This window comes from Abrus precatorius, unplaced genomic scaffold, assembly GCF_003935025.1.
Source record: "Abrus precatorius isolate BTA unplaced genomic scaffold, Abrus_2018 Scaffold4, whole genome shotgun sequence".
Taxonomy (NCBI): domain Eukaryota; kingdom Viridiplantae; phylum Streptophyta; class Magnoliopsida; order Fabales; family Fabaceae; genus Abrus; species Abrus precatorius.
This window is the reverse complement of record NW_020874384.1, coordinates 11,113,700-11,185,788: the sequence shown is the minus strand read 5'-3', so window position 1 is coordinate 11,185,788 and position 72,089 is coordinate 11,113,700. Positions and strand designations below refer to the sequence as shown.

Genomic DNA, 72,089 nt, shown 5'->3' with positions numbered 1-72,089 from the left:
CTCTCACAACATAATATATGGTTCTCATACAATTAAGGGTTTAGAGAGCACTAACCCGAATCCATTGTTCCTTGATGTTACCTCTCTCTTTAATGTCGTTGATCCCTTGGTATTTTCTCCAACTCTTCCTTCTTTTTTCAGCTCCTCTCGGATGGTTGAGAGAAAGTTCCTTTCTTGCGTTTATCATAAGCTCACTCAGAGATCGTGAGAGTGAAAAAATAGAGAATACCGTAACCCCCATTTAATAACTGCTCTTTAATTTATATGAAGGGAGAGGGAAAGGTTTCCTTATAATTGTATTTACAATTATACCCTCAATGACTCTATATTTTATATTTAACCACCATCACATTAAATCATTAATTAGAGTCATGCTATAAGTTACATAGATCACTATAATAAGATTATTAAAATAATCTAACAGAAACACCTAACACAACACATAGCACAATTCAGCAAATTAAATAAAAGAAAGGACTATGATATATATCCAAAGAAAATAAATTCAAAAAAGAAATAAAGCAAAGTATCACATACATGTATGATCTAAGTACAAGTAAAACTTTTACATCAATAGTAAATACAATAAAAGATACATGATAAATGCAAATAATAACTTTTAATTTAACAAAAATATGTTTCATGCTTATGTTAAGAGCTTCACTAACTAGCCTACGTTTAAGCTGGTGAGAACTTGAACATCTACCAATACGATAAGCCTTAAAAGACTCAGATAAAAGAAACATCGTTTTGTTTCCTCAATAGCCTTTATCTTCTCCACCATCGCTTTTTTCATTTTTCTTTCTTCATAGCTCTTCAAATAAAATTGGATCATAATAAAAAAACAAAACAAATTGTAAGATACGTTCAACGTCTACATTAGGAACATCCGTCACTTCATAACCTTGCATCTAAGTGAGTATTCTCCTATTGCGTTGGGGCCTTGAAGAGTCTCTAGTTTCTTGTTGCACTTCTTGTTAAATTTTAGATCTAGTAACTATTTCATCCACTTCATCATTAGGAACAACTTCTGACTTTGGCATTTCCCTTGGTGAATCCCATAGCCAAAATTCATTTTCATTAAACGCCATATCTTTACTAATAATCAACTTCTTGGTTAATAGATTATAAAGCTTGTAAGCGTTGGATTCTTCACTTATCCCTAAAAAAACACACTTCACACTTTGTCTTCTAGTTTGGTTCAATGTTGGTTTGAAACCTGTGCATATGCTAAGCAGCCAAAAATTTTGAAATAATGAACAGTTGGTCTAATGCCACTCTAAACTTCTTCAGAGTCTTATTAAGTGTATTGGATGGACTCTTATTCAGTACATGATTGCTTCATGCAACAGCTTCTAGCTAGAATACTTTTGGTAGATCAGATTTTTTCAATATGCTTCTCTCACCATGTCAAATAATATTCTATTTTATCTCTTGCTAACTCAATTCTGTTGAAGAGTGTGAATAACAATTTTTTTTCCCTTCCCCTAACATAGAATTTGTATTTTCTGATTCCATTTTACCAAAAATGAAAACAAAACAATTTCACTTAAAAAAAAATAAAAACCAATCTAAACAAACAAGAAAAACTCATATCTAAACTCAAAAATGGAAAATAAAGCTTGACAGAAAATGAAACTCATAAATCAATGTTTGTTTCATACATGAGACAAGAAAAATTAAAAAATTTGGCCTTTTGCAAAATCCTAAAATGAGACCAATAAAAGGCAAAAATAAGGAATCCAAAGAGGGTGTTTTTTTTTCTTTAAAAGAGAGTAAAAAAAAGTTTTGGAGAGAACAAGTTTTCAGGGAGGGAAGGAAAGCAAAAATTCTAGGAGGTAAGAAAAATTATTTTAGAGAGAAAGATCTAGGAAGAAGATATATGAAATAAAGAACAAGTGTTTCGGAAGAGGAGACTACTAAAAAAGAAGAACACAAAACGGAAGTGAGCACAACTAGAAGAAAAAGAAAGCAAAAAATAGAGTAGAGAAAGAAATCAAAAGCCAAAAGAAAAAAAGAAAGCACACAATTTAGTCTCCATCATCTTCATTTTTAGTTTAAATTTGAAATATTTACTAATTGTATTCAAGATATTTTTTTTTTACATATAAAACATATTTTGCTCTAAATATGTTCTTAACTCTTAAAAAATGATCGGTAACAGAGGTTAAGTGATATAAGTATAGAGCTACTAATTGAACTATTTGTAAAGTTTCGTATCTTTTTAGCCTTTTTAGTAATATATTATTATTATTATATTATTATTATTAAAATAAAAAAGGAATTGGAAGTGACTACTCGACAATTAATATGCCGAAAGTCATAAGCACTCAGCACATTAAGCTTCTGACCATTCAATTATGTCAAATTTTACTTTCAGCTCCTTTTTCTTTTTTCTTTTTTTATTTATTATTATGATTATTTTATATTTATTTTTTTATTTTTAAATCTTGGGCTTAGAGAGCCCATTTTTAAACTTAAAAACGTTTGGGGTAAAAAAAATATTTTTTCTTTTTCTTTAAGTCAAGAAAATAATAAACAAATTTAAACTTATTTTATTTTATTTACTTTTGTTTCTCTTTCTAATTTTATCTATTATTTTATTTATCTATATTTAATTTATTTTAATGAAATATTCTCTTTTTTTATTATTACTAATCTTGTTTATATCTTTTTTTATTTTATTTATTTATTTATTTTTATATAATATTCATATTTACTTTTATATTATATTTGACTTCTAATTTCACTTGTAAAATATATCTCTTTTCATCATCAATAGAAAATTAGCAGAATAATATAAGTAGTCTCTTTTTTTCCTAGTAATTTTTTAATTTTTGCTTATATTTATTTTATTATTTATTTTTAGATGTTCTATAGATTTAGAATGTAATTTGATTTTATATTCATATTTTGTTCCTTTTTGTTTTGTGGATAAATTATATTTTTAATTTATTTTATGATAAATAAATAAACAATACATGTTTAGATTAATTTATAACATCAACATGTAACTTCTCTACTATCTGTGTTATAAATTAATAAAGTTTAAGTATACCTATGTTATATAAACTTTATGTAATATTAATTTATCATGTGTAGTCTCTAATTAATGAAAAATTTATCTTAATAATTAATCAAAATATACTCTTCCTATAATTACTGATTTACTAATAACTCTTAAATCAAATTTATTTTATAATGCAACAATTTATGATGCTAATATATAACGATTCTACCTTTATGCATAATAAATTGTTAAAAACCTGTGCGTACCAATGTTACCTAGGTTTTATACAATATAAATTTATTAAATAAATTTTTAATCTTTTTATTAAATAAGTATCTTCTTTAATCAATTCAAATAGATTCATTTTTTTTTATTAAAATGGAATTAATTTCTTATTTAAAAATTTCTTAAGTCATATTTTTAATTTTGATAAATTAAATAACTAAAACATTTCTTTACTTATTTATACAAATTTATGCAATATGATGTGTAATTTATATTACTTTTGACTATTCAATAAATTATAAGAGATTTATGTATAGTTTACGCTATCTTAAATTATTTTTCAATATAAATCTTCAAATTTAAATTTTTTTATTTACAAACTATAATATTTTTTAATTATTAAATTATTTTTTTAACTATTTACAATATGGTTGTGTGATCTTTCTTCATCTTTTGTATTGTTTCTCGTATGATACGTATATAACTACGTTCTCTTGTATCCTAAACATTATAATCTTAGGAAAATAATTTTAATTTCAAAATAACTTTCTTTTACTAAACTTAATTTTAATCCACCAACTTCGTGATTTTTATGATAAAACAACATGACTTTTAGTCCCCATTACACCTAGAGATAGTATGAGTAGGAACCAAACCCGTCATATTAAAACAATTTTTAAAATAATTTTTCTCTTTCTTAAGATACTAATTAATATTTTAATAAATAATTTTTTTCCTTTAAAAAATAAAAATAGTAATACTTTTTGTTGAGGGGTTAAATAACTTTTTCAAAATAAAAATAAATTTGCATGACTAATTTAAGGCAATCGTTAAACAAACTTTATAAGTTATAAGGTGCTGGTACCTTCTCTACATATAAACGACTCATAAACTCTTTTTTGGATTTCAAAGATCATATTATTTTAAAAATTTTTCCAAAATTTTTTTAAATGAATTTTGGTGGTGAATCTTCTAATTTTAAAAAATATTTTTTATTAGAAGATATTTTTTAAAAAACTTTTTTGCTGTACTATTGTGACGTTCAGTTGCAATAAGAAGTATAAATGACTGTAAGCTAACTTTTGATTCCGTTTTTTTGATAAAATTTTACAAATTTATAGGAGTTAAACTATTTTCCTCTATTTGGTCACATCATCTCAATAGAGTTGTCTACTCCCTTTTCAACTAATATCTTTAATTATTTGAATGCCTTAAATGTTTTTGATTTATTCGGCAAAGAATAGTAGCAATTTTTTTTTGCTAAAATTGTCAATAAATGTTATGAGGTATTGTTTACCTCCATTTGATGCAAGACTAATTGGTCCATAGATATCTATGTGAACCAATTCTAGTACACGTTGAGTCATCCAACCTCTCATTTTAAGAAATGCATCTCTATTTTGTCTACTAATAATGCATTCTTCATAAACTCATGAAGGCAACTCAAATTTAAGGAGCCTTCTTACCATCTTCTTTTGCTGTAGTTGCTGCAAACCTACAAAAGTATAAGCAGTCATGTTGATTATGTCAAAGCCAAGCCATGTTGTTCTATTCTATTGCTAAGCAATTAAGCTTTAAAATTTGCATGTAAATAGGAAACATCTTATTGTTGGTCATTTTTGTTTGTATAATGAGTCTCAGCTCATCATTTTTCACCAAACATATTTCATTTCTTATTAAAATTTCATATCCTGTTTTTTTTTGTTGTAATTGTCCGATGCTTAACAAGTTACTTTTCAAAACAAGCACATACAAGACATTCAAGATAGATTGTACCTACCTAATTTTTTGTAATGCTAACTTTACCTCTTCCTTGAACTTTAATAGTTGAATGATCGTCAAACTTTACAATGTTACTAAAAGATTCATCAAGCTTAGTGAAAGCCTTCTTGTCCCCTAACATGTGATTACTGCAACTAGTGTCTTACTACCACAAGTTCTTGGAATTTTTTGTCTCAAGCTTACACATCATCAACAAAGAGATCTCACCTTCCTTTTATTCTTGCTTGACAAATTAGATTACTCTGGCTTGCTTAAATTAGTCATACATTGTGACTTGTAGTGGCCAAATCAATGACATCCAAAGCACTCAATATGTGCTTTATTTTTTTTATTTGCTAAATGCTCCTTTTTTCTTTTCCTATATTATCTTTCCCTTTCCATGCACCTTTACTCTTATCTGAACCACTTGGCTTTGATGAAACTTGCAAAGTCTATGTTTGAGCCTATAGTAGTTGCTCCTCCTTTTCTTGCCTTCTAATCTTGTGCTCATGAATTTGTAATGAATTTTGCAACTCATCAATCGTTATCTCATCCAAATCATGAGACTCTTGTATGGCTGCAAAAATAAAATAAAATTTTATTGTCAACAATCTCAAAACTTTCTCAACGGTGGTGACATCTTCTATTTTATCACCATGAATTTTGAGCTTGATTGCAATCGTCATTGTCTTGGAGAAGTATTTTGAAACTGCTTCTGCTGGTTTTACCTGCAATGTCTCAAATTTAGCCCTGAGACTTTTTAATTGCTGCCTCTTGGCTATAGCATTTGCTTGGTACTTCTTCACTGAATCCTAAATTTGCTTTGAAGTCTCCTTGTGCAAGATAGTATCAAGCACCATTATGTCAATTGCTTAGAAGAGATAATTTTTAGCTTTTAAATCCTTCAACTTCAAGTTGTCTGCTTCAATCTTCTATGCATCACTTGCACCTGCAGCTAGCTCTGGAACTTCAACAATGATCCAATACTCATTGGACCTAAGGAAGTTCTCATCAACATGTTCCATTGATAAAAATGATGTTTGTCAAAGCGTGGAATTGAGGGTAGAAAAAGTTGTCATTTATGGCCATTTGTGTGTGTTCTAGAGGGTTTTCAAACCAGACGCTTGATATCACTTGTAAACTAAAACACATAAAGAGAACGGAAGGAAACAAACTTTTATTGAATCCAAATAAAAAACTAATACAAAACTTCAGCAGAATTACAATTTAAATAGAACTCAAATTAAGCTAAGAGCTCCTAGACATAGGAGCACTATCACATTTTAAGAAACCAATATCTCTTAGCTTTCCTAAAAACAAAGTAGACTAATAACAAGAAGATAACTGATAAAACAAACTCCTCAAAATGTAGCAACTACTCTTTCAGCTAACAATATATAGCATCTAAACATGAACACAAGGATGGTTAGATTCATTTGTGACTAGATTGGGTACCCAAGCAATAGCCTTATTGCCAACAAAATGGCAAACAGGAACAGTTCCAGGCTTGACTTTGAGAACTTCATGAAGCACTTCAGGATCCATACCACTTGTATCATGGTGGCAAATGGTTAGTGCCTTAACTTTAGTCCCATCAGAGGCCACCAATGGAACCATATAAGTCGTTGTTGCATTGACTTGGTGACAATAATATACAACCTTTTCAAAATTCAATCTATGACACATGACAGCCTTTTCTCCGATTTTGTTCACTTCCTCAACAATGTATTGATCCTGATTTTGGGCAAAGGAACTTGAAATCACCTTAATATTCTTCCCAAGCTTTGAAATGGCAAAATCCACCATTGATTCCAAGGATGATGCACAATGCTTGTCTTCTCCTTTAGCAGCATGTTTCCCACAAACCTCATGAAGATTGTATCTCTCTGTTGCTCTTGCACGCAACCATGCTCCAAAAGGTTGACTTGTTTTAAGCCTCCCCCTTAGTTCTAAAGGTTGACTATTATCAAAATGCTTGGGGAGCCCCAATTTCATTATCTTTTGAGGATGAAGATCATGTTCGAAAAATATAGTCCAATACTGTTTTTCTTCTTCGACTTCAATAGGCAAATGGGTTTTGATATCTACATCATTATAGAAATATTTTCATCATATAAATAAGAACGCAGTGCTTTGTTTTCCAAATATGTTTATTTGTTCTTTCAATAAATTATATTTAACTAAATTATATAAGTTAATAAAAAATAGTTAAAGTTATTTGGCTTTTAAAAAAAAAATATTACCGCATTACAATTTTATTCTTATTTAATATTATTCAACATAATCCCACTATTAACATTTACTTTTATTAGTTTTAATTTAAATTTTTACTAATTTCATTTATTAAGAATAAATAAAAAATAATCAATATGGCAGAAAATATAAAATATCTTGTAATAAATTTCGCTAATCTTTTTTAAAAAATATCTTCAAAACAATTAGAAAGAATAACTAATAAAAAAACACATAATCTCTTGACTATTTATTTTCTATATAATAAAAATGAAGTCTCACTTTTAAAGAGTGAGATAATGTCTAAAGATAGATTTGTGAGTAAAATTTTAGATAAATAAAAAAAGAAAGTATTTTTTTCCCAAAAATATTAGGTAAAATCATTACTTTTGCATTCTGAGTTTTACTTTTTATTTTGCTTTCACCTTTTCTTAATTTTTATTTTATTTTAGTTCTTTAATTTTATTTATTGCTTTCATTAATTCCTTAAATTGTTTCTGTTTTTGAGTCATGTTTTTACTATTTAACTACATCAATTAAATAGGAGAAGAAAAATGAAAAAAATAATAATAATGATGATCTTGAATTTAATACAATTAATAAAAAAGAAAGACTTATTTGATTGGCATTTAAAATTTAAAGGATTAAAACATAACTAAACAAAAAAATAAAAATATCAAAATAAAATAAAATAAGTTAGATAATTAAACCCAAATTAAAAGTAAAATTAGAGGACTAAAGCATTTATTTGGATAAAATGTTAATGTTAGTCTTTAGGACTAATTTAAAATATTTAAAAATATTAAATTTTATTAATACAAAATATTTATTAACTTATACTCTTTTAAAATAATAAATACTTTGTTCTAATAAAAACTTATTAATTATAAGAACTAATATTAAGAAACTTAGTTTTTTATTTTAAATTAAAAATTTCAATATAATAGTTACAAAAATAAACAAACTGTTAAAATAAAAATTTTATTCTAATATATTAATTAATTTATTTTATTTTAAAATAATATCAAAATTAAATAATTTATTAAAAATAAAAATATTATAGTTTCTTCCATTTTCTTCTGATATTTATTGGACGGAATATTGTGTACTCTTCCATAAAACATGTAACTTTACAATTGAAGATATTTCTCTTTGTTTTTTTTTCCTTTTACTCTATATATCATTTCCTTATTTATTGCTTATACACTCCTAACAATTCTCTTTTGATATTAAAAAATTGGTAATTATAATTTATTTGGACAAAAAATTATAGGAAATATAAAGTCTAGTTTGTTTAAAATAAAAATAAATTTTAATTATATAAAATATTTGACATAAATACTCACGCGTACAGCGAATTATAGTATGCTCCTATCAAAAAGTTAATCTTAGTCGTATATTAATAAAAATAATAAATATGATAAAGATGAAAAAATAAATTATACAAAACATGAATTTGTGTAATTTTTTTATTAAATTTGACATCTTTAAAGTGAGAAGAGTATATTTTACACACTGTTTGATTCAAAAAGAAAATAATAATAATAATGATAAAAAAATAAAATAAAATAAAAGAGAGTGCCTTATTTAATTTACAAAAGGAAAAAAGAGAGTAAAGGTATTATTTTATAATTAAAATAATTATAAAAATATAAAATAAGAATAATTTTATCTTTGTGAGAGACTAGCCCTACTAAAGGAATTCAAAGCTTTGCATACTAAAAAAGTCATATGAAATTATAGAAGTTATGTTAATGATAACAGGTGTCAGATTAGATTTAAGAAAAAGAACTTTTTATCATTTATATATATTTATGGTTAAGATTAACTTTTTTCATTTTTACTGAGCATGCTAGCACGAGTGTAATATATTTTTATATCTTACCTAATTGTATTTGAATAATTAGGGAATTAAAATTCATATAAATTTTTATAAATACGGTTAAACAAATTTTTTTTTATTAATTTTAGGTTTTCTAAATTTATTTTTTCATAATAGTTTTCTCATTAATTACAGTATATATTTAGACATATCATATTATATATATACCATCTTAGAATTGATCAATGGTGTAGTATGATTAGATACATTTTTCATTACTGCTGTGTAGCTATAAAAAAATATATAAAACTTCTAAGATTTGTGAAATTAAATTAATTAAAAATTTAAAAAACAAAAAATAATAATTATATTTATAAGAATTTAAAAAAATATGTAAACCTAAAATCCACTGCCTGAAATAACCAAATAGCCTAAACTATAATACTTCTAAAAGGTTGAAATTACTGTAATACTCACAAGGCAGCACAAGATCCCAGAGAGGCTTGGGCACAGGAGTGTTTGGCCAAAGGGATTGCCAATACTCTTCTGCGGATTGCGATGCATCACTTCGCATCAGAGAGAACTGAAAAGAAATTTTCAAGTTGTATAATGAGTTGATTTTTGGTGGATTATCAATGTAAAATTTGTTAATTAATTAAAATACTTTATAAATATATATTTTATATTAATTATTACAAAATTAAAGTATACTTATTAATATAATAATATATAATTAAATAATACTATAAAAATAATGTATATCAATGATATATTTAATTAAATTCTTACATAATAATTGTTAAGACATAATAGAGTTATAATGATGGGAAATGATGTTGAAAGCACGTAAAATAAATACGAAGCTAAGAAGAAAATAGCTTACACATAACAGAGCTAAAACGGTTAATAATCTGAACTCCATTTATGCTATAAGTGGAGAACGAAGAAGCCAATTGTGTGTAGATTGTTGTGACAAGCTTCCTAATATATAATGCATTCATTACCCTTCCTCCCAATACATGCATTTTGTCGCTTCCAACCCATAAACTAATATACAACCATCAAAATATTTATAAATTCTATTAAAAATATAAATAAATATTAATATGCAGCCGATTAAAAAAATAACTCAATCATGAAAAGAAATCAATATAAAATATAAAGCATCATTCTAAAATGAAAAACAAGTATGCTGTATCAATATTATCTTTATTAACGTGATCTTAACGAAAGAGAAGACAAATAACATTAATAGTTTATTAATTGGACTGTAACATGACACATGTACAGAGTGTTTGTTTATATTTTTCTAGTATTATCTTTTCGGTGAGATATTAATTTTTAATATGTTTGCAATTTTTTTTTCAAGATACATTTGTAAAACACCTTTAATTAAGTAATAGTAATTTTTTTAATATAATTTTTTAAAATAAATTTGTTCGAAATGTATAAACTTACATTCGCCCTAACATTTTGTTTTTTTCTTTTAAATATTAATAGATAATGGGTTGCCGTAGGAGTATTTAAGTAAGATTATACATTAATTTAACATATTTTTTTATTTTAATATAGTAAACAAGAAAATAAATTGAATAACTAATTAAATTTATTTTATTGTATGTCATTATACTTAATATTAAATTTTACTTTATTATGTGCCAATTAATTTAATACTTTTTTTGAAAAATAAAATTGAATATAATATTTTAAGTATTATCATTGTATATAAAGTAAAATATTCTAAAGCTATTTTAAAGATAATCTTTTTTTAAAATAATTTTTTTAGTAGCATTTATTTCTTATCAATAATAATAATAATTAACAAATAAAGTTTATAAATTATAAAATTCATAAGAAAGGCAGCACTAGCAATTATAATATAGTGTAGCAAGCGGTGGGTTACAATTATTTCAAGGAAAAGATGAAAGTCTTTAATTTAATTGTCTTCATTTTTCAAAAAATTTATTTGAAACATTATATATCTTTTTATTTGTACAAATTGTTCCTTTTTATTATTACTATACTTCATTTTCCTCTTTCTTCTCGAAATATTTTTTATTTTAGTCAATAATTTTGGAATTAATATATACCAAAAAAAAAAAAAAGGCTAACGATATTTAATTTATCATTTTTATAACTTATAGTTTAATTTCAAAATTTTGGTTTAATTTTAAATTTTCACGTTTTGGTGTTGAAATTATTGATCATTCGTATGTTTATATTTTTTGCAATTTGAAGTACTGATAATTGATATGTCCGTTTTAATTTTTCATTGCATATATAGTAAAACTTGATATTGTTAGTAGAACTTGGCCAAATCAATCGATGAGAGAGTGAAGAATATATTTGTAGGTATGTTGATATGGTTGACAAAGAACAGCTCTTGAGATTCTTAAATGTGTTTCGAAATTGACATCTTTAACTTCCTATATTAGTTTTATAACTTTTACTTTCTAATTTTAACTGATCTCAGAAATTTTGAAATGCTTTTAAATTATTTTTTTTATGTATTTTATTTTATTTGGATGTATAACCTTAAAATATTAATTAGCCTAAGCAAGTTTTTTGATCTCCATGTCTTCGAAACAATGTTAGTATCATGTTTCAGCTTATTGGAAAGCTTTTTTTTTATTATTATTATTGGGGGTATTTCTCAAGCCTTTTGTTATTAGAATTTAGAGTTCAAGATTTAGTGTTTTAGGTTTGATTAAGTTATATAATTTACTTTCTTTAGTAATTTATTTCGCCAAATTCTAATTGAATAAAAGGATAGTACAAATTTTGAAATTCGTTATTTCAATAATTATGCATTTAATTTTAAGGATAAATAGGATTGTTTTCAGTCCTTTTTGTATCTGTAATTGATGAATCTAGTGTTTCTTTAATCTTATGGTTGTACAAGTTAACATGTATTAAAACGATGTGCTCTATTGGTCATGTTTATTTATTGTGTTTAATTTCTTCAATTTGGTGTTATTAATTAGGTTCTTAATAAGGTTCATTTGTCATTTAATGGTAGGTCAAATAAATATAATTTACTTTTTAGGTTTACTAGAATACGTTATTTTCATTGATTCAATATATATTTTATCTGTTCACTTTATAAGAATTGATTTTAATTTATTTTAGATCCTATATTTTTAAGAATTTTGTTAACCTTCACCCTAAGAGCTAAAGATAAGTGATTAATAATAATAAAATTTTAAAAAAATTATTATATTTTTATAATTTCAATACAATAATTATGTATTTTTTTTATAAATTTTTTTTTATTTGTGACTGTTTATTAACAAAACCATATTTTTAAAACTAATTATTAAATACTTAACTACATACTGATAAAAAAATAAATTATTCTCATATATAATTGATTAATTTTGTACTTAATAATTAAAGTTATGCCATACTTTATTTTAATCCACAAATATATTCACATTATACTTATTTCTTTTCTTTTTTATTTGTACACTTTGTATTATGAATAGGGATGACAATGGATAGGGTACTATAGTACCCATCCCTATACCCGTGTTTTAAAAAAAATATCCGTACCCGACCCCATACCTGCATGGGTATGAATATTAATCCCCGTATCTGTACCCGTACCTTCTGGGTACCCGCATACCCATCTTGTACCCACTATCTACACATGTTTGAAAAAAAAATATTTATAAAGAAAAATATGTTTATATAACTTCACATAAATAGCATAATAATATAAAAATTCAATATGTAGTTGTCGAACAAGGTACAAACATAAATAAAAAACAAATATTCAAGGATCATAAATGTTAAATGTATCTTAATATAATAATTTTCTAAACTAAAATTCTTAGAAACAATAAGCCAAACTAAACGCACAAGTTATTTGTCAGTGATAACCCTATTTTGTGTGAGATTTGATCGATTGGTAATGTTAGAGCGACAACGAAATAAATTTGTACAATGATTGTCCCTTCGTGTAGGATCACTTGGTGACCTCTTGTGACGACATTGACATTGACAACTAACTCTAATAAATAATGTTTCATAGTTGTTAGGTTTTAATGAGACAGACATTGAGAATGAGAATAGAGTTAGAGTAGAGAAGTTCAATACTAACAACATAAAGTGGATATATAAAATAATTTTTTTTAACTTTTGAATTTAAAATTGTAAGAAAAATAATAGATTTAATTAAAATAATATAATATATATATATATATATATATATATATTAATACTAGTATTTTTAACTCATATACTATACGAAAGTATTTTATCAAAAATACAAATTTTTGAAAAATTATTTTAATGAATTAAATATTTATAATGTATATAAATTTTAAAAGAAAGAATTTGAATAAAAGATAAATAGTTACAATAAAATTTTATAATAAAGAAATATAAGTGTATATTAAAAAATTATACTTTTTTATCTGAAAAAAATAACAAATAAAAATTAAAAATAATTTTTTATATTTATATCTCTCCAAAAACTTCTTTGAACGTAAATAAATAGTAAGAATAATATTATTTAGATTCAATAGATTATAGTTGTGTTTGTAATACATATGTTACATAGAAAAATATTATTTTAAATTAAAATATAAAAATAAAATTTAAATATTATTAATAAATAATAAGTTTACGGTAATAGTAGGTGATTGTAAAATTTATAAAAGATTTACAGTATATTTATTATTTATCATTCACTTTATGATTTAAACATCAATATAATTTTATTAACAAAAATATTTGTGTAAAAAATATTTTATATGTGTCATATATAAATAATATTTTAAAAAATGTCAATCTCATATTAACTATGTAATAATTAAATTGTATTAGCCTAATTAAATGATATAAAATAGTAAATAAATTTTTCTATTAAAAATATAAACCAAAATAAATTTTTTGGTTTACTTTATTATTAAATATATTTTAATATTAATCTTATATAACTTCACATAAGTAATATAATAATACAAAAATTCAATGCATAATTATAGAATAAAGTTCAAGTTATATATATATATATGCGGGTATGGAGCGGGATGAGTACTTAGATACCTATACCCGCACCTATCCCCATTAAAATTTGTGGGTTTTTACCCACACCCATACCTGTACCCATATAGCGGGTAAATATTCTACCCATTATGGGTAAATTTTGCGGGTATCTATCGGGTACTTTAACCATTGCCATCCCTAATTATGAAAGTCTTGTATATGTTGACTTTATAAAATTATTACTTTCACGCTTTATTTTACAAAAATTATTTATTATAATTCTTTTATGCTTTATTTTTATTATCATTTTATGTTCAAACTTATTAAAAAAATTATTGTTTCACAAAATTAATGACAAAAGTTTTTAACGCTTAAAATTAAGAGATTAAAATAAAAGTCACGCATGTAAAAAATATTTATTTTTAAATATTTACATATCAATTATTTCTTATAATTTAGTCGTTTGAATAATGCAAATACTGATAAAATTTATTATAAATAAAATCAAATTATACACACAAATATCTTATAATATAAAATAAAATAAGTATGCATCGCATAATTAATATTATCTTAATTGTTATTATTATAACAAGTAACATTTCACGTGCTCCGTAGAAAAAAAAAAGACAAATAACATTAATGAGCGACGTTAATAATAGAATTGGAAGGCATGTATTTGTTTATATTCTAAGCATTATCTTTTGGGTGATTAACGTTAGGTAGGATTACAATGTTTGAGATATAATTTAATATTTTTGTAATTTTTTCTCTTTAAAAGACATTTGTAAAACACATCTAATAGAATAATTTTAATGTTTTAATTTAAATATTTTAATTTTTTGGTAAAAAAAAAAATAAAAAATAGAAAGACAAATTAACTGATAAGTAATTAATTGTTTAAATTTAAAAATAAGTTCATCTTAATAATAAAAAAATATTTAAATAAAAGTGTTAAATAAATTAATTTGTCAACTAATAAGTTCTAAACTATTTAGAACTAGAAATTTAGAAGTTGTATTTGGAGGAATATCTATATAGTGAAAGAGATCTTCAAACAAAAGTGTAATAAATTAGTTTGTCAGCTATTAAGTCAATTTCACAAACAAAATAATATATAAGTATATAGGAGAAATTTTCCATAAAATGATAAATATCTTGCATAAAGCACATTTTAAGAGAGATTAATATTGATTTTTTTAAAAATAAAATTTATCATTTTTTAAGCAATTAAATTTTAAAATTATTTTATGATACCTTTTTAATTTAAAATAAAGACATAAAAAAATTACTTTTAATTTAGCATAAAAAATTTAAAATAATATTAAAATAAATTATTATTAATAAAACCAACAAAATAGAATTGCTCAACTATGTTAATATGAATTTACTTGATAAAATATAAAATAAATATTTTTTTTCTTTTTCTTAAACTTGCTAAAGACAACACTTATAACGAGAGTCAAATAGCACATTTTGTTAACTTTAATTATTATAAATACTGTGTGACTAAAATTAAAATAAATATTTAATTAATATAAAATATAAAAACTTAATTAAGTATCTAGTTCTTTTAAAAGTTTCACTTTTTAGATTTAGTTCTTAAAAAAGAATTGTTAACAATTATGTGGTTAGGAGTTAGTTATGATCTTGTTAACAATTTGTTAGTAAATCACTCTTCATTATCTTATATAATTAGTTCCCTCTATTGAATTTTAAACACAGATAATTGAATAACATTTCACATTACTGTTTTTTATTAAATAATTCTCTCGTATTTCTTTTTTACCATTGATCGAATGATATCTTTATGGTATCAAAGAATAAAGGCCACTACCACTTATTCTTCTCAAACAAAACAATGATTCTTATTTCTATCAAGCTTACATGAAATATGCAAGCCCTCAGTGCGATTTAAAAAGACAAGTTGTACAAGTTTATTTTTGAATCAAAATTTAGAGGAATGTCAAAGAAATTCCTATCTGATGAAGAATAAATTCTTGATAAGTCAGTGCAAATTATGAAACTTGGGAGCTGCAAGATCAAATTGTCTTCACTCTGCTTCTTGCATCAATATCTCCAAATCTTCACATACAGATGGTCAGCATGCATATTTGATTTGGAAGAAAGTTGATATCTACTTTGCTACTCAAACAAAAGACTAATTTGTTGAATTATTACTTACTCTCAATCAAGAAGATTGTTGATACTTTTGCTGAAATTAGTTCTCCAATTGATACATCTAAACACATTCAAATGATTTTTTATGGTTTGCCAAATGACTATAATTCAATTGTTACAGTAATTCTATTTAGAACTGATGCTTGCACTATTGTTGAAATAAAAGCAATGCTATTAACTTTGAAAGAAATAATTGAAAACCAAAATAAGGATGTTGTTGATATGCAACATCTACCAAATCTTGCACAAAATCAAGATTTATGTAATTGAAGGAGATCAATGGGAAATTACTCACAAGGCAGATAACAAAATAATAATTTTAAACACAGAGGTAGATATTTTGGTAGAGGGGGATTTTTTGGCAGAGGTCAAGGCAAATTCATGAACAAACATCAATGCCAAGTGTTTGGAAAGTTTGGTCATATAGCACTTAAGTGTTATCATAAATTTGATTCACAATATTAAGACACAAGAAACTCCTCACAATCTTATGCAAAATTTAAAATATCTCAAGGAAAAGCAATGTTAGCATAAAACTATCATGCTTATAAAAATATTTCAGCTTTAATAGTTGTTCCTCAAACCTTATATGATTCAACTTGGTGTACTCCGATTTTGGTTCCACTCATCACTTGGCATCAGAATTTCTAATAATCTCGTGAAAAATTCTATTTATGGTGGTAATTCAAGAATCGAAGTTTCAAATGGAGGATATGTTAAAATTCAAAATATTAGTAATTCTTATTTCTACTCCTCTAATTCTTATACACCTCTTGTCTTAAATAACTTATTACATGTTCCAAGTGTTTTAAAAAATCTTTTAAGTGTCTCTCAATTTTTCTGAGATAACAAAGAATATTTTGAGTTTCATTTTGATTCATGCTTTGTTAAATCACAATACACTAATGTTCTCTTGGAAGGCAAGCTAAGATACGAACTATGTGCCTTTGTCAACATATTTTTATACCTCTTCAAAAAATAATTTCAATAGTTATCTAAATTATAATAATGTTTCTCTTTATAATTTTGCCTATGATACTTAATATGCTAGACTTGGTCATGCTTCTTCTAAAATTGCTCACCATGTACTGAAAAAATGTAACGTTTCTATTAATCTCTTGTTTGTAAGTCTTGTTATATGGACAAATCTCAAAAACTACCTTTTCATCCCTTCCAAACTGAATATATTTCTCTTTCACAACACATATTTGGGGACCTTCACCCATTCACTCATCAAATGATAATAGTAGGCACCATATTCACCTTTTTTATTATTCAGATTTAGAACTATCTTTACAGAAGTAAAATCGAAGGTATTTTTTTTATTCAGTAATTGTATTATGTTCATGCCTCCGCCGTCTTACAAATGCTACGAGAGAGGAACTGAACCTACTTTTATTAACTTGTTAAGCCTTTCTTTTTTAATAATTATTTTATCTTGATTTGAGATTTCAATCAAAAGTTGTGCAATGACAACGTGAAACAGGGGCACGTTACTGCTCCCTGACGCGCTGAATCAAATCAATCGCAACTTCGGATTGATGCCAGAGATGCACATGGCCAACGGAAGATTAATTACTACTCCCTTGAAGCAAAATCATTTCAACTTTTTTTTTTTAGATCACAATGAATTAAAACTCTATTCCTAAAAATAATTTGGGCCAACTTCTTTAAAATAAAATTATTTTTATTTTTATTTTGTTTTGTTTTTTATTCAAGTTTTATTTTTATTTTTATTTTTTACTCAATATAATTTTTTAGTCCCATTTTTCTGTTATTATTATTTTTGTTTAAAAATGTTATTTGTATTTTATATTTTATTTATTTTAGACTAAGATTTCTTATTTTATTTATTGGCTTAATTATATTTTTATTTTTTATATATATAAGTCATTTTATAGTAAGTATAAATTTTTTTTATTAGGATTGATCTCTAAATAATTAAAAATTTTAGATTTAATCCTTGTTGTTAACTCTCTTTTTTGTTAATTGCTAAGTTGACAAAGAGAAAGTCACAATTTTTCGTGATACCATGTAATATGTCATATCATTTATTTTTTTATTTTTAATCATTTAAAATTACATAATTACAAATAAATCTTTAAACATATTTTCTATAATTATATAAAAGCCTCTTGATCAATTGGATTTTTATAATATTATTTCTTCTAATTCCTAGCTCATTAATCTTCTTTTGTGCCTAATTGGTTGAATTGGATCATTTTATGATGTTTGAATTTTATTTGGGCTTTATTTAATTTTTCCAGTATTTGGTAAATTTTGATACTGTTTTAGTTTCTGGACCATATCTTGAATTGTAGAACTCCTTTTATTGTGATTCTTGATTTGTAGGAAAGCTAAGAGAAAGGTGCATAATTCCTATGGGAGATCAGAAACCAATTCTGATGATAAGAAGCTGAAACTGGGCCTAGAAAAAGTCAAAATGCTGCAGTCGCGGATCTTGAGTAAGGTGCAGTATTTGGGCCATATCTCAGTCCACAGACATCCGATTAAGCCCATTCTAGTGGCGTTTTGAAGCTGACATCCAAGGCTACAATTGTCCTTCAAGCCACGAACCAAAAAGAGGCCGTTTTCATAGCAAAATAATGGAACAAAGTGACGAACGGAATTTTGAATTTAATTTTTTGGCTCTTCTCTTCTCTCTCTCGCTCTTTCTCCCCTTTACAACTTGTTGTTTTCCTCCATTAATGGAGACTTAGATTTCCATCTAATTCAAGGATTAAAAGGGATGTGACACTCTTGAGGATTGGTTTCGCAATTTATTCAACAACAAATTTGGTTTCATCTCTTCCTTCTTCCTCCTCTTGCTAATTATGATTTCGAATTAAAGTTCTTCATTTGGATTGATAATTGCACAGTTGTTTGATTACATATTATTCGGTTGATGTATGTAATTAATTCTTGAAGGAGTATGAATTAGATTTTCAGGTTTAAGATCTAAGATTAATGGTATTAGTGAATTAAATTAACACAAATCGATTAGGTTCTAGAGGTTTCTGAACTTAGAGTGAATTGTGTGTTAATCGAATGCATGAGGGTTCTCGTGTAAATGCTTAATTTGAATTGAGGTTTCATTCGAATTTAATGTTAATCACTAATTTGTTGTTTGATGCATCTTCTTGGAATCCGGTGATAGAGTAGTAGTAGTTCTTCTAAATTCTTGGATTAGAGTTTTTAATTATTTTTAACTTTTGATTCTAATTAGTTATTCTATAAATCAAACCCCCTCTAAAAATTTTATAATCGTATAACGTTATCATCGTTGGGAGACAACTCAGATTGCACCTCTTACTACATAATTTTTATGCAATTCAGTTTTTATTAATTTGTCCGAGAGTGACACTCACGATCAAATTTTGGCGTCGTTGCCGGGGATGATGATGTTATTTGATTATATCATTATGTGTTAATTTGATTGCATTGCATATTCTGTGTTGCGTTTTACATCTAATTAGGATTATGCATAATTAACGTTTTTCATCAAATTAAGATTCTGCATAATTAGCATTTTTCATTTAGCATAATTGTGTCTATGCATTCTGTTTTAGTAGCCTTTGAATAACATAATAGGTAGTCATCTATCCTTGCTTAGTATTACATCATTCAATTCTCTACATTCTGTGTTGTGTTTCTGCATTTTTGCATTCTACATTCATCGAAAAAGTACACGGCCATGTATATGACCGTGTAGATCACTGCCGTACACGGTCAAGTACATGGCCATGTACATGACTATGCCCAATTTTCGAAAACTACACGGGCGTATATCTGAACATGTAGATCTCTATCCAAACTTACAAGTGGCATAACTTTTTGCATACAGCTCCAATTTCTTATTGTAATATATGCATTTCATATAGTTCGACGAGATCTACGCAATGGCAACAGGCCGGAGGCTGGTTGGTGATTTTTGAAAAACAAAATTATTATTTTTTCATTTTTATGTAGATATTATGACTCAGAGAACTTTTTATATGGCTGATCATAGAAGACTAGAGAACAAGCTAGATGATTTAGCTTCTTTGATCGAGCAGTTGACATTGTCACAAATGGCTACAATGTTGTGTGAAATTTGTACTTCACCTGAACATCATACTGATTTCTGTCTTACATTGCATGAGCCTGCAGGTTGGATGAATAATTCAAACTTGGGATGAGGTAATTTTACACAGCAACAATATCAACCCCACCACAAACTGTTGCACCTTCCAAGAATGAGCCTTCCTTGGAAGAGTTGATGAGAGAAATGGCAATTAACGATCTAAATTTCTAGCTAAGAACATAAGCATCTATTCAAAACTTGGAAAATCAGATTGGACAGTTGGCTTCCACTTTGAATCAATTGCAAACTCAGGGTCCTGGTAATCTTTCTGCACAACCAGTTGTTGATCCAGAAAATGTCACTTTGAGTTTAAGAAAGACCATTCAAGACTCACAAGAGCAGCAACCAACAGATGAAGATCTTAATGTTATTGCTCCAGCAAGTGATTGCAGCCCAGCAAGTGTAGAATTTGCTCCTACTGCTCATGCCACTTCTACCAATGCAGCAGAAAATTTTGAGCAACTTGTGCCTCTTTCATTTCATTTGGTTTTACATGATAATTTGTTGAATGGTGTAGTTGATTATAATTTCGCTGAGTTTTCTGAATTTTCAGATTGTATTAATTATCCTAACTTAGCCAATTATCCTTATTCTTTTACTTGCGATGCAGGTAATAATTTTGCAAAATATAGCATTTGTGTTAAGATTGATACATATGTTTATGGTAATTTTGATGCAACTATTGCAGATTCTGAAAAAGTAAATCATGATGCATCCACGGTAGATCCAGTTCTAATATTTACACTGCCTCCTTCTCTAAAACTGCCTCCTGCATCTGAGTTGAAGCCATTTCCTAAGCAGTTGAAGTATGGATACTACATCACTATATGTCCAAGAGTGCAGCAGCCAACATATAGCAAGAGTACACAATATTATGCATATCAAGGCAATCAAGAACATGAAAAGAAGCTCATTGAGTTTATCAAACAGCTGGAAGTCTCTCCTCGGTTATTTCTTCCATGTTCCCAATTAAATGAAGTGCTGCAAATTTATGAGAAAAAGGAGGAATATATAGGGATACAACTGAAACTGCTGCCATCAAAAGTATCTCCTAGAATTAAAGATCATAAGGCGTCAAGCTAGTGACGTTAAAAGAGCGCTGTGTGAGAGGCAACTCACAGTTATTTTATTTTATTTTATTTTTTAGAAGTTTTCAATTTATTTTCTGCATTCAATAATGGTCTTGCATTTGAGTTGTAATAGTTCATGAAGTTGCTACACATCTTTGATGCATAAACACTTCATGCGGCACGTTACCTTATTATTTGACACGCGTTCCTGCATAATTCTAAAATTTTGTAGTGGCAGAACATAAATTTTGAACACCATTGAGGAGGTTTCTTGCTAGCGGCCACTTATGCTTGGATAGGGAGTTCCACTTTCCCTTTCCTTACTACATTTTACTTATATTTCCATTATACGTTACATTGAGGACAATGTAAAGTTGAAGTGTGGGGGGAGAGTAATAGGTTTTTATTATTTAGCATTGTTTTTGTTTTGTTTTGTTTTTCTTTATTGAATTGGAAGTTGTTGAATTAAGGCATTAGTCATTAAGGAGGATAGAGTTCCTACATGATTTCATTTTTGCTTCTTTCTCTTGATATATGTGAATTGGGTGATTGATTTTGATTTGTATGATTGAGTATGTTAGACTTTACCTTTGTGAGCTTTTGAGTCTTATTTTTGGATGACTGAAATTCATGCCATTCTTTTCTTTCTTATGTGCTTTCCCTCTTAGATTTTGTCATTCTAGAACTTGTTTTGATTCTTCTTTAAGGCTACAATTTTCATATGCAATTATGAATATGATAAAGACATTTCTTTCAAATTTTTACCCACTTGACCATATAGTTTACCTTGCATTTTGCCCTTTATTTAGCCCCTTTGAGTCTTATTGACAATTCTTTGGCTTCTAACACATTATAAACTTTAAGTGAAAAACCATGTTATACCTAACCTTAGGGAATAAGGAGTGCATTTGTTTCATTAATGTTATTGCATTTCAAGTGTGGGGAGTTCGGAAAGAATGCAAGAAGAAGAAAAAGGGGAAGGGGGGGGAGAATGAAAAAAAATAAGAAAAAAAAATTATTACAAAGAAAATGGGAAATTTTGATAAAGGGAAAAGGAAGTCCAAGGAGAATAAATGTATGTTATGGCTTGATTTGTCTAAGGACCAATGTTATTCCTATTCTCTTTGGTTGTATCTTGTCATATCCTCATATTTCCCTACCCTCACCTTAGCCCCATTACAACCATTGAATAAAGTCCTCTTGATTTGTGTTTGCATATGATTGTAAGTAGTGGAGAAGTAGAAGATTAACAAGCTTATGGTAATGCATTGTCTTTTGAGGTGACTTGAGTGAAACACTTTGAACCATACACTTGAGAGTTGAGTTGTATACACCATCTTGTGAGATCTTTCATGCTTGATCTATACACTTTGAATGATATTGGTTGGCTTGCATTTTTGAAAGGTTGGGAGTTGGATGTTTGATTATTGTAGAACTCTTAATGCTTTATTTGATCTTGTGTCCCTAAGTTCAGTACTTCTAAGAATTCATTGGAGAATTTGTTTATTTGTTTTGATTATTCTATGATTTTTTAGGTTACATGTTTTTATTTGCTTGATTGTGTCTTACATGAGGACATGCAAGAGCTAAGTGTGAGGGAATTTGATCAATTGGATTTTTATAACATTATTTCCTCTAATTCCTAGCTCATTAATCATCTTTTGTGCCTAATTGGTTGAATTGGATCATTTTATGATGTTTGAATTTTATTTGGGCTTTATTTAATTTTTTCAGTATTTGGCAAATTCTAATACTGTTTTGGTTTCTGAACCATATCTTGAGTTGTAGAACTCCTTTCATTGTGATTCTTGATTTGTAGGAAAGCTAAGAGAAAGGTGCACAATTCCTATGAGAGCTAAGAAACCAATTCTGATGATAAGAAGCTGAAACTGGGCTTGGAAAAAGTCAGAACGCTGCAGTCACGGATCCTGAGCAAGGTGCAGTATTTGGATCATATCTCAGTCCACAGACATCCGATTAAGCTCATTCTAGTGGCGTTTTGAAGCTGACATCCAAGGCTACAATTGTCCTTCAGACCATGAACCAAAAAAAGGCCGTTTTCATAGCCGAAAAAATAGAAAAAAGTGACGAACGGAATTTTGAATTTAATTTTTTGGCTCTTCTCTTCTCTTCTCTTTTCTCTCTCGCTCTCTCTCCCCTTTACGACTTGTTGTTTTCCTCTATTAATGGAGGCTTAGATTTCCATCTAATTCAAGGATTAAAAGGGATATGACACTCTTGAGGATTGGTTTCACAATTTATTCAACAACAAATTTGGTTTCATCTCTTCCTTCTTTCTCCTCTTGCTAATTATGATTTCGAATTGAAGTTCTTCGTTTGGATTGATAATTGTGCAGTTGTTTGATTACATATTATTCGGTTGATGTATGTAATTAATTCTTGAAGGAGTGTGAATTAGATTTTCAGGTTTGAGATCTAAGATTAATGGCATTGGTGAATTAAATTAACACAAATCGATTAGGTTCTAGAGGTTTCTGAACTTTGAGCGAATTGTATGTTAATCGAATGCATGAGGGTTCTCGTGTAAATACTTAATTTGAATTGAGGTTTCAATCGAATTTAATGTTAATAACTAATTTGTTGTTTGATGCATCTTCTTGGAATCCGGTGATAGAGTGGTCGTAGTTCTTCTAAATTCTTGGATTAGAGTTTTTAATTATTTTTAACTTTTGATTCTAATTAGTTATTCTATAAATCAAACTCCCTCTAAAAATTTTATAATCGTATAACGTTATCATCATTGGGAGACGACTCGGATTGCACCTTTTACTACATAATTTTTATACAATTCGATTTTTATTAATTTGTCCGAGAGCGACACTCGCGATCACCTCTCTAATTTTTTATTTTTTCTTTTCACATCTTTCTTTCTCCTTCTCCATACTCCTTCCCCCTCCCCTTCCACCACCTTCCCCCACCTCCCACTCCTCCAACTACATTCCCTCAACTCCAAATCCTTCCCCATCTGTCTCTCCATCCCTTTCCAGCATCCTTCCTCCACCTTCCAACCCCAAACCCTTCCTCATCCACCTTCGTCAACCCCAAACCTCTTCTATAGCCCCCTACCCCTCCCCCAACCCCGCCCCCTCCTTCACATCCAAACTTCTCCTTTAACCCCTACCCATCCACCTCCCCTGACTCCACTCCGTCAACTCCAAACCTATCCCTTTCTTGTATCCCCTTCCTATTCACCTTCCCAAACCCCAAACCTTTTCCATAACCCTTCCCCATCCCGTCCCCCAACCCTACTTCCTCACCTCATATTCTCAACCTCAAACCTCTCTCGTAATCGCTCCTCTACTCTCCCATTTCTTAACCTCAAACTTTTTCTGTAACCCCTCTCTATCCACCTCTCGTAATCTCACTCTCTTAACTACAAATTTCTCCCATTACCCTTCCTCATTCACCTCCCTCACCCCATCTCCTAACCCTACTCTCTCACCTCCTACCCTTGACCCTCAACCTCTCCCATAACCCTTCCTTCACTCCTTCACTCTTTCACCCCCTCTCCCTAACTTCAAACCTTTTTGGTAACTCATCCCCCTCCACCTCCCCTCACTCTCTTGCCTTCAAGCTCAAACTTCTCCCAAAACCCCTTCATCTCCCCTTACCCCTTTCTTCCCTATCTTGTAACCCATCCCTTCCCACACACTCAACCCCACCCCACACCCCTTTCTTTACTCCCCCTTCCAACCCCACTCGACATCCTTACCCTTAACCCCAATTCCGTACCTAATTACATCAATTGAAAGAAAGTAAAAAATTTTATGTATTTATTCATAATTTTGGTGGACTCTAAAATTTGGTGTATAGTGTATAGGTCATGACTTCTTTGTCAATAATATGTAGTTAATAAACAAAATTTATAATATTTCTACTTGTTTCATATATAACAAGAGGACTCAATGCTCACAACTTAGAGGAGGCGATGCCGAAAGGAGTTGTGGGAAAAGGGTGGGGTTGGGGGAAAGGGGAGGAAGTGAGGGAGGAGAAAAGGAGTGGGAGTGAATGTTGGGAGGATGGGGAATGAGTGGGGGTGAGGGTGACAGTGGAAGTTAAGGGTGGGGGGAGGTGAGGGGAAGAGGGAGGGGGTTGATGGAGGAAGAATAAGATTTTATTTACAAATATGTAAAATTATTCAAGAATTTTTCTGTAAATATTTATTTTAAATGATAAAATATTATAAAATAAATAACATGACATGTGTTGAGCTGACTTTCTGTATATCAGTTCATTTAACAAAAAAGAGTTAACAGGCAGGGACTAAATCTAAATTTTCTAAACTTAATAAAAAAATTTATAAAGACTTATCATAAAATGACATATATTTATAGGGACCAAAAACATAATTAAGTCATATTTATTTATTTATTTATTTTTAATTTAACTTCTCTTAATTGTATTTTTTTATCTTTCTAAGTAATAATAATTAGAATAATATCAAAAGATTATTAAAATTGGTTAAATGCAATACTAATTTTTTTATCATATTATATTTGAGCTGTATTTTTTATTTTTTTAAAATTTTATTTTATTTTAATATTAATAATAAATTCTCCTAACAATCTTTTTTTATGTTATTTTATTACTTAAGTCTTAATTATTATGTTAGTTATTTGTCGTTTAGAATTATTATCTTTTATTTTATTTATTGTATATTTGTAGAATATTGATGTGATTTAATTTTATATTTATTATTTATTATCTTTTATTTTATGAATAATAAATTATTATTCTTTATAAAAATAAATAAATAATAATATAATTATATTAATTTATAATATTAACGTATAATTTCTTTATTATCATATATTATAAATTGATAAAGTCTAAGTGTACTTACATTCTTTGACTTTACACAATATTAATTTATTATGCCTTATCTTTAATTAATTAGATAATTATCTTAATAATTAATCAAAACGTATTCCTTATCTAATTACTAATTTACTAATAATAAACTAATTTAAATCTAAGCTGTTTTATTAACGAAACAATTTATAAAAACAATGTATAACAACTCTACCTTTATGTATTATAAATTGATTCCCATCGTCAGCTGCTTTTGATTTCGAATAATGTATAACAACTCTACCATTATAAATTGACCCTTTCTTTCCGCATCGGATTCTTTTGAAGGTTTGCATATGAAAAGGAAAAAGTGACAATGGGCGTCATGCCAAGCCTGTTTTGGTATTTTATACACCATCAATTTATATAAAAATTAAATCTAACTTCTAAAATTAATTAATAACATGAATTTTTCTTTAATTAAAATATATCATCTAATTAAAAATATTTCTCTATTTTCTATTATAAAAAAATAACTCATTTAATTTAATTAAAATATTTTCATTATATTAATGTAACAATTTATGGTGTTATTGTATAGTTTCTCTATCTTCATATATTTTAAATCGTTAAGACTTTTGTGTATTAACGTTATCGTAAGTCTATGCAATATAAATTTATCAAATTAAGTTTTAATTTTTTATTAAATAAATATTTTCTTTAATCAATTTAAATGTATTTATTTCTTTTATTAAATGAGATTAATTTTATATTTTAAATTTTCTTATGTCATATTTCTAACTTTGATAAATTAAATAACTAAACACTCAATTACTTAATTTTATTTTTCATTTTATTATACTTTTTATAATATTATTGTATAATTTATATTGTCTTTGATTGTCCAATAAATTATAAAAAAATTTATGTATAACTTACATTGTCTTAAATTCTCTTTTAATATGAATCATAATTCAAATATAAATTCTAATATTTTATTTATAAATAAAAATATTTTTTAATAATTTACAATATAGTTATGTGATCTTCATTCGCTTTCTATATTGTTTATTAGAGGATGCATGTATAACTATGTTATCTTGTATCCTAAACGTAATAATCTTATCAAAATAATTTTAATTTTAAAATAATTTTTTTTAACTAAACTTAATTTTAATCAACTAACTTTATAATTTTTATGATAAAGCTATGTAACTTTGAATTTTTCATTGCACTTAGGACACGTAGGGGCAAGAACTGAATCTGTCGAGTTAAAACTATTTTTAAAATAATTTTCATTTTCTCAATATACTAATTAATATTTTAATAAATAATTTTTTCTTTAAAAGTAAAAGCAACAATACTTATTATTTAGGAGTTACATAAATATTTTTTAAAATTAAAATAAAATTTGTATAATTAATTTAAGATAACTGTTTTTTAAATGTACATTGTAAAGTTTTAATACTTTTTTTATATAAACAACTTTCAAGTTTATTTTTTATTTCAAAGATCATATTAAAAAATTTTTAAAATAAACTTTAATGACAACTTTTTTAATTTTTAGAAAATATTTTTTATTCTTAAAAGATAATTTTTTAAAATGTTCTTGCTGAATCGTTACAACCTCCAATTGCGATATAATGTCATACATAAAGATTACTTATGCTTAGCACCTGCTGGTAGACTCTTGACAAAAAAAATTTCCTTTCCAGATTAATTCTTATTTTCTTATTTCATCTGAAATCACAGTTCCTCTGCTTCCTTCACTTCTTTTATGCCATATATATACATGTGATTTCTTGTACTAACAGATTTTCTCCTTTGTCCTCTTTGTCTGGTTCTCCTGCTGAACATGATTGCGAGTCATCATCATCACATGCTGCTTTTCATGTCTCATTACAGTTACTAGCCTCTACATATTCTACATTAAACTTCGTCTCAAATTCTGAATTTCAAACAACTGACATAACATCTGCACATACTTCAACATGTAATAATTATTCAACGATTACTAGAAGCATGTAATGATGATTTACATTACAAAGGTCTATACAGCTACAACTGGTTCTGCTCAGTCAGTTGCTCTTTTTCATGAACATGCGTTAGTCAAAGCTGCTCTTTCTTCTTATTATTGAAAAAATTTCATGCAACAAGGATATGATGTTCTCCAAAAGACTAATACTTGGTCTTTAGTCCCTATTTCACTTGACAGAACTGTCATATGATGTAAAGGGTGTTTAAAGTAAAAAAATGTTGATGGAAGTCTAAATAAGCACAAAATTTGCCTTGTTGCTAAAGGATTTCATCAACGAGATGATTTTGATTTCTTTGAAACATTTAGTCATGTTGTTAAACCAACACTCTCAAGACTCTTTTGTCTCTTGCGCTCAATAATAATAGCGCCATCAAACAAATTGATGTGAATAATGTGTTTCTTAATGGTGATTTCACTGAAGAGGTGTATATGCAACAATCACCAGGTTTTACTCAATGAGGTTCTCATTTAGTTTGCAAGTTTCACAAGGCTCTTTATGGCCTAAAACAAGCTCGTAGAGCTTGGTTTCAAAAGCTACAGTACGCTCTTGTTCTCTCTTGGTTTTCAATCTACCAAGTGTGATTCTTTATTATTCATTCAATTCACTTTTCATCATGCTACCTTCATTTTCGTGTATGTAGATGATATCATCATTACTAGTAGTTCTTCTCAAGCTATTAACAATTTGGTTCATTCTCTACATTCTCAATTTCCTTTAAAGGATCTTGATGATTTACATTACTTTTTGAGAATTGAAGTCACTCATGCTTACTCAAATAAACTATATCATTGATCTTCTTAAGAGGGAAAATATGGCAAGGTCCAAATCAATGAGAACACTAAAGATTGTTGGTCTAAAGCTTACTGCTACTGATACCATTGATGCTGAAAATCCTTCCCTTTATAGATCTATTGTTAGAGCTTTGCAACACGTGACTATTACTAAACCAGAACTTGCTTATGCAGTAAATAAAGTGTGTCAATTTATGCATTCTCCTAAGATTTCTCATTGTCAGGTAGTCAAAAGAACTCTCAGATGCATGAGTAACACTTCTTATGGTCTTACTTTGACTAAGTCTACTAATTTCAAGTTAACAATATCATGTGAAGCTGATTGGGGTGCAGATATAGATTATCATAAATCTACTACTGGATTTTGTGTTTTTCTTAGTAATAATCTCATTTCCTAGTCTTTAAAGAAGCAATCAATGGTGTCAAGGTCTATCACAGAAGCAGAATATTGCAGCTTAGCCGTTGTCACAGCTGAATTAGCTTGGCTACAATCCTTGTTGACTAAACTTCATGTTTCTTTGTCTCAACCTCCTACTGTTTATTATGATAATTTGAGTATTGTTCTACGCGCTGTTAATTTTATTTTTCATTCTTGTACTAAACATTTTAAATTGAATCTTTACTTTGTTCGAAAGAAAATTCAACAGACGAAATTCTTAGTTCATCATATTCCTTCATACTGATTCTCTTACCAAGGCACTTCCTCCAACTCTTTTCACTCAACGTTGATCCAAACTCAAGGTTCAAGATTCATCACCCATAAGTTAGTAAGGGGTGTAAACAATTATATAGTTATGAGTTAGTTATGATCAACTTCCATTTTGTTAAGAATTTGTTAGTAAACCTATATATATATATATACTCTCTATTGAATTTTAAACATAAATGATCATTACTTTTTCTTATTCAATAATTCTCTCTTATTCCCTTTTAAAGGTTAATCCTATAATATTTTCAGCAATCAATTTTTTTTTGTTAATTAATTGATTTCTAGTTGGGATTATAGAATTTTTTTTTTTTTTATCTTTTATAATAAACTTTAAACCCTAAACACATTCAGCATCAAGCCTTCACCATCTTTTGAAAAAATCATTACATTTTCTCAACTAATAGCATTATGTTTCACACTTTAAGAGAGCATAGTATAATCTCTCAATTCATACCTCCCAAAAAAAAAAGGATGTCATAATTTGAAGTTCTCTTTATCTTCAAAATAAATACACTTTGCTGACTAAACAATTTAAACTCTAAAAATATAACACTAAGAAACACAATTTTTTACACTCCCCCTAAAAATTAGTTGACAAGATTTTTGGACTTTCCAAATTTATGTTAGGCACATCGGCTTTCATACATGATTTATGATATTTGTTCCATCTAAAATAATGAATTTTTTTTAGTAATATATACTTTGTTCCTACTTATTTGTCTAGAGTAGAAGAGAAATTGTAGACACTAAAGAATGTACATATTTTCTTAAAACTAATGGTTATACTTAACTATTATAAATATTTTAAATGGACAAAAGGACAAAAGGACATGGATATTAAAATAATAATTAATAGTGTCTTTAATATAGAGACAGATAAATAAAAATAAAATTCTTCTTTTTTCTCTAAATAGATTGATATAATTAGTATAATATAATTTTGTTATTAAAAAGATATAATTTTTATCAAATTTAATTAGTAGATCCTATAATGAATAATAATTTTATTGTTCGATGAAAAATCACGTCTTTCTTTATTTAACATCATCATGTTATTATGCCCAATCAAATTATTCTACCTATGTTTATAATATATAGCAATCCAACGTGGTTTGTAGCCAAGATTTTATTTCATTATGCTATGGTTCACGAAACTGGATCGAACTGGCTGGTTGGACCGGTGAACTGGTCCACTGTCCGGTCCAATGGATCCAGTTGGATGTTCTAAAAACCGGTCCAAAATCGGCGAAACTGATAAAAACTAGTAATTGGCTGGTTGCGATCAAACGACGTTATTTTCTTCGATTTGCATGTCTGCACCACTTTATTTGACACTCTAGTCAATGTATTGGCATTTGATTAGCTTAACGTTGATGAATATTATGGCTTTGAACCTTTGAAATCAAGTACAAGCTTTAAAAAGGCTTTCTCAGCAAACATTCATATGCATAGCTAGCATTTACGAGCTTCTTTTTATTTTACAGTAAACGGTCTCTTTCAATTAATTTCTACAGAGATTTTACTTTTTAATCTTTTATTCTTTGAAGAAAGTATGATATTTTTAAAAAATTGTAAAAATTGCTTTTGGTCTTCTTTTTTTTTTTTTGTAAAAGACAAAAAAAAGTTGGACCTTCTTTGTAAAGTAGAAGTACGTTTGGATTGAACGTGAGACAGATTCATCTCTGTTCTTAACCATTCCGAAACTTTCGAAGGATCATTTTTCTGAATCTAAAACCAACGGTATCAAGTTGGTCTCTCACTACTCCTCCAATTAGCTTCATTTCCCTTGGTTACAAGTAAAAACAGCCGTTTACCCATTTCTTTCTAAAAATACTTAACTAATATTCAGAATAACATCCTAATAAGAGGACCAGAAATTGATGGGAATTGCAGTGGACAATAATAACTAAGTTATTACTAAATGTGTTCTTCCAACAGAAAATGGCAATATGAAAGCAAAATGTAGAATATTGAATACTTGTCAAAAGCATGATTTTAACATAGATGTCAAAAATAAATGATCAGAAATAAATACTTTATAACAGATCATATGACAAACGCATTAATATCCCAGAAATTTAAGCTACTATCTCAAGAAACATCAAATTAAAAATAACAAAACTTGTAAACTCCTCAAACTAGTCCCAATTTAACTAACAATCGTCTGTGCCTTGTTAAGGATCACACCTTCGTATTTCACCTGGAACCACTTCATTGCATCCTCCTTGGTGACCCGATGCTGGATCCCCACACGAGACTTGCATCGACGACGGCGTCCAACACGATAACCAGGGCGCTCCAAAACAACATAGAAGTCCATTCCATAGATACCAGTTGAAGGATCATACCTGAAGCAAAACAGTTAGGAGTATGCTACAACCAAATTTCCAATACCTGATAGCATTAGCCACTTTCCTTTGAAGAATCATCAAAGGATTAAAAATATGAAAAAAGGTATGCAAAATTTTACCCGAGTTTATAACAAATTCACATACTGCTAAATAAGTATAACAAATGTAAATTTATTTTAACCAAAAAAAAGAAGCAATTTCCTGCTTACTTGATTCCCAAATCAATATGCTCCTGAATACCAAATCCAAAACAGCCAGTATCGCTAAAGTTTCTTCGCAGAAGCTCATATTCCTTCACCTTTAATCCACTCTCCAAAAGCTGCATTGCCTTGTCACCTCGGACAGTGACATAGCAGGCAATCTTTTCATTTCTTCTAATACCAAAAGAACGGACAGTGTACCTCGCTGTCAACAAGCAAAAAATTCAAGAAACAATCAGAACAGCCAGTTGCAACCAGAAGAAATTTTTTTTGTTTAACATGCATTTTGAATAAACATTCCATCATCTTCAAAAATGTTGTGAACGGTAAAAAACAAAACAAACAAGCAAAATTAGAAGGTCACAGAGGAAATATAATATGACAATCAAAAGGGTCAAAGCAGCCTCCCAAGAGGGCTCTTGAAAAGTAAGTGATTATTTCCCCCAAAAAACATTTTTCCCAAACATGCACTAAGCATGAGGATTACTACATGCTTTAGGAAAAATGAAAAACCTTTCTTCTCAAGCATCAATCCAAGTATTTCAAGGATCTTCTTCTGGTATTTTCATTTTGGCTCCAAGAGGCAGTCAGGTGGCCAATGAACAGACCCCCGCTGATGACTCAATAATAGAGCCTTTACTTTTTCATTTGCATTCAGAACAGCTATTGCTCGAGTTCCCGGCAGTCACATAACAGCACTAACAATATATTCTAATACATCCATTTATTCTACATTTTCACAGATTTTACAAATTATACATCATTAACTTCAATGGATAAATAAATCACAAGAAACCACCACTTCCGCATGTCTGCTAAACAAATTGAAACATTTACAGAGGGGAGCAGCAAACACAGATAAATCAAAAATTCGAAGTCCAGTGAACCTAAATCATGCCTGTTGGTTTACAGTTTATTTTGAAGAAAAATTATCTTTTTCTTTAAATCTGTCAGAAGAAAAAAACATTTTTTCTTCAAAATAAGTTAATTCAAACAGAGACATATTTCAGTTCAGAAATGTTAGAAGAATGCTATATAGTTACATTAACACTCGATCTCCTTTCCATCATAGGATTAAAACACAGGAAACTAGAGACTAGAAAAAACAAAAAAGCAAAGCCATGCATCAAAACACCATATATCTCTACTGACAAATTAGAAAACTACATTACATTTTTAAAAATAATAAAATGTAATAGAAACAAATATCGCAATAGAGTTTCACTATTAACCAAATATATAAGGAAAAAGAAAAAAGAAAAAAGAAAAAAAACCTTTGGAAAACACGGGGGTTTGGCCACTGAGCTGCTCCAACACCTTTAACAAAAGAAATCAAGTTTGTAAAAAAGGGGTCCAAAACTAAACATAAAATACAAACAAATGCAAAAATAAAAAGATAAAAAAATTCACCTTTGCAGCTCTGGTGAGACGATCGCCACTCTCACCAACGGAGATGTTGAGCACGAGCTTCTGAACCTTGATTTCCCGCATGGGGTTCGACAGTTTCTTCTCTGAAGCCTATTGCGAACAATCGAAAACAAGAAAGGGTTAAAATTAGAAGAGTGAAAGAGAAGCGCGTGAGAGAGAAGAAGCAGATGCATACCATCGGAGATGGAAGCGGAACAGAAGAGAGAGTTTGCAGCGGCACAGAAGCAATGCACAGGTCTGAGGAAGGAAGAAACTGTGTTAATAGGAGAGTGGTGTGGATAGCTAGGGTTTTAAATTTTTTATGCACCCTGACTATAATACCCCTGCTCGTTCATCTATTTGATGGTTATAAAATATAATATTAATTGAAAAAGAAAAAACTTTACGTATTATGCCCCTAGAAAAACTATATTTAAAGAATGAGTTTAATTTGAATTTATTGTCTGCATATATTTTTATCATGCTAAAGTCTTATTTAATTGTAAACTAATTTATACAATTAAAGATTAAATTAATATATTTATTATTATTCTTTTTATATTTTCAATCAAGTTTTCCTAGTTTAAAAATTTTTAAATAAATTTTATAACTTTAAAATATTTTAGTTAAATTCCTAACCATCAATATCATTATATCTCTTTTCTAATTCTTTATTTTCTATTTTATCTTATTATCTAAACCAAATTTTAAAAAATAGTTAACATTTGGCGACTTCTTAAAACCTAGAAGCACATGAAAGTTTTTAATTTAGGAGAGATAAAGGATAAAAATATAAACATTTAGTACTATGTAAATATAACTAATATTTTTTCTTCAATTTTGTTTTAAGAACTAATATATTATAATTTAAGAAAATAACAACCTAACTTAAAAATGTGACAACTTCTCCTTAATTTGTTTTTCTATCCAAATACCTTGTCTAACAATATAGAACTAATAAGGGGACAAATTACATGTGGAATAGTTAAAATATAGCTAACATTCTCTTAAAATCTAAAGAATATGAAAGTCCTTGTATATGTGAGATGAAGGTTAAAAGCATGAACAATACAAAGTGAGATTTAAAGGTTATTATTTTTTATTTTAAAAAAAATCTAATTACATATTATTGTAAAATTAGAATGGTCAAAAGAGTCAGTCTTAACTAATTTATTCTTAACCTACATGGATTAGAGCTAAATTTTTTTACTAGTTAATTAAATTAGAGTTAACTTATACGTTAAATACTTTTTCAAAAAAATATTTTATCTATTTTTATTAGATAATTATATATTATTTTATAAAATAATCTATTAGAAATGTTTATTTTATATAACATATTTTTTATTCTAAACTTATTGACAAATAAATCAAAAAGAAATAAATTTGTATGATATTAAATATTTATAATGATTGTTGTTATTAAATAATATTAAATAAATTAATAACTTATTATCAAATTAAGTTACATATTTCTCTAATTTTTATATGTTATTGATAATCATTAAATAATTGTAAATAATTTTTGTTTATATAATTTTAGAAATAATTTTATAATTTTTATTACTTTTAAAAAAATATTATTTGAGTATTAAATATAAAAATTTTATATTATTATTATTATTATTATTATTATTATTATTATTATTTCTTGTTAAAAATATTAAAGATTTTTTTTGTGGAAATCATATTTGACTTGTGTAAGAATGTTGAAAAAATAAAATCATAATAAACACATAAAGTATGAAAAAAATAACAACATTGCATTGAGTCAACTAAATAAAAGTTCATTATCATAAAAGTTATAAACATAAAATACTTATATTACAAATTTATAGATATAGAATAATAGCTTATAAACTTAAGTAAAAAATAATGAATATTTACAAATTTAAAATTTAGTTCATATTAATTTGATAGAATTTGTTTTTCTTTTGAAATAACTTGGGTTTCTAAACTTTTAATTTCAAGAGAAAATTTATAATAAAATTTAATATAAAATTTTAAACTTAATGCAATATATATATATATATATATATATATAATTAAAAAATAAAATAATTATAAAATACTTAATTTTATTTACTTCATTAATTTATTATTATAAATTAATAAATATATGTAAAATTAACTATACTGCTTACATATTATATATAAATTTATAAGTTGAATAATAATTAAAAGTTTAATTTATACTTTTATTTATTAATTTATGTAAATATTTATTAATTATTAAATTTTAAATACATATTAACAATTATATATTTTTTTATAATTTTTTTGAACAAACAATTTATCTATTTCATATATTTATGTAAAATTTATTAAAAATGATTATTTAAAGTTCTATATATTTATAAATTATAATATTTTTTTATAATTTTTAATTTAAGTTTTCTATATATTATTTTATACAAAATTTATATACAAATCTAACAAAAGTCAATTTATGTTGTTTTTCATAAATTCTATATTTGTTGTATTACGAGATGACGAAGCTTTTATATTTTCTAAATTTTTTTTCTAATTCAATGTATATTTTGCTTGATTGTTGACATACAAATACATAAATTTGCTTATCTACCTTAAATTCTACACACAATCTAACTTATCTTACACTGAGCCATGATAATAAAAAATATATATATATAATTAATTAAAATTAAGAACTAGTAGTTATAATATATTACTCTTCAATCTAGATTTTTAAAATTTAAGTTATTAAAAATCGGGCGTGCATTAGCTAGTCATATAAATTATGTTATTCAAAATTGTATTTTTAAATTATTAATATTTTACTAAAATAAGGTAATTTTAAATTGTTTTTTTTGACATTTTATTGAAGTTGTGCCCAGACAATAATGTAGCAAAAAACTACATTCTTGTATTTTTAACAATTTAATTAACTGATAATAATATTGTAATTCTTATTTTTGTATATAATATAAATATAGATATCGAATGATTATTTTAAACTTTAATAAATTTGTAAATATAAAAAATAAAAGTAGTTATACTTTGTATTGAAAATAAAAAATATTATAAAATTTAAGTTATTATTAAAAATTAATTTAATTTTGACAAAAATTATTTTTATGATATAATTTAGATTTATTATTTATATAAATATTTTTATATTTTAATTCAAATTATGTATTATTGTATATTATAAATGTATATTTTATTTTTAACTAAAGTATACATTAGTTTAAGTTTTTAAAATTACATCAACTTAATTTTTGTTTTTGTGTGTACATGCAAAGAAAATGTTCAACCAATAAATAAAATTTAAGTTTTTATAATATAATAATTTAAAATCACATTTATTTAATAAATATTGTAAACAATATTATTATTTTAAACATAAAATAAAAAAATTTAATATAATAAAATATAATTCGTAGAAGGTTTAAAAATATAGCTCTTGTTAAAAAAATTATTAAAATAATCAAATTAAACAATTAAATAACAAATTTTGATGTGTTATATAAGTTCCATCCATCTTTAAAATTTAACTACCTTATCGAAAAAAACCGAGGCTCACTAATTTTTGCAGGGATTTTTCTCTCTCTTTCCCCAGCTGCTCTAGCTACGAGGTTGTCTCCACTCACCCCCACACCTCAGGAAGAGGATCTTGCATGGCAGAACTTATTCTTTCCTAACTCCTAACCAGCACAATGCAAGGATTCTAAAGCTTTCTCATCTCTCTACATTGAGCGAAGGTTCTTTAATGTTAATTTGATTTTCTTTCTTTCTCTGTTTTACTTAGCTATCCAAGCCTAAGCGTCATTTCAATTTAGAATATAAATCTTGCCGCATTATTTTATTTTCTTCTCTCTTTCTTCGCTAAGTGTTCGATCCCTGACTGCGATGAGTTCCAAAGAAAGAGGACAAAAGCAATGAGCGGATTCAAGAAACTAGACATGGATGAAAATGTAAATAAGTTTGTTGTTTTTATTGCAGAATGTATCCAAAAGCTCAGGTTTTTTTCTCTTTTAATTTGACTTTGTTTGGTTTGTAATCGTGTGTGTATAATCACGGAGGACTTTTTCAAAGAAAACCACAATGCACTTGAATATTCATGCTTCTGTATGTTTGTTGTTGCTGTTCATGATTAGATTGTATTGAGGCAATGCAGATTCTCAGCATTTGGAAATCAGGTTCTCTTTTTCCTTCATTTCTGGTGAATCAAATACAACAATTTTGATCTAATGCTTAACTTTATAATTTGGGGTGGTGCTAAAGAATTAATTCACTCTTGCTTTTATAGATTTATTGCTCCTTGAAGTCATATATTTGCTTCAAATCTTGAACTATAGATGCTGCTAGAGTGCTTGATGTGTCTCCATGGCCTTGGCATGCATTACAATCATGTGTTTTGTTTGACATTGGTAGCTAGTTAATTCAGAATTTCACTAAGTTAGAAAATTTCCTTTTGGTGGCAAAGGCAAGGACATTAGGAGTAAATTTGTTGGACAAGCTTACATATTCATGGTTGGTTAGTAAACATTTATCTTTTCTTGAAACTATGTATACAGGCATTCCAAAATTACGATTTTGTTATGAAACTCTGTACAAGGGTTAAAAATGTCCATTAAAAAATATGACATGCAAAAATAATAGGAAAAAGCCTATTGGCACTGGGAATAACTTGTGTGGTGCCAATTTTGCTAATACTCGCTTCTCTTCCCCTACCTTTTCTCATTGGAAGGAACAAGTGTTTACTTTTTATGTTCACAAGTATTTTTAATATTGATTTTTTCCCCTTAATTTTAATATTCAGATTAGTTGGTAATGTATTTTATAAAAGATAAAAGAGATGGTATTGAATACTTTATCTATGAAATTATCCTTGATCAATGTCTTTGGGTATATTCTGATACTATTATGAGATGTTTGTGATGAATTTCCATGTCCTCATGTTACTATAATGCACTGTCTAGCATAGTATTGGATTCTCGATAATCTGAAATAGCATAAGTGCACATGAAGACCTCATTGCCATTGCTAAGCATTTTGGTTGACTGAAAAGGCTTCTTCACTACTTAATGATTGTGCTGGAAGTGAATGTTGGAATTGCATAAATTCTTATCACAAATAAAAAGCAGTGAGGATTTGGGCCCAAACACTAAAAGTTTCTTTTCTTGTGTGTTTATCCCTCACTTAAGGTTTCACTCTAGAACTTGACATGTTTCTTGATTGAGATTGTATTTTACATGTTTGCACATGCATGATTGAGGCATTTCTTTCTTTTAAACTACTTGACCATACTGACCCACCTTACATAAAAATCATTTGCTAGCCGTTTTGACCCTCTTACCCTTCCTTTCTTCTCAAACTCCATACAAGTCTGAAGTGAAAAACCCATATGTCCCTTATCATTGAGGATTGGTTGATATAGGTTATATCATAAGATGAGTTTTTGAATTGAGTTTTGGGTTGTATATTCATTGCTTGAAAACAAGAAAGTCTCTTGAGTTTGGTGTGAAGAACCAAGAATACTTGTCAAATATGAAGAATACTTGCTAGAAAAAAAGAAAGGAAAAAAGAAAAAAAATGATGAAAAAAAAGGAAAAGAAAGAAAAAGAAAAAAAGTCAGCAAGTGTGCAATACAAGGAAAAAAAATAATAGAAACAGTAAAGAGGCTGCAGATTGAATGGAAGGTTGAATGTACAGTCTTATCTTCAGCAGAATAACTCATCACCCTATATCCTCTAATCCTCTCTGATTTAGCCACATTCCTCCATATTATCCACCTTGACCTTGACCTTAACCCCATTACAACCATAACAAAAGTCCTCATGATATGTGTTTGCATGTGAAAAGGCGGTGGAAATCTTAGAATATTATCAAGCCTATGGTAGTGGATCTGAATGTTGAGATGACAATTGAGAGTAAACACTGTCCTTAAACACTTGAGAGTGAGAGTGAAACACTAAATCTGGAAAGGAATGTGATTCGGGTTTATGTTTTTCCATTTGAAGCCTTTGCGCATTTCATTTTTGTAAGTGATTCAAGTTTGATTCAAGAAATCATTGTGTGAGGTGCTGTCAATGTGATTTGTGTGGCACTAGTTTGAATTGTGGATCCAATACTAGCTAGTTTTTTGCAAAAGAAAGTTAGAAATATGGAATTTCATTGCAAATGCCACTCATATGTTATTTTATGGTACAATTAGGCTTTATTTTCATGCTTTTTTTAATGCAGAACTTATTTAAAAAATTCCACTAGGGTCCTCAAGAAATCAATAGTCGGGTATCATTTAGAAGTCTTGTACATCCATCTATATTCTTTGAAATTTATTTTATTATTGGGAATTGGCGTATGCTAAACTCAGATTTGTTCTTGAAGGGCCTTTTGGTGAATTAAGTGATTGCATTTAGTTTTGCATTCTATATTTGACTGCCAATAATTTTGTCTAATTAACTTCATTTAATTCACAATGCTTTGGAAGTAACAAATTGCTACTCTTGCTGCATGCTGTTGGCTATTTAGTGCCTCCTAACTCATAAAGTTTGGCTGCTATGTCTCACTTCTTCTTGATTGCTATTCTAGTTATTTGATATGAAAAACTTATATTTATTTATATTTGGTCTGCGTCACAACAATGTTTGGAGAGCAAGATAAAGGGAGCAAATTTAAAGTAAGAGATCAATCCCCAAATTTATCTTTAATTCTGTATTTCTTTTTTTGAAAGTCATGGGTTTGTTTCTCACCTTTGCTTTTGCTTTGGGATTATTTCATTTATTTTATTTTATTATATAAATTTGAATTTAAATACTCCAGATCCAGTTGTTTGTGGATATTGTTCTTTATTAATTATTCTTTTGCAACCTATATTGTTCTTGTAATGTTTTTTTCCCTATTGGAAATTTTCCATTTTTTTTTCTCTATTTACAACATGACAATGGAGTTTACTACTTTCATGATTTTATGAGGCCATGGATTTGCTTCAGTTTCTGCTTCAGGTTTTGGATGTGGTTTTCCATGTCATTTTTTATTTTGTAAAAGTTCTTATTTAACTTATTGGTGTTTATTTTGTTATAAAATTTTGAATATTCAAGCTCTAGTTGTTTATCCATTGTTATTCACTACTATGTTTTTCAAGTTTATAATTTGTGCATAACTGAAACTTTTTCCTGGGTGTGGAAGGGAACAAGATGAGGTGTGGAGCATTGACTATTCGAATGTTTAAATAGATACAATGTTTTCTATCTTTGCATGTAGGCTTTACTTTCATGTTTCTTTTTAACATAGAACTTATTGAAAAAATTGCACTATGGTTTGTGTCAATTACTTGTTTCCATTAATTATTGTTACTAATACTATTCTATAGATGCACCACAAAATGTTGTAAATATTCTCTTAATTATCTGCCACCTATGTGTTATCTGAAATAGTTTAAACTTTTGCAGCCATTATTTCCTAGCAAAATGCAATGGACCAGCTTCTACATATTATAAAGGTGTATTGCTTTATTAAATGTATTTTCAATTGCTCAATAATTGCGAATGCGATGATTCAATTTGGAATTGTTAAGTGCACAGTTTGAGTTGTTGTGCCATAAAACTCGAGATTTTTTACTTTTGCATGTGAATTAATGTTTTGCTGTTATTAGGGAGGTTCCATTTGGGTAGTAAGAACACGAAAGTTTTTTGTTTAATTTTTGCATATATGAAGTATGTGCTCACAATCATTTTTTTTTTGCCGGCTTAGTTGAGACTTGAGGATTAACCTTGATGGCACAATAATCTACATAATTATGCCTTGTCAAAATGCATAAAAAAGGAACACACTGTAGACACACTAAACCAGTGAATACTTTATATTAGGCAATGAAATGTAGATGTAGTATGGAATTGTATTTAAATTAGGTGATGCTGAGGTAAAACATACAACGTGTGTTTTTTGTTTGGATGGTTGAACTTGTGATTAGTAGTATGTTGAATGATGTTTCCATCTCCTCTTATGTACTGTATGACTAAGTTTCTTTTGTTTGTCATTAGATGCATTTTACCTTGTTTCAAGATGCTGCAAGCTACATTCTTGTCCAATGTTTATGCAGACAACTTTCCCATTGTGGAGCTTGGTTCTGGTCCCAAAAAATTGTCTTTCAAGAGGTGGAAGGCTTGGAGGCTATTTAGAGCATTACAAACCTCATTGCATATGTGGTATTGAGTAAGTTTAGGTTGAGGCAGCATGGCTTTTCTTATCATCAGGGGTAGAATGTAAACATGAAATGATTTCTTGTTATTTGTTGTCTCTATTTGAGGTAAATTTGTTCTACATCAGTCATGGTTTCCATCCCCTTTAGTTGGTTAGCTACTTTGCAGGGTTAGACAGCTGTTGAGTTTTGATAAATGGGAAAATATTGGGATGCTAATGCACTGCCCTTTGCTTATTATTTAGTTATGTGCCTCTTTTTCTGCTCTAGCTTTGTTTCTTTTTGTAGATGTAGAGCCCAAAGGAAGTCCAAAATGATGAGTACAATAAATTCTACAAGAAGACTTTTAATGAATTCTTAGAATCACTTGCATATACTCACTTCACCAGAGGTATGTTGATGATTTTGTCTCTCAGCAGTAGAACATTTCCTTTTGGCAGTTATGGAATTGACTTGGCTTTAAATTGTGCAGGGTGAGGTTGAGTTCAGAAGTATTCTTTATGTTCCAAGGATAGGACCTCTTTAACGACTAAAATAAAGAACATACGCTTGTATGTTATGCATGTGTTCACCTCAGATGATTTTGACGGTGAGCTGATGAGTTTGTTGTGGGCTTCAAATCGGAATTTGTCATGTGTATTTTGAAATTTATGATACTGCTGCTTTTATTGTTATTATTATTATGAATTATGAAAGAGGGACGAATGTCAAGTCTCTGCTCTGTGTTATAACTTGTGATTAATAGGGAGATGGATAGGATAACCATTTCACATCCAGTTAGATCTCCTGCCCATTCCTAATTTTATAGAAAAATGGTTTATCCAAATGTGTGACCAGTTTTAATCACACTATCATATCACAAGTCATTATTTACCATCTGTACATACAAATCTTGCACAATCTCTGAGGTGTCATATGTGCTTTGTATGCATTTTGGCTCTCGACTCCTCTTCTTTTGTCGATTTTCTCATCTACCAAAGAAAGAAAGAGCAAGAAGTATTGAAGAGCACAAATGACATATGCTAGACCTTGTGTTTTTTTAATGTTTCTTCTGTTCCTTCTTCAAGTACCCTCTGCTTCAATTTTATTTTACTTATTTATTTATTTTGCAGTTACTTGAGCTTTGTGAAGGGTGTGGTCGATTCAGATTACCTTCCTTTCAATGTTTCTTGGGAGATCTTTCAAGAAGGTAGAATTGTAAGAGAACTACATATTTTACTGCTAACATGGGAAATTTATTTCATTTGATGAATGTGAATGAAGGATATGCTGATTGGAATCATTTATGCATTTTCCTTCTTCTCTTTATAAAATGTTTGAGTCTAACAATATTATAATTTCGGGTAAGAATAATGAGAGAGACTTGTCAGGAAAGCATTTGATATGATTCAAGTCATTGCTGAAAGTGAAAATAAAGAGGGTTGTATTTGTGCACTCAACATCTTTAACCAAGAAGTGCATTGTATTCATTGCTCTTAATCTTATAATTGATTTTATAAATTCTTGTTTTTAATTAATCTCATATCTTTGAAGCTTAAACAATTGAATTATGAAATTCTTAGTAATTGGAAATCAATCGTTGTGTGACGATATTTTGAGAACTTAATTTAAGAAGTACACTTGCCCTTCGAACATGCATTTTCAACATTCCATTTCAATTCACCAAATAGGCTCATTGCACCCTCAATCAATTCACACACACACACGCGTGAGCTCATTACATGTAGTCACGCTCACTATGGCATTGTGATCACAGTTTTCTGATACCCTCAACCTTATAGATTTATTTAGTTTTCACCATGGATGGTCGACGAATAGCCTCCGCCTCACGGATACAGCGTGTGCAGTCATGGGCCCTTTAGTAAAGATGTTAGTCAGAGGTCGAGTCAGGAGGATAGTGTGTTGATGTGTGACCTGTGGTACATCCACACTCACTGTCAGTGTCACCACCACCCTCTCTTCTCCAAGGTATTTCTACCGCTCATATCTTCCCTAAGATACTAATTTTTCTATTTATAATATTACTATAATTACATAATTCCAACACTCTGAAGCAAAGCATATAAATCATATGCATCAAGTTTGTTGCATATATAACTAATTTGAGAACCTCTTCAAGACTTGATATAGACATCTGTCAGTTGATCATGAGAATTTACAAAGCTAGTAGTAATGTCTCCAGATAAAATCTTCTCTCTAATGAAGTGACAGTCTATCTCAATGTGTATAGTCCTCTCATAAAAAAATTGGATTTGACGCAATATGTAAAGCTGCCTAATTATAACAAATAAGTGTCATCAGTCTAACTTCTCTAAATCTTAAGTCTTTAATTATTTAAGCCATATAAGTTCACAAATGGCTAAAGTCATAGCTCGATGCTTCTACACTAAACCTTGCAATTGCACTTTTTTTCTTTCTTTTTCAAGAAAATAGATTTTCGCCAATAAGGATGCAATAGCCAAATGTAGACCTCCTATCACTAAGTGATCCTACCCAATCTGCATCTGAATACCCTACAAACTTAGCATGTCCTTTGTCTTCGTGTAAGAATGTTCATTATATAATTAAAATACTTAAATAATCAATTCTCATTTGGTAACTACTCATTCTTTTAAATATTGAAAGTAGGTATTTTTATTCTTTTATTGCAAATTTATTTACTAAACAAATAACAATTTTAAGAAATTGATGTCTATGAGTTTTCTTAGAAAAATGATATTTCTGCTAATATATTTCAATATAAATTAAAGAGAGAAAAGTATATGCAAATAAAATGATATTATATATTTTATCTTTTTCAATCAAGCTTATTTTTACAACTTCAAAAATTATGTTTCAATGATTTCATAGAAACATAACCATTATTATTACCAATGTTATTTCCTATTTGGGGATTGAGAGGAGGGGGTAAAGAAATGAGAATATTATAAATTGACTAAACTCTCATTTTGATCCCTGAAATAGTTAGCATCAGGTATTTTAGTGTTTGAAATATTAAAAATGTTACGTTAGAATGTGACTTTCATCTCCATTGGATATTTTAGTCCTTAAACCCATACATTGTTGACAAACCCTAATAGAATGCTAACATGTCATTTTAAGTGACATGTGATAAGGCTGATTTGACATATACAACATCGTTTTACACATAGGTGAAAGTTTTTCCTTTCCTCTCACAAAGAACCCTATTGTTTCCTCCAAATCTTAAGACCCCATTCTGAAATCATAGCTTTGTTGATGATTTATAGCAAAAATTATAATTTTTCAAGGATTAACAAGTTGATGGGGGCATAAGATTCAAGCTACCATAATTTTCCAACACCAAACAAGCCTTATTCATTTCAGTGACTGTAAAAGCAACCAATTTGTAGCACTCACATCCACGCCATGTTACCCTTGACAAAAAAAAAAAAAACATGTTTAATCTAGTGATCTAGTCCTATAATTTTGAAGAAATAGTAATTTAACGTATCCACAAAAAAATAAAAATAATAAAAAAGTTCATTCTCAAATTAAGTTAGTATTTTAATTTCTCTTGAAGCTTATTGACAAATACCATATTAAATATCCATTGGCTTGGAAGCTAGTGAGGACTTCTCAATATCAATTGAGTTATGAAAAGAGACAATTCATGTAGGAAATTTAATCTTTTCTCTAAACAAGGAATGAATATTTGAACTTGAAGTTTCATTTAAATGCCAAAGCATGTAATATTTGTGACTGAAACACAAAGCACAACTACATAATCACAAAACAGGTTATCTTCCACATATCTCTCTAGGAATTTCAGTTCAACCACTAGTGATCTCAATGGCAACGAGGCTAACCAACTGCATTACAACAAGATAACATTAACCAAATAATCATCAAATAACAAAGAAAAACAATTTCGTAGGTTAGTAAAACAAAATTCAAAGAAGAAAACTCACTTGATAGAAATCATAGCTCAAGATATGAATCCAACAACCTTGTGATTCTTGATCTCACAAAAATATAATATCCTTTTATGCAATTTTAATTCATCATCAATGAAAGACACTAAGACAAGATAATTTAAATTCTAAATAATACTCTAATAATCAAAAGTTAAATAAACACTAATTTGGAATAGTAAATACAATTTTCAACATATTTTTTTCAATGTTATAGAGATTCTCACGATCTCTTGCAGCAGTCTTTCTTTTAGGAGAGTTTAATTTAGGTATACAACATTTATGTAATATTAAAATTTCTCTTTTTCGACAAATTTAAAAGACTATTCATCAACAATAATCATTCCTAATTAGTGTTAGTTTACATGTCTCAACATAAAAAGAAATTGTAGTAAAAAAACCATCAATTCCTTTCTCATCTTTCTTTTTTATTTGTTAGAGAATAATAATATTTTGACTGAGATAACTAAATTCTCTAAAATTTTTTGCTTTGAATAAGCTAATGATTTTTCAAATTATTATTTGTCCTATTTTAGGTGAGTCAAATTCATAAGTAGCGATTATTCACCTTTAACTCTAATTTATGCTAAATTAAAAACATTCTTTTTTAAGAAAATGGTATGATATGATCTAGGTCTAAAAAGAATTTATTTGCTTAAATCCTCTTGCTATTGAGATTGAGTATGATATAAACATATTATTTGTATTATAATTATATATTTAAATTAACTAAGACATTTTAGATTTAGTTTTCTTTAAAAAATAGTAAGATCCTTAAAATAGTGAATATTGTATATGATATCAAGCAAATAACTTGATTGTGAAATCATACTTAATACTAACATGTCAGTAAACTGATAATTGAATCTTATAGACCATATGATATAAAATCCTTACACAAATTCATATTAAGAGTAATGGTGTATTGGATTAACTTAATATGAAAACATTAAACAAGTATCATAAATAGTTCTCAATGTATAATGGTGTATATAGTCCTTTGACCTAGAATCATTGTTCTTACATGAAAAATTCTATGTTTTAATCTTATCAAATGTTACTTGTAACAAAGTGTTGCAAAATTTAAAGTTAGATATAAAACAAATCAAGCGGAAGAAAGAAAGTGACCTAGATGAGATTAGTTCCTCTTGTAACAAAAGTGGTATATTGAAAAAGTTTACTAAAATATGAAGGAAAAATAATTGAACATTATATTCAATTAAATATATGAAAAAAAAGGAGCAATTGTATGGTGTATATATTAACACAAGTACATTATGTCAATTTAATAACATTTTTAGTATTTAGATAATAGTGATGTCTTGTTATGTATTTTTTACTATTTATAATATTAAATTTAAATATTATAACCAAATATTAGGAAAAAAAACTATAAGATTGAACTCAAAGAACAAGCTGTTAAAAAAAGTTAAATTCCAGTTATATTAAAATTATTAACTAATTAGGACAAAGTTATACGAAATGAGTCAATTAACTAGATTATGATTATTAGAAACTTTCTCTTATAAAAAGAGGGTTAGATGTGAACTCTAAGTGTATGTATTCATACTCTTTCTCTCTCACTTAGTATTAGCATATTGTTGACAACAACATTCTAATAGGATTATTTATGTGGATATTTAGAGAGATATGATTGTTATTGTTTTGTGTGCCATAATTAGGTCATGGAATCATTCATATTATAATATATTTGAAGGTTGTAAAATATGGCACAAGCATACAGGTAAATATGAATGAAACAGTCATTAAGATCTTTATAAAATAAAAAAGCATTCTAGTAAATTCAAAACCATGAAGGTGATTAATTGAGAAGTAGAGCTAAGCGATATCTTCCAACAATTACATCTGTTAGTGCCTTCATTCTTCTTGCGTGAACTTTTGAAAACTATTGGTATTTCGTTATCAGAATCATACTTATAACCAACCAACCAAAGATAGTGCTTGCATAAACCAAACAACCAAAGACTTTTAAATGAATGTAGATGATAGTTTGTTGAAAAAGATTTCATAAGGTGTTTTATGATTAATGACTTTACTAGGCAACCTATTAAGGATGTGAACATAATGTTTGACAACAAGAGACTAAAATTGTTTGGGGAGATTTGCTTATAATTATAGTGCGCTTGTTATACTAAGAATGTGTTGGTATTTTCTCTCAACAAAACCATTTTGTTAAGGGATTTTCACACAAGAAGTTTGATGATGAATTTTTTTTTTTATGATAAAAGGTAGACATTAATAATTCTAAGTCATTGTCACTCCTCATTGTTTTAACTTTTGATAAAAAAAAAAAAAATTGTGTTTCAACAAGAGAAATGAAGTTTTTGAGTAACTACCTTATTTTTCATTTAGCGTAAAAGAATGATTTATGTGAATTGACTAAAGTCATCTATAAAAGTTAAGGAGTGTTTATGACTTTGGAAAGAAGAGATTGAGAAAAGTCCCTAAATGTCCACATGAATCAAATTAAAAGCTTTATTAGAAACATTATCACTATATTTGAATGACAGGTTTTTTGTGTCTTGCAAAATGACAAACATCATCACATAGTTCTCCCGAATTATGAGGTATAAAAGGAAATTGTTCTTAAAATGGGGTTGACCAAGTCTTTTGTGCCATAGATTAAATCTCAAGTCTCAAGTCTCAGGATATTTTAAGAACAATCCTAAGAAAAATCTCAAAATTAAATCTTTTAATTGATATCATAAAAAGTTGTATTAATATAAAATGTTTAATTTATTAAAATAAATAATCATCATATATTTATGATAAAGTTTCTTATTACATATACTACCAATTCTTGTCCTATAACTTTAAATGCTTCAGAAAAAAATTTAATGAATTTTCTCTTAAAGTAAGTAAATCTATTATCATTTGTACTTTTTTATTTTAATTTTTCATCTGATTTAATCTAAATTTGATCTAGGTCGTGCACCTGAATACGGTGGATAAGTCTACCACAGGAGCTTTTTTGACATAATATGATCTATTCTCAACCTAGTACTTTAGGTAAATATAATCTAAAATTTTTCATTATATGATAGTCTCAATGGTCATCATCTTTAAACAAGGAGATAATGAATTAAAACTAATCAAAGACTTTCAATAAGAAATAATGATAATATTCTTTATCATTTAATTCCATGACTTTTATTTTTACTTGCTTCCTTAGAACACTCTTAATTATAGTAGACATTAATTTAATTTAATTTAATCTTTCTTATCCAAAAGTTTCACAATCAAACTTGATCTCTAACCTTTGCAACAGTCCATATAATATTTTAAGAAGACTTTAATTTTTTGACATGATATGATCTCTAAAGGAAGATATTAAGCATAATTTAGTAATTCACTGTCTCATTCTAATTATTTAATTCCTCCATCATTGATCATTGAATTTGAAGATCAACTCATCTAATTTGAATACTAATTTGAATACCTCATCTTTGAAAGAATTCTTGTCGATCTCAATTATTTAATCGTTCATAATTCTCCAAATGGAAAAGCTCCACCTTTTGAATTTCACCTTTTGTTTTAATTTCACGAACCTTATCCTCTTATCATTATTCACGTGAAATTGGATGAATTACCCTTGTCAATCTTTATCTTCCTGCTGCTTTAGACTTTTTCTCCTTCATTTTGATTTGAATGATTTTTGCAGAGTTTAAAACAAATAAATATTCTAATATAATAATTTATATATATATATATATATATATATATATATTAATTTTAGTTCATTTAAATTTCTAATGTTTTAAATTGGATTTTTTAATAAATTCTTTTTAAAAAGATGTAATGAACGCTAAAATAGTTATTGATTTTTCGTAAATTAAGTCTCAAATATTCACATTATAGTAATTAAAATATTATTCAAAAGACTGAAAAATAAAAAATATTTGAAAATGTTGCCATATAATAAAAATGATAATTTACTAAATATTATAAAAAATAATATATAAAACAATCTGAAAATTAAAGTGAGGTTATATGTATAATGTTTTCATGTTATATGTTTATATATTTATAAAAAAACAAAAATTAATAACTAATATTATAAGTTTGGCGCATGACGCAGCACTAATATCAGTCAAACATAATTATTCAAAATAACATTATCAGTCAAAAGAGAAAAAAAAAAATGCAAAACGCTGAGAAGTCGACGCGCGCATGCTCGATTGTGGCCACACGTCAACATTGGTAGAGACCAAAATAACGTTCATAATGCAATAATTAAACGTGAAATTTGAAGAGTAGAATGAAATTCTTGGAAATTGCGAACCTAAAGTCCAGGGTTGGTGGCTGAACTAAACTAGTTTGATTCAATATAAAAATTTTAAAATATGTCATAATATAAACAAATATATATTGACTTTTAAACAAGATTATTAAATTTAGATAAATTCTGTGACAATCTAAAATTTTTTTATAGACACGCATTCAAAAAATTTAAACTAATAAAAAAGAAACACATATCAAATTAAAAAGATATTATTATATATAATTTATTTAAAGTTATATTATTTATATTATTTATTGAATAATTTTATTATATATATATTTTTTATTTTTTATAAAAATAAAATAAAAAATTAAATATATACAATATATAATAATAATATTAAGACTATATAACAAATAATATAACTTTAAATAATTATATATAATAATATTTTTTTAACTTCACATGTGTCTTTTTTTTATTGTCTAAATTTTATAGATACATACTCACGAAAACTTTTAGAGCATTACATAATACACTTTAAATTTATGCAACTAAAGGTAAATTTTTTATTAAAAATTTATTTAATTTTTTTGTATTTTCATATATGTGTGTTTAATTATTTAAAATTCAAAAATATAATTACTATTTTGTAATTTTTAATTATTCTAAGAAAATATAATATTTAAAACTAAATAATATATAATAGAAAGAATAATATCTTCCAAAAATAATAGTTAGTTGGTGTCCCACTTTATTGTCTCATTTAAAAGTGGATAGGGATGGAAACAGATCACGTCAGACTTTATTCTAAACAGACATATAATCATTAAGTCTAAGCCTGACCGTTATTTATTAAAGACTTTATTTTAAACTTAACCTGATTTATTTAGGTGGCTTGATCAGGTCTGAAAGCTGTTCACAAAACCTACTATTAAATTTTTTTTAATATTAATAAAATATAAATATTTTATCATCAAATTAGTTTACATATTTTTTTAATTTTCATATATTATTGATAATTATTAAATAATTATAATAGCTTTTATATAATTTTATAAATAATTTTTAAAATATTATTTGAGCATTAATTATAAATGTTTCATAGTTAAAAAATTATATTTTTATTTTTTTGATTTATTTTTAAAAAATTATTAAAATATTAAAGATATTTTTTTAGGATTATATTTTATTTGTTTAAAGATATCTTATATTCAACAAATAAAGTCACACTAAACACATAAAATTGATCATAAAAAATAACATTCATACAATTTGTTGAATCAGCTAAAAGAAAATTATTATATTTAAAAAATAAATAAATTTAAATACAATGCAATATATATATATATATATATATATATATATATGATAATAATAATTATTATTAAATTAAAAATAAAATAATTACAAAATAATTAATTTTATTTTTTATTAATTTATTATTTTAAATTAATAAATACACGTGAAATTAACTATACTATAATATTAATTTAATATAAAAAAATATTACTGATATAATAAATTAAAATATATACTTATATATTACATATAAATTGATAAATTAACTAATAATTTTATTATTTATTTATGTAAATATTTACATATTATTGAATTCAAATGTATATTAATAATTATATTTTTTTAATAAAAAATCTATCAATATCTATGTCAAATATATTAAAAATAATTATTTAAAATTTTATGTACTCAAAAAAATTTTGTATAAGCACTGTAGTCAAAAAATTTATACAAAAAAATAAAACACGTGACAAGTTATAAAAATATATATTATTATATATAATTTATTTAAAATTATATTATTTATATTATTAGTTAGTTGCTACATGGTCTTATTATATATATATATATATATATATATTATTATTAAATTTTTTATTTTGTTTTCTTATTATTTTTTATAAATTTTTATTTTTGAATAAAATATAATTTATATTTAAGTAATTTTTATTTATTATAAATATAAATAATTATGATATAATATATTAATATAATAATTAAATATTAATAATAATAAAATTAAAAATATAAAAAATATATTAATATAATATTATAATTTTATTTTTAAATTTTAATTTGTTTAGTTTTGATTGTGTCATATTCCTATTTAAAGACTTAAATATTTTTCAGCTTGTTTAAATTTAACAAATATAATAATTAATAAATATACGTAAAATTAATTACATTATAACATTAATATAATATAAAAGATATTACTGATATAATATTTTAAAATATGTATTTATATCAATTAATTAATAATATAATATTTTATTTATACTTTTTTCGTTTATATAAATATTTATTAATTATTAAATTTTAAATGTATATTAACAACTATATATTTTATGAAAAAATCTATCTATATCAATGTCAAATTTATTAAAAATAATTATTTAAAATTTGATATACTTATATTTAGATGTGGATTATATGTTATGGACTTGACATGTAAAAATTTTTTTATAAGTACTTCACTCAAAAAATTTATATCAATAAAAATAAAATACATAGTAAATTACAAAAAGCATATACTATTATATATAATTTATTTAAAATTATATTATTTATATTATTCATTATATGGTACTATTATATATATATATATATTGTATATTAAATTTTTTATTTTATTTTTTGTTATTTTTTTTATAAAATTTTAGTTTCAAATAAAATATAATTCATATTTAAATATTTTCTATTTATTATAAAAAATAATTAAACATAATATATTAATATAATAATAATAATAAATTAAGAATATAAAAAATATATTAATATTTTATTATTATTTTATTTATAAATTTTATTTCGTTTAGTTTTAATTATATTTTGTTCCTATTTAAAGACTTAATTATTCTTTAATTTGTTTAAATGTAACAAATATGATAATTTATTATTAAATAAATTTATTTTTAAAAAAGTATAATCGTGTATAAATATTTTAATTTTTTATAAAATATAATTTTTATTTAATATAATTATAAATAAAAATAATTATAATATTATATATTAATTTAATAATAATAAAATTAAAAATATAAAAAATATATTATTAAAAGCTACATGACCTGTTTTCATCTTTTAAAAATAGAGTCAAATAGCAACACGCATGTTCCATTTGTATGCAAAGTGTTCCATTTGTATGGAAAGAATCAATATTTTAAAGGATATAACTGCAATACTCTCCTTAAGTATTATGGCATTTCTATTCTATCTTTACTGTCATAAAATTTTTAAGATAAAAAAGTTCAATAATAGCTTTAGTCTCTCTACAGTAATTAAAGGGTGATTTGATTTCTTCAGTAAATTTTTGAGTGAATATAATTTACTTTTTTTAATTATTACAAATTCATAAGTAAAATATTTTATCATTTCTCATTTATAAGTTGTGCAAATTTTTTAGTTCTTTTTATTTTATATTCTTTAGAAGATTCAAACTGCAACAAATAATTATGTTTGACTACTTAAAAGAAAAATAATCAGCATCTTGACCACGTATGGTCTTAAAAGTAAAAGTTCTCAATTTTTTTTTATTTTTTACATAAAGTATTCCTTACTAACTATCTTAGATTTAGTGGGTACATGACATAAACTTTTGTTTGTTTCGTAGTAATTCTCATAAATCATTTTTTCATTTTTATAATACTGTCCAATTTTTAAAAAAGTTTAGTTGTAGTTCAACTTTTGTTGTTTACTAAACATTTTTACTGACTATGTGCACCAATGAGTAACGTGGCTATATTTGATACAAGTAACTTTGTGCCGTGTTCTACGCTGGATTTGACATTTGATATATAGATATTATCTCTATTAAATCAGTCAAATTGGTCAAAATTGTCTTAGGAGTTCGTTTTATTCATTATTATTTTAGTGTTAGTTGTAATTTAAATTTTTGGTTAATTAATGCTTTTTTAGATGAAATCATTTTCAATAATATTTTTTATTTTTTTTTGTTAATCTCAAGTCTAAGACTGAGTTTAAGCATATACAAATAAAAAATATTTTTTATAAAAAATATATAATTATTATATCAAAATTATAAAATTATAATAAATATTTTTTTTTAAATTTTACTATTATTAGGAAATTATTAAGAGCTGATATTTACAAAATTTATAAAAAAAAATAAATTAAATTATAATTAATATGAGTTCTAACACCTATAAATTAAAGATAACAAATATAAATTAAATACTTAAATTTCTGTTGGTAATTTTAGTTACATCATTAATAAACACTAATTTAGTATAAAATTTTAAATATCTCAATGATGAATTTTATTTATTTTATTTTTTATTAATTTAATTATCTTGATATAGAACATTAACAAATGTATATATTTTTTATTTATAGACTAAATGAAAATAATAATTTTTTAAGTAAATATTAGTAAATATTAATACTATTGACAATATTAATACTTGCTTGTTAAACTAGCATAAAAAAACACAAACAATGCTTATTATTCTATGTGTATGTTCTTTCGCATAGAGGAAGAGGAAGAGGAGGAGGAGCTTTTAGTGGCTCGTGGTTCGATGAAAAAAATAATTAAAGAGGATATTCTATGTTATGTTCTTTTGCATGTGTTCATGTTAAGGATACATTGATCTTTATAATGCTTTTCTATTGTGGGATAAGGTGATGTTCTCTTCTGTATTACATGTCTTTCTCTGTCTAACATAGGGGAACTGTACCTACAAAAGATACTTCGATGATAAAGTAAGGTGTCAGTTTATGTAATAAATGCTATTTAATATTTAAAAGTCAACATCTTACCGGAACCTCTTACCTTCCTTTTATAAGCAATATTATGGAAAATGAGCTTTGTGAATTAGCCTTGATTTTAGCCCTACAATTAAGTAAATAATAATCTAATTATTTATCCTTATTGATTTAATTATTCTTTAATCTGGCCGAGAGGGTACTCGTCTTGCTGAGGCTGAAGGGGTATTCAAATTCTTTCTTTTATCTTTAAGACCAAATGGTGTCCTATCCAGTACACCAGCCTCCAAAGCCAGAGAAGGTACGATTGAAAGGTTTTATCAAATCCTGTCGTTAGTTTTTTTGTTTGGTGATGCCTTTTGCTGCATGTAGGTAATGGTGTAGAGGCTACTACTTCCATATTCAGTTTTGAGTATTATTCTGAGTAGGTACTCAGAATCTTTCTATTGATGTTAAGGTCGAATACATGTTTGGCTTAACCTTTTGGATTTGTCAGAACTCATAGTTTCAACAAATTAGGGTTTCAATTTTTTAGGGTTTCTTCTCGGGGTTCATGCTTCGTGAAATGAAAGGTTAGTTAATCATATCTGCCCATTTCAAAACAAGATCTAACAGTTGGATGGGGGTGTGACGCTTCATCTGCCCAAAACCTTGTGCTCTACAAATACGTGGTGAACGAGGCTTCATTTTATGCTTTCTGTTCTAAACCAAGTGGTATACACTTGTCATCTTGTTTAGAAGCTTTTTCTTTTCTTCTGACACCTTAAGGTACGTGTTGTTTCTTCTTTTACCCTTCTCTTTTCCTATTATTCTCATGGCCTATTCACTTAAGTGGAATGATTTGTTATCAGATCATACGAGGCTGACTATTGCTGTTGGGGTTAGGGACCTCGAGGGTACTGAAAGGTTTGAGGAAGTTTCTTCAAGGCCGAATATTGCTGGAGATAGGCCTGAGGTAACTGTTAGGGAATGTGAGGACAATGCCGAATCATCAAATGTTGTTATTGATAATACTAAGTCTAGTAAATCTTTATCGAACACTAGCCCCCAAGAGAAAGACCAATCTTTTCCCCCTGTTCGATTCCTGGATACGAGTAAGTTCACGGTGAAGTGCCCGCCTACTTCTTACGTTTCCAAAAAAATAAAAATCTCCAATCTTTTGTAGACCATTGTGATATATAACTATGGGAGGCTTTGGATCCTTACCCTACAACCATAAACGTTTACCGAAAGGATGGATCTAGTAATCCTGATCTAGTATTTTTAGAAGATGGTGTTGAAATGGTTGACATCTTCTTTGTATACGAATATATGTTTAGGGACTTAAGTATTAGACTTTCTTTTCACGACTTTTAGATAGGTGTGTTGAGGGTTCTAAATGTCGCGCCAACACAACTTCATCCAAATGGGCGGGCGGCTATGCAGGCCTTCAAAAATTTGTGTAAATTTCATTATATAGAGCCAAGTGTAGGTTTATTTCTTCATTTTTTCTGTACCCGTCCTTCAGATGAGGCGAGATGGGTATCTTTAATAAGGGAAGTTGAGCTGCCTCTATTTAAAGACTTTAAAACTGAGTACTTTAAAGTAACCGTCTATCCTGTAGGTAGAAGTATTTTTTTTTATAGTGAAAATAAACCTTTGTTCCCTTTTCACTAGACTCAGGTACCGCAGAGATATGATGTGTATCCTGAAGAGATGTTGTCCTTGGAAGAATAATCAGCTCTGGAGTATCTGAAATCTCTTCCTCAGGAACTACCAGCTCAAGCCCTTATTCTTTTGCTGAAGTCCCCCAAGCCTCGTTTGGATATAGGCGGTATACATTATTGCCCTAGTTTATACTTTGGATATAGAGTTATATTGATTTGACTTCTTATTTTTATTGCAAGCATTATGGCTCAAAGAGGATTCAGTTTAAGCTATCGAAAAGGTTTGAGGCAGAGAGCTCTAGAAGGGACTTCGGCTGATGAGCACCGGAACCTTGTCTTGGACCAAATTCCACATTTGGCTGAAGCCTGCCAACCTCCCCGACATCCTACCCTTGTTGAAGGTTAACCCAAGAAAAAAAAAGACAAAGGCAAGGAGAAGGAGTCCGAGAAGGAGAAGAAGCAAAAACATGCCCGAGATGCCGGGTCAAGTGGTTCAGGGAGCTCATTGGTCCATACCGTCATTCCTCCTGCTTTCTCTGAATCATTTTTTGCCAAAGGGGTTTGGGCTAACCGAGTCGTCTCCCCAAACTTACTATCAGAATCGGGGAGGCACTTGTAAACAAACAAAATAACAAGTCCCGATGGCAATGGTACTGCGAGTTTCAAGTTCGGGCCATGGTGATGGCACATAGTTTGGCTTTAGAACATTTACAAGATTTAGAAAGGGTCCAAAGCCAATTCTTCTCCTCCCAAAAAGCTGTAGCAGAAAGCGAGGAGGTCCGGTTAAACTTGGTCGAGACCAACAAGTTGTTGGAGGGTGAAGTTGCTCAGATGAAGGAGCACTTCTACATTTTAGAGAATCGGCTACGCGCAGTCGATGACGCTTTGAGGGCGAAGACCTTGGAGTTGGATGAAGAAAGGCAGAAATCCGATGCTGAGGTGAAAGCCTTAACTGTCGAATGCAACAAGAAACTCGTGGTTGAGCATGAGGCCAGTTTTAATCATGCCATACGGCAAGCATTTGAATTTTACCAAGTCCTATCCAACTTCCACTTCAATTTGTCAAGGGACTTCTTTGGTGGGAAGTTCTTACCATATGACGAGCTGGACGAAGAGGTGTAGCACGACGCCAAGGCACCAAGCCCAGCTCAAGGAGTTGCCACCGAGGACGTACCTACCTATCAAGATGCCGAGAGGGGGGAACTATTAGCTTTTCTTTTATGTGAATAAAAGATCGATAGTGCCTATTTTGTAATGCCATTGGCCTTTTTGATAATACAAGTTTAGTTTCCTCAATTCATCTTTGTTGTTTACAGTATTTGTTTCATATTACCAAATTCCCGCCAATGATCAAAGTTTAAACTAAGTGAGATGTGTACTTTGAATAAGTCATCTTTAACTAAAAACGTAACCAATTTTATCAACCGAGAGGTGATATACGAGAGATAGTTTAATTCATTTTTAATCGAATGGAGACGAATAATTGATTTTTAAATATAATGGATTCATCTTTAATTGAGTAGGGTGTCTGGATGGGAATAAATATTCAACCTTAACCGAATGAGGTATTCGGGAGGAAAAAATGTAAATGATTCAACCTTAACCAAGTGGGAGGTCGGGAGGGAATTCAACCTTAACTGAGTGGGGTATTCGGGAGGAAATTAATTTAAATGATTTAACCTTAACCGAGTGGGGTACTTGGGAGGGAATAAATGTTAAATGATTCAACCTTAACCGAGTGAGGTACTCGGGAGGGAATAAATGTTAAATGATTCATTCTTAATCGAGTGGGGTACTCGGGAGGGAAAAAATGTAAATGATATCCGAGTTTTTTGAAAAAGATGATTTTATTAACGTAGTGTCTCATTAAAAACCTTTTTCAGAAAAAACCTCTTTTCACTTTTTTATAATAGGACAAAACCTGAGCGAGGAAAAGAGTGCACTGAATTTACAATCAAGCTTCAACTAAAATATTGCTTAAGATGTGATACATTCCATGTTCTTGGTATAACTTTCCCTTCAAGTGTTTCGAGCTTGTATGATCCATTATCTAGGCATGTTGTTATCCGAAAGGGTTCTTCCTAGTCAGCAACAAGCTTTCCTTCTCTTTGATCTCGGCGTGCCTCTCTAGTAGCCCTCCATACTAAGTCTTCAACCTGAAATTGTCTTAGTTTATTTTTGAATTGAACTTTCTTGCCATTGTTCTTCTACTTGCCTTAGCCAAGATTGCTGCTTGATCACGTACTTCATCTAACAATTCTAGATTAACAGCTAGAGATTCACCATTAATGTTTTTTCATCAAAATGTTGCCTCGAAAGGATGGTTCTCCGATTTTAACCGAGACCATAGCATCAGTACCATAGGCTAGCCAAAAAGGTGTTTCCTTTGTGCTTGTCTAGGGCGTACACCGATAGGCTCACAAGATTTTTGATAACTTTTCTGACCATTCTCCCTTTGCCGAGCCCAATCTTCTTTTGAGTTCATGCAAGGTGACCTTATTTGCCGCATCGACCTGTCCGTTAGTCTGAGGGTGTTTGACAGAAGTAACTCGGTGTTTAATATGTAGCCCCTCAAAAAATTCATTGAAACATCGATCTATAAATTGTAGACCATTATCTATGATCAGGGCATGTGGAATGCCAAAACAAGTGATGATATTTTTCCAAGTGAATTTCTGAACATTGTGTGTCGTGATGGTAGCCAATAATTCTGCTTCAATCCATTTGGTAAAATAGTTAATAGCGACAATTAAGAACTTGCACTGTCCTTTAGCTAAAGGAAAAGGGTCCGAGTAGGTCCATTCCCTAAATGGAAAAAGGCCAAGGAGAAGTAATTGGATGAAGGTTGTCGGCATGTTGATGCATATATGGACCGTGTTGTTGACATAGGATACATTTTTTAACAAAAAGATCACAATCTTTAGATAAAGTTGGAAAAAAATATCCAGCCCTCAAAACCACAAATACCTTCATGAATTTCCCTCATCACATAATTGGCTTGTTCCATATCAAGGTATTTAAGCAAAAGGGTAGAGATTCCTCTTTTAAATAGTTCTTAACCGACAAGGGTAAACCTGGCTGCCTTTTTTCTTAATTGCCTTGCCTGATCCGAATCTTCGAGAACTTTATTAGTTTTAAGATACTGAATAATTTCTGTCATCCAGTTCCGAGATGTATCTTCAATTTTCATACACTTTTGTCCACTTATGCTGGGGATATTGATTTCCTGGTGAATCATACTTTGAAGTTATCCAGGTTTTTTTTTACTATCCAATTTTGCGAGCTTATCAGCTTGTTCATTCATGGATCTCAGTATATACTGAGCACATACTTCATCAAATTCATTTTCTATTCGTTTGAATTTATGATAGTATTGCAACATAATTGGGTCTTTAACCTGATAGGCACCATTGATATCTTCGACCACTACCTTTGAGTCAGTCCAGCATGTGATATGCTTGACCCTAATTTCTTTTGCGAGGCTGAACCCAGCCAGTAATGCCTCATATTCATATTGATTATTAGATGCTTTGAACTTAAACCGAATAGACTGCTTAAGTATCAAAGTATTCGGCCCTTCTAATATAACTCTTGCTCCATATCCTTGAAGATTTGATGATCCGTCAACGTGCAATTTCCACATGTTGGTATCGATCTGCTTTTAAGAGGTGAATTCATTAACAAAATTAGCTAGTATCTGAGCTTTAAGAGGTCCTCAGGCCTCAAAGTGGATATCAAACTGGGACAACTCAATTGCCCATGTCATTAACCGTCCTGCCAACTTCGGTTTTCGTAAAATTTTGGCAACTGGTAATTGGTTCGTACTATTATCCAATGACTTTGAAAGTAATGCCTTAAACACCGAGCTGTATGGACCAGTGCCAACACAAATTTCTCCATTGTTTGGTATTGGGATTCAGCATCTTGAAGGGCTCGGCTGATGAAATATATTGGTTCTTGCTTGGAGGTTTCATGTAACAATACCGAACTGATGGCCTTTTCTGATACAGCTATATAGACTATCATATCTTGTCCTGGATTAGGTTTTGTTAGAATTAGTGGTGCCGCGAGTGTGTTTTTGTATTACATAAAGGCTTCTTCACATTCATCGGTCTAGGTGAACTTTTGTGATTTCTTGAGAAGATCAATAATACACCGAGACCTTTCTGCCGATCAGTCTTTGCACCTCCTTTACATTACGAGGACTTATCATTTCAACAATAGCTCTGCACTTATCCGGGTTAGCTTGAATCCACTTTTCCGAAAGCATGAACCCTAGGAATTTTCTGCTGGCTACCCCAAATGTACATTTTTCTGGGTTAAACCTCATTCCATGCCGTTTTGCCTCACCGAATACTTCACTTAAATGGTCAACACGTTTATCTAGGGAGATGGATTTAACTACCATGTCATCAACATAAATCTCCATGCACTTACCTATTTGTTTTTTAAAGATTTTATTTATCAATTTCTGATATGTTGCCCCTGCATTTTTAAGACTGAAAGGCATTACTCTATAGCAGAAATTTGCCGAGTCTATGATAAATGTCATTTTTTCCTCATCTGGGAGATACATCTGAATCTGATTATATCATGAGTATGCGTCCAAGAAACTGAGTACCTTATGGTCGGCAGCGCAATTGATCAGATTGTCAATGTTGGGAAGAGGATAGGCATTCTTAGGACATGCTTTATTTAGATTAGTAAAATCAGTGCACATCCTCCACTTCCAATTAGCCTTTCTTATCATCACAATATTGGCCAACCAGGTGGAGTATCTTACCTCTCGGATAAAACCAGCTTGTAACAATTTGATCGTTTCTTCCTGGACCGCTCGTGCTCACTCTCCTCCTATATTCCTTTTTTCTTGTGCTATTGGTTTTGCCCTTTTGTAAACTGATAGATGGTGACACAGGAATTCAGGGTCTATTCCTAGCATGTCCAAAGCCAACCATGCAAATAAATCAGCATTTTGCGTCCTCACTTTTTGCAGGACCTACTGTTCCTCCAACGACATCCCGGTACCAAGGTAAGTGACCTGTTCGGATTTTTTTCCTAGCTGAAAACACTTTTTGTCTTCATTGGGTTCAACCCGAAGCCCCTCATCAATTTTTGGATCAAGCTTTACATCAAAATCTGCTCCTGACCGAGGGGATACGATGTTAACATCTCGTCTACGTTCTTGGAAAGGTTTTAAACGCAAGTTTGTAAAGTAGCATTCTCTAGCTGTCTTTTGATCGGCATGAACGGTGATGATTTGGCCCTTCTTAGATGAAAATTTCATAGCCAAGTGAGGGGTTGAGACTATGGCCTTTAATTTATTAAGGGATGGCCGACCGAGTAGTATATTATCAGAAATGTTTGCATGTACTACTAGGTAAATGACTTTGATACTCTTTCCTTCGTGTTCTAGTTCGATGAGGTGTATAGATTGATACAGCCACGAGTCTCCGCTTGTTCCCCAGAGAAACCGACAAGTGGTTCATGATACTCTTTCAATTTATCTTCTGGTATCCCAAGTTACTTGAAAGTATTCTAGTATAGGATATCAGCTGAGCTCCATTGATCAATTAGAGTCTTACGGACAGTTTGGTTAAGAATGTTGACGCTTATGACCATGAGATCATTTTGAACCGGGTCTACTCCTTGGAAATTCTCATCAGTAAATGTAATGGGGATTCAGATTCTACTTCCCAATGAAATATGGTTGATAGAGCGGACTTGTCTCAAATGTCTTTTTTTGGCTGAATTAGTAGATCCTCCTCTAACAAATCCTACTACTATAGTGTTAATAACTCGGTGAGGGTACTTTTCGTATTCATCAAAATGCTTGACAGGGGGCTCTCTTGACTTGTTATGTTGTCGTTCAAGTCTTTTTTTATCATTGTATCTTCTTGATGGTTCAGGATAACAGTCCTTACCCCTTTCGGTGTGACCGAGGGGATGTGTTTATATAAACCCTTGAAGGTGCCCAGCTTTAATCAAGTCCTCAATGCAATCTTTCAGGGCTATACACTCCTCAGTAGTATGTCCTCTATTTCTATGATATTGGCATGATTTTGACTTGTTTGCCCGAGGAGAGGTATTCGCACGCGCAGTATCTCGGTTGCCAGTGCCTGCTCGAGTACTCTAGACCAGTTAGTATTTAGAGTAGTATAAGTAGTATACTTGGGTCCTCTTGGTAGTCGCTCAACTTCTCCTTTCCGGTCCTTGTTTTCTTGCCTGGCCTTAAAAAACTCCCTTTTGTCGGCCTCTTTTGGGTTGAACCCTTGCTCCATCTAAACTTGGCTTCGGTATTCGGTCAACTCTTCCATCTGCATATACTTTGCAGCTCAGCTTCTTAATTCATCCAGGTCTATAGGTGGCTTTTTACATATGTTGTTGACAAAAGGTCTCGGTCTCAAGGCTGTTGTGAAATGATGCATTGCAATTGTCGGCTCCAAATTGTGGATTGAGAGGGCCACTTTGTCAAAGTGCTCCATGAATGCTCTAAGTGTCTCTTTTTTTTCCTAACGAATGTTAACCAATGCTAAACATATCAGAGGATGGAGGCGGCTTGCGGCGAACTGTGGACTGAATTGTTTGGTAAGCGTTGCAAACGAATCAATGGACGAGGGGGTGGGCTGGCCCCTAAAGCGAAGTAGGAAATATTCTGCATAATAGAGCATCATTCTCTGTATATAGGTTGACTTGGGTTGTAAAGATATCCAAGTGTTCCTCGGGGTCGGATGTCCCATCATACTTCTCTAGTGTTAAACCTCTCCAGTTCTCGGGTAGTTTAGCTTCCAGAATAGGCTGAATGAAAGAGCTTCGAGTTGAAGTATCATCCCGTTCAACAGGGGCTTTAGCTTGCTGGCATACATTTGGTTTTTCCTATAGAGCCGAGGACTCTCCCTGCTTCTGAGCAAAAGGCGTAGTTTGAGAGGGTATGTAAGTTCTGATCTTGTCCCTTAAGTTGGCATTATCCTTCCTCAATGCAGATAGTTCGAGAGCATCTCTTTCTCTCACCCTTTACATCTCCATCATTTCAGCGTTAAGTTGTCTTACTACCGCAAAAAGGTTTTCATCTCCTCCCTCTCGGTTAAAACTTCAAGGATTGGTTGGTTAGGTGTAGCATTTTCCTACTGACGAGAAGTTCCTCCTTATTGATTCTATCCTTCCTGCTGGCTTCTGGTAAGTACCATGATTGCTCTAAAAATTGAGGCAAATCGAGCCCCACTACACTGATCTTCAGAATACTCTTCTACTATGGAATAAGGTGACGTCCTCCTTTGTATTACAGGTCTTTCTCTGTCTGACGTAGGGAGAGTGTACTTATAAAAGGTACTTCGATGATAAAGTCAAGTGTCAGTTTAAGTAATAAATGCTATTTAATATTCAAAAGTTAACCTCTTACCTTCATTTTATAGGCAATATTATGAGCTAATAGGTTTTGTGAATCAGCTTTGATTTTAGCCTGTAATTAAGTAAATAATAGTCTAATTATTTACCCTTATTGATTTAATTATTTTTTAATCTGATCGAAAAGGTACTCGTCTTGTTGAGGCTGAAGGGGTATTCGGATTCTTTCTTTTATCTTTAAGACCGAATGATGTCCTATCCAGTATAATATGTATTTATTATTAATTTTATATTAATAAATAATAAAATTAATAATTTAGTTAAAAAATTAAATATTAATTTTTAAATTAAAAAATTACAACTATCAATTTAAAAAGAGTATATAATATTCTCAAGTTTATAAATATTAAAGAAAAAAAAGACGATAAACCATCTATCTTTAATTTTCGTTTTGCATTTTTTTAAATCAAGTTTTGCATGTTTTTAGACAAAAAATTTTGTGTCATGATTTTTAAGTTTTGCTTTTCTAATATATAAAACTCTTTAAAAAGATAAATAAAAAATAAATCTTACTTATGTAGGTACGTACAAAACTTATGCTGGGATAGATAAAAAAAAAATATAAATAATATTTTAAAATATTTTTCAATAATTTATTTTTAAGCAAATATTAAAAAATAAATAAACCGACAATTTGACTAAAACTCATGGCGCGGGAACAAATAATCGTAATAATTGAAGTAATAAATATCTTATTATATCAAATAATAATAAATTAAAGAGAGAAATTTTAAAATTGAAAAATAAATTATATAAATTTAAATTAAGATATAAATAATTAAAGAAAGAAGAAAACTAACATATTAAAATATTCTCATTTAGGATGCATGACTCATAAAATATAATTGCCGAAGACTTATAACTCAAAAATTATACATAGAAGTAAATTATTTTTAATTTTATTTCTTTAAAAAAAAGTATAAATAAAATCAGAAAGTAAAAAATTATTCATTGTTGAGTTGAATAGAAATATTTTATAAACATTACTAACAGTAAATGAGTCATCACTTTCTCATTTTGCATATCTTTTCGTCGTAGTAAAATTCTACTTTTTTAATGTCTTTATTTAGTTTTTTCACAAAAAAATTAATAATTTTTATACAATAATATTTATCCAATTTCAATTTAAATTTTAAATTTCAAAAGTTTCAAATTTTCAATATTTATATTTATATTTTAATTATCAAATTAGAAATAAAAATATATATTTTTAATTTTTAATTTTAATTTAAAATATCTGTGTAATTGAAAACATTGACTATTGTTATTATTATTATTATTTTGCTATGATTAACTATTATTTTTTGTAAGATAAAAAAATAGATGAAGAATAAAAAAAGAGTTAGATGTTACTTCTTCGATCCTTTTTATAAGAAATAAAAAATTAAATTATTTGATAAAAAAAGTAATTAAATCAGTTATATTTTTTATTAATATAACTTTTATTTCAAAAATATCCATAATATTAAATAGTGTAGTTAGTAATTTATATATTTAATGATATTAATAAAAGAAAAGTATAAAAAAAAATTAATAATTAATGCAGCTTAAATTTATCATTTATTTTTTATAATAAGGATTTTCATTCTTGTTTGTTATAAAAATGATGGAAAGAGTATAATAGTTAACAGCTAACACCAAAACCATTGGATTCTAGAGAGAGTATAATAGTCAACAGCTAAGACCAAACCCATTGGATTCTAGATGCAGATTTATCAGTGATCAGTATCTCCTATCGCCTCTAACGAAGTATGTATATAAAAAAAGGGAACTTCTCATCATTTCCATGGTTGCTGAAATGTGTCTCACCTTATCTTTTATTTTATTTTTAACCTTTTAATCAATCTTTATAAATTGGAGTAGCTCCTGAGAATAGCACACACCCTATCCCATCTTTTCAATTTGTAAAGCACTACTACTTACTACACCTTTCACTATTAAGATTCAATCTTCTGCCCAAACACTTGATCCCAAAACTCAAATGATCTGGAATCACTTTACTACTTTTTCCTATAGCTTAACCTCTCCTTATCCAAAAAGGTGCTTTTGGTGTATTTTAATAGACTTACGATTGTTTCCTTGTTCTCTTCTGCTTCACTCACAAAGTAACAGAAATCCACAGAGAGAAAAGTGTTTGATAATAAATTAATTGTAGTCTTGAAAGCTGTTCTTCCACTCAGTTAATATATCTACTGCTTCACTAAAGAGCTCTTTTGCAACTTTTGAGTCTTGTAGGTACATTTGAATGATGCCATGTGTTTGATTTTTTGTGCTCCTTTTATTTCTTATTGTAAGCAGAGATCAATGCATATTAAAATAATTGAATTATTGTAATAAGTCCATTGATATAGCCCAGTCGATGAAACAGTTGATATTGGAAGAAAAGTTTTCAAGACTACTATTAATTTATTTTTAAATACTATATATATGTTATTTTTTCTATGGATTTTGTTCAACTTTTCAGGAGAGGAAGGAGAGCACTAGGAGATAATTGTGAATATCTTGAAGGATGTTGAAGGACCTAACCTGTGATCAGAAGGCATTCATTTCGTTTATGTGAGTGAAGGTGATATATATATATATATATGTCCCTTTGCCCAACATTTCTCAAAGAGTACATGTTGGGTGAAGGAATGGATCCTCTCCCAAGTCCTTTATACATTATAGGTTATGTTAAAATTTTTCATCTATATATATATATATATAAATATTAAACATACCCCACTTGTTTCGTTCTCAACTAAGAGAGACAGACACAATTTTAACATTACATGATAAACGAATAAGTTCCATTATCAATATTATAGGGATGAAGAAGGATAAATAAAGTGAATTAAAATTCCTCAAGTTAATCACCTTATTTTCTGAATAAGTTAAATGAATCTTTTTTTAAAAATTGTAAATAATAAAAAAATATTCGATTGTTTATTTTATCTTTTTATTTGTTTATTTTTATATATAATTTTGTTGCTGGTATTCTTGCAGGACGTTGCAATTTAAATTGTAGAAAATTTCATAAGCAGGGCTGTTCAATTATTGCACTTTCTTAATTTGTGACTTTGGTATTATATTGTTCAACTACTTTATAAAGTATAAACCAGAAGATTGACGGCAGGTTTGGTTCAGCGTCTAGAAGTGATTGACCTGTGTTTTTTAAGCAATCAGGAACAGGATCAGAAACGTGTATAGGTGCTATTTTAAATGGCATCAATTCATCAAAATATGCACCACGTCAAAGTAGTTGAGAAATAACTTAAAAAATTTTGTCTATGGTTCTGTATTAGGCTCACTGTGAAGAACATACATGGGCAATACAACTCTTAGCTTCTAGGAGCCAAAGTTGGTAATTATATATTAGCATAACTTGTAGCTGTTTTATTCGAAAGGACAGAGAGTGAGGTTTCATATGAAATCGAGATGATTTCTTAAATTTTGTGTTTTCTAAGTTGTAATTTAGTATAATTATATGTCAGCAAATAGTGCTATATGGTACGACATGTGACTCAATTTTTACTTCTTTCTTGCTTCTTCTTGCAAGTCTAACTCCCTTACTTTTCAGGATAATCATAGTTAAATTGGGTTTATTTTGACTTAGTTTATTTGTTGTTTTTTTTATTGGTTTTGTTAAGCCCCTTCTAATAAAAAAAATTCATATAAATTTAATATTTATAAATATGGTATCTAAATTTGATATTTATTTATACTTTAAAAATATATTATTCTTAGAAATAAAATAATGCAATAAATTATTTAATGATTTTATTTTTCTCATGAAATCTTATAAAATTGATGTACTTAATTAGAATTTTTAAATTAATGATTGAACTACTTAATTTATATTTTATAAAAAATATTAAATATGTGACTATACATGTTTGACACTTAATATTAAGGAATTCTAACTCTTTCTTTTTTTATATATAAAAGTCAAAATTTGTTGATACTAGATATCAAACTTAGATACTTACACTATTTAATAATTCTTCATAGAATGCAATATTAACTAATTCAAATTGGTTTAAAAGTTCTTATAAAATAAATCAACTTATAAAATTTTATAAGAAAAAATTAATAAGTATTTCAACATGTTACTTTATTATAACATGCGATATATTTTTAAAATATAAGAAAATATTAAATTTTGAATAACATATCTACAATTTCTAAATTATGTGAAATTTGATATGCATAATTATGAAAATTAGATAAGATAATTAACAATTGTATTGATCTTGCATTCTAAAAAAAATATTAAATAATATAATTTTATTATAATTTTACCTTTAATTTTTTTAAATGACAATTAAAATTCACACAATTAAAACTCTAAACATACTTTAATTTTATTACTCTTTTATTCTCTTCACCTTTATCTACTCTCATTCTTTTTTTCTTCTATTTTGTTCATTTTCCTTATCTTCTGATTTAAATGTATTTTATATTTAAAAAAATATAGCATAAAATATTTCTGTTTAAAACATATATGAAGCAAAATCAAAATGATATCATCCATTTCCTTTATATTTATCTTTAAAAAAAGATTTAACATATATAACCACTTCTTTTAAAAAGTTAAAATGCATCACAATTTAATACACTTTAATTTTTCATTGAAAGACAATTAAACACATGTTTAACATGAAAAGTATGTAAAAAAATAAAAAAAAAAGATATATATGAAAGGGTTAATTTAATTATTTGCATAAATAGTAAGTACTAATTTCTCTATTTAATTCATTGTTTTTAATAAAAAAAAGATAGTGTTATCATTAAACTTGATAGATTAAGTGAGAGAATGAATAATAACGTGATAAAAATAAAATTTCATCTACCATTATTCTAACATGAAACTTTAAGTTTATTGATTTTAATTAATTATTTTCAAATTTAAATAAATTAACAGTTTTATCTTTTTAACTCAACATTTTTTTAATATACTATAAAACAATTCTAAGTTTACTAATATGATTTTATAATTTATGTTGTTTTATATAAAGTGTTTAGAAATAAATTGATAAAATAATTTTTTTTAATTCAAACAAATCATGTTATGTGCAATATGATTTTTGTTAGTAACTTAAACACAGCAGTGACTGAAAGTGTGTTTCAAATGTTTGGGTTTGAGGAGTCACTTTGAAGTGTCTTAAGCCATAGCTTTTTATTTAACCCCTGTAATTTGAGAGGGTAATTTGCATTTTATAATTATATATTGTGCTTATAACTAAATACAACAATTATTTCCTTTTAGAAATTTTCTGAATTTCCAATGAGCCACAACCAATCAAGGGCAACCCCAGCAAATATGCCACTCATAAGCCCCAACGAAAGCAAATTACCCAATGCATTCTGTTCAGGACCCTACAAAACCATGAACACCACAAATTTGATACATATAGTTAATACTTTAAAAGCATTAAAACTATTCAATATTTTCTTTTAATAATGTTAAGTCCGTCGATCAATATCTTCTTACTACTCCTATTTATTAACATAATATTTGTTTCTTTTCGCTTTATTTCATGCATGTTTAAATGGAATCCGAAGAAAGTCGACGTATTTTAAACTATTAAATACATTCACTTTTCTTATATATGAAATATTAAAATAAAATAATTAATGTAGAAAGATATAATATGACTCCAGTTTTTTGAAAAAGAGTGTGAGAATATTTACTGACCTTGTAACCTATAGGTGCCACGGTATAAATACAAACAGTGAGGTAGCCATTGGTTAGTCCCAAGAAAGACACAAGAAGGATCATCCATCCCTGGCCACCATATTTGGCTGTGAAGTAAAATGCAGGGATCAGCAAGAATCTTGAAAGAGTTGCAATGAGCAATCTCTTCCTGGATTCCAACTTCAGGCATTTGATAAGGGGAATATATGTGGATATTAGATGAAATATGTTGTACATTGTTATCAAAACAAGTTGGTACCTAATCAGATTCACCAAATGTATCATATTCAAATGCACTTGCTTCGTGTATCAAAATATTCAATAACATATTAAATGCTTACCATGTTCCTAACTTGTGTGATCCTGTATCTTCATACAAGAATCCAGGTACAATGGACAAGGTTAACACATGTATTAGAAACAAGTCGGCGGCATAATCAAGATTCTGAATAAATAGTTGCTTATTGCTTAGTCTTTCTTGTTGATTAGCCTCAAATCCAACCTATGCATAAAGTACAAAGCCTTTTAGCATATGGAATAGTACATTTTTTAGCTTAACATATAAATTATATTTATTTTGACTTAAGCTACATTACTTGTTGGCTTGTCATGTTCTGAATGCCGGCTGCAGCAAGATCTGCTGAAACAGTTTTTGATCCTTCTAAGGCTGCTTTTGAACGGTAGTATTTTACTATGGACAACTTAGGGAAGTAGATTGCATACAGGATAATGCATAGAAACTGGAAGAATGTAGAGATTGCAAAGGATAGCACTGCAAAGTGAGGAACTAAAGTAATGAACATAACTTCTAAAACCTTGTGAACTGATGTGATCACAATTGCAATACAATTCCAATGACCCTAAAAGCCTTGATATTGCGGCCGCAATTGCGGTTTCAGATAAAGAAACATGCAAATTTGTGAGGGACACTGATCTTTATGTGAATATGTGCACTAGAAATCTAGAACAAAAGACAAGCATATGAGTAAAACTAATATATACGTGCTTTAGTGAATATAGATTAACATACAAGCCCCTTTGCGAAGACCATTATCAGATTTCTCAAAACTAGCTTTGGTGACAAGTCTCAAAACAGAGGCTAGAGCTCCTGCTGCAGTTATTCCAGCAAGAAAGGACTGCAGAACATTAAATCAATATGATTAGGTCACTACTCACATAAACTAAAAGATGACTATTATCACTTTCTCATCCCCAAAGATTGGGAAAAAAAACGTATATTACACTTTATTTCTATGTAGTTTTACATTTTCTCAGAGTACTTCTCAGTACTTTTTTTAATAAATAAACTTCCTTGTAAGAGGTAAAGTATAAAGAAAAATGTTAATATAGTATAAGAAAATATAAAACTACGAAGGGATAAAGTGTTATTTATCTAGAAAAAAAGGAAAGGAAAAGAAATAATAGGCAAAATTTATAAATATTTAAATAAGAGGAATATCTTACTTTAAAGGTTAAATTAATAGATTGATACTTTAACTCTTAATTTATTTTTTTTTCAGTTTGATTTTCTAACTTTTATTTTTATTATGTTTCTTTAACTTACAAAAGTGTTTTAAATTATTATTATTTTCATAAAAATATTAATTTTGTTAAAAAAATTATTCTAAAAATGGCACAAGTGATCTGTATTTTTTTATTCCTTCGTTCAAGAGTAAACCTATAGGTTCATTAAGTACTCTTCATTACCATCATATCCATTGAACCACTACCCAAAACTCAGAAAAGGTTTGTATATCTTCTACCAAATAACATTAGAAAAACAAATTTGCAAATATACAGCAAAATTATCAAGAAACAATCTAAAGTCTAATGAATCTCATTTCCTACACATTGCAAACCAACCGTGATCTAGGTTTTTAATGGGCATAGTAAATTCTTGTATTTCCCTTCATTATACAGGTCTGTAAAACACGACTCAACCAAAATATCAACGGAAATATTTTCTATTATTTTTCTTCAGAGTTTGTAGGGAGAAAATGGGTTGTTGAGGCATAGAAGTAAGAGAAGGAAAAAAAAAGAAAAAAAAAGGAGCAAAAAGAAGAAAGTCATGAGAGACATGTATCACAAAAAGAAAATGTTTTTTTTTTTAGAGTTCAAAGAAGGAGAAACACGTCTAGGAGGTATGAATAAAAGGAAAGAATAAGAAGAGAGAAAAAGAGAACAATTTTGTTAGAGTCTCATCATAGGAAAGGAAAATGAATTATGAAAACAATAATGAAAGGAAAGTTAAAAAAAAAAAAAAGAAGAAAAGGAAAAGAGAAAAGAAAATAAAACAGTAAAACATCTATTAAAATATAATGTATTTTTGTTGGAATTTACAAGAAGGAAGAAAATGAATAATAATTTTTAATGACATTAACATTTTAAAAAAATTATTTAAAATACTTTTGTAAGTTTAAGAAACAAAATAAGATTAAAAATAAGTTAAATAATTAAATTAAAAAAACTAAGAATTAAAGAGTCAATACACTAATTTAGTCTATTTTAAGTCAATAAGTGCATGGCATGCAAATATATATACAATATTTTTTTCT

General features: G+C 28.2%; 3 protein-coding genes across 3 annotated transcripts in view; all 3 read right to left on the bottom strand.

Moving 5' to 3' along the window:
• Positions 1-6,400: 6,400 nt before the first annotated feature.
• LOC113866114 (embryonic abundant protein VF30.1-like) lies at positions 6,401-9,972 on the bottom strand. The gene is made up of 3 exons (XM_027501003.1): positions 9,934-9,972; positions 9,528-9,633; positions 6,401-7,080 (listed from the first exon to the last, which is right to left on the bottom strand). Exons 1-3 carry the CDS (start codon positions 9,970-9,972, stop codon positions 6,401-6,403), a joined length of 825 nt encoding a protein of 274 aa, XP_027356804.1.
• Positions 9,973-31,720: 21,748 nt separating this feature from the next.
• Positions 31,721-34,038, bottom strand: LOC113864972 (60S ribosomal protein L11). Its single transcript, XM_027499247.1, has 5 exons — positions 33,922-34,038; positions 33,729-33,836; positions 33,593-33,635; positions 32,328-32,523; positions 31,721-32,115 (listed from the first exon to the last, which is right to left on the bottom strand). Exons 1-5 carry the CDS (start codon positions 33,922-33,924, stop codon positions 31,917-31,919), a joined length of 549 nt encoding a protein of 182 aa, XP_027355048.1. The 5' UTR covers positions 33,925-34,038; the 3' UTR covers positions 31,721-31,916.
• Positions 34,039-69,101: 35,063 nt separating this feature from the next.
• The window catches only part of LOC113866113 (equilibrative nucleotide transporter 3-like), a 4,504-nt gene continuing 1,516 nt past the window's right edge, over positions 69,102-72,089 (bottom strand). Inside the window, exons 5-9 of the mRNA XM_027501002.1 lie at positions 70,565-70,670; positions 70,131-70,306; positions 69,876-70,036; positions 69,535-69,793; positions 69,102-69,215 (exon numbers count right to left, since the gene is read on the bottom strand). Of these exons, the coding sequence (XP_027356803.1) occupies positions 69,102-69,215; positions 69,535-69,793; positions 69,876-70,036; positions 70,131-70,306; positions 70,565-70,670 (816 nt within the window). The remainder of the gene's footprint in view (positions 69,216-69,534; positions 69,794-69,875; positions 70,037-70,130; positions 70,307-70,564; positions 70,671-72,089) is intronic.

What these genes read in the sequence shown, in the direction of transcription:
- LOC113864972 (XM_027499247.1), bottom strand. An exon ending in AACCCCCGTGTTTTCCAAAG is followed by an intron (nt 32,524 to 33,592) that starts GTTTTTTTTCTT and finishes GCTTGTTGACAG; the next exon opens with CGAGGTACACTGTCCGTTCT. An exon ending in CATATTGATTTGGGAATCAA is followed by an intron (nt 32,116 to 32,327) that starts GTAAGCAGGAAA and finishes GTTTTGCTTCAG; the next exon opens with GTATGATCCTTCAACTGGTA.
- LOC113866114 (XM_027501003.1), bottom strand. Translation starts at nt 9,972, where the DNA reads ATGGAGTTCAGATTATTAACCGTTTTAGCTCTGTTATGT. An exon ending in CCGTTTTAGCTCTGTTATGT is followed by an intron (nt 9,634 to 9,933) that starts GTAAGCTATTTT and finishes ATTTCTTTTCAG; the next exon opens with TTCTCTCTGATGCGAAGTGA. An exon ending in CTGGGATCTTGTGCTGCCTT is followed by an intron (nt 7,081 to 9,527) that starts GTGAGTATTACA and finishes ATAATGATGTAG; the next exon opens with ATATCAAAACCCATTTGCCT.